The sequence below is a fragment of the Sceloporus occidentalis genome, unplaced genomic scaffold, assembly GCF_023333645.1.
Source record: "Sceloporus occidentalis isolate IW3139 unplaced genomic scaffold, rSceOcc1.0.p SCAF_102, whole genome shotgun sequence".
In the NCBI taxonomy this organism is placed as follows: domain Eukaryota; kingdom Metazoa; phylum Chordata; class Lepidosauria; order Squamata; family Phrynosomatidae; genus Sceloporus; species Sceloporus occidentalis.
The window spans coordinates 2,694,474-2,766,562 of NW_028317082.1; the positions used below are offsets into that span (position 1 = coordinate 2,694,474).

The 72,089-nt window shown below is 42.7% G+C and overlaps 1 protein-coding gene across 1 annotated transcript; it reads left to right on the forward strand.

Moving 5' to 3' along the window:
- The first annotated feature begins 1,355 nt into the window (after positions 1-1,355).
- Positions 1,356-43,470, forward strand: LOC149283573 (late secretory pathway protein AVL9 homolog). Its single transcript, XM_089497388.1, has 16 exons — positions 1,356-1,457; positions 11,845-11,965; positions 14,983-15,068; positions 16,574-16,645; positions 16,885-16,974; positions 19,441-19,507; positions 20,326-20,366; positions 21,460-21,498; positions 21,893-21,962; positions 22,875-23,386; positions 29,309-29,443; positions 29,596-29,815; positions 31,567-31,684; positions 42,351-42,404; positions 42,790-42,878; positions 43,364-43,470. The coding sequence occupies exons 1-16, from the start codon at positions 1,356-1,358 to the stop codon at positions 43,468-43,470; spliced, it is 1,923 nt and encodes a 640-aa protein (XP_089353514.1).
- Positions 43,471-72,089: the final 28,619 nt, after the last annotated feature.

The following is a 72,089-nucleotide window of genomic DNA, read 5'->3' on the forward strand; positions in this document are numbered from 1 at the left end:
ATCAAAATGTCCACAAAATAGATGTCACATTAAACACAGATTTAATGGGAAAACAGGAGCAACCAGTCATTCAAGAAATAATTGATTACAAAGAAGTAAAAATCGGATGTAAACCATTTGCAGTCTTTACTGGACGTAGACAAGTTTTTCCTTGTGGTTGTGAAAGCACCATGAGATTTCTGAGGGAAAAACAAGCCTTCTGGCTTGTCTGGTGTCTGTAGATGAGTGCTTAATAATACTTCTACTCCCCCTCTGCAGAACACTATCTAAAACCAAGACCTAAACCACACAGCCACCCCTCTGTTTATTTTAGTTATACATCCTTTTTTGCACCCTGAAAACTATGAACTCAGAAGCCCTCCTTTTGTTTCATTTACCCATACTACTCCCTTAAATTGTAAGCTCATAAACCCACAGGGTTCTTAACTTTATATTTGTTATGTATGTTTTAATTACCCCAATTAAGTTGTACACCAGCTGAGTAATCTGTTGGCGCTTAATAAATAAACGGTCATAATTAGAAGTGGTCTATTACCAAGGGACTTGATGATACCAAAACTGGAAAAGCAAGCCATTAAATAAATCAAGAAAAACAGAGCTACTTTAATTTTCTGGCGAGAATACGCTGGCCACATTATAGTATTATTAGCCTAGTTCATACATTTTCCAAAACATGTGAATCAGTCACTCGTGAGTCATGACCTAAAAGAGGGAATAAAACAAAAATGTAAATATATTTGTTACGTATAATAATAGTACGCCAGAACTACAAATGCCCAAAGCACTTTCGGTCGCATAAATCTAAAACAAACGTCACCATAGAACTTCCTCGTTGTCTCCAATGCATGGGGTCATTTTATTGAAGACCGACGCGTAAGATTCGTTTATTCCTAGACTTCGAGAAGATGGCAGCTCCGACAGCTGCTCGACAGTACTCAGAAATTGACACCAAGGACTCGTTCAAAACTATCACCTAGCAATTAGTTGTAAACCGGGAACGGAGCTGCGTTTTAGCCAATCGGGTGTGAGATAATGAGACGCGTTTGTGTTGGTATGGGGAGAGGAAGCTCAAGTGTTTAGCGCTCTGTGTACTGAGTGGCTTGCGAGGTGATGTCACGCGGAGGCTGTCAGTGAAATCTGACTGCAGGAGGACCGTACGGAGGAATAAGAATCACTGGTGTGGCTTATGTGGAAAGAGAGGCATAAGAAAGGGAACAAATTAAAACAGCAGGATAGAAGCATAGTTTGTTGGAGATATAGGTTGCTTGCATTGCATTTAATCATACATCGCAACCCCAAGGTTATAGGGGAAGGAATCTGCCTGTATTGTAGCCCCTCCATTGTTGACGCCACGAATGGATGCCCAGGCTGTAGACGAGAACTCAGGGGACAGTGGCAGAGGAGGACCTGTACTGCATATTGTGGTGGTGGGCTTTCACCACAAAAAGGGATGCCAGGTGAGCCAACAAAAAAAACAACTTTATTTATCTGTGCTTGCTTGACACGCATATGTTTACATGCACCTGCTCTCCATGTAGGTGCCCACCAACAACCAGGTGAACGTGGCTTGGCTTAGAGGGGTCACAAGTGTAGTGGTTGCCATTTGTGCCCATGCTTCTTCATTAGGTATATTTTTCATTCAGTATCTCCAACAGCAGCTGGTTAGTTAATGTTCTTGTGAGCCAGTTACCATTTGCCAAATTCAAATTTTGCTAACTTTTTTAAGTGGTGATGATTTTCAGATTTTTTTTAATCTTCTTGCCATGGATCATTGTGATAAAAGGATAGCATAAGTACCTATCGTTCTGCGCTATATTGTTTAGTCATATAACTTAGAGAATCATCATTTCCTGTATAACTCATATTTTGTATTTCTTTTTCCCCAATGGCCCCAGTTTTGCCCATTCTCAAGAATGTATCCATGTGAACTCCCCACCCTGTACCAACATTACATCACTATTTAAAAAAATTGTAATACATGATGTTTCAGTATTTCCCAATTTTCCCTCTCTTGTGTGAAATATACACACATTTCTTCTTGCATTTAATGTTGTAGATGAATATACAGTTTCCAGCTCTCTATTTGTGCCATAGCAGAAAATATAATATAGCACTGACGTTTTCTAAAAAATACAATTTATGAACGCTATACATTTCCATGCAATTATCACAAAATATTTTTTTCTCCTATATAGTGTTTTAAAATCTTTTTCTAGTCTGGAGATAATTAGGGCCAAACGCTATTTACTACATTACTAATGAGACATATTTTGAGTAAATATGTGTTTATTAACTTTGTGCTGTTCACAATGTGTTTATATGTGTCTTGGAGCAGGTTCATGGAAAAATCTATTATTTATGCTCACAGGCACTTGTAAATATTCGTAATATTTCACATTGCGGATTATAGACTCTAACAACTAATAACATTTTTTGTTGTTGCAGAAAATAACTGTGGGTTTTCTGCTAAAACTTTAACTGAACACCAGTGTGTGTGTGTATATATATCCCTACTATGTAATTGTGTTTTTTGCAGAAATTGGTTTTTCGTGTCCCAAAAACAACATTAAAATATATAATGCCGACTTTTTTTGAGGATGTAACCAAGAAAAATACACACTGACTCTTCCAGAGTTTTTTTGTTTTTAAAAACATTTTCCCTAAGGCTAAATTGGGAAATGTTTAAAGTTTTATGTGGGGTTGTGATGATAAAGTTACACAATTAATATTAAAGGGACAGTTCAATGCCCCATTCAGTACCGCCAGTGAAGAATGCATATGAAATTAATTTGTAAGGACTTTTAACTTAAAGAAAAAAAAATACTTGTATGCAGGCAATGCAGCTGGGAATGGGAAACTCATAAAATGTATAGAGTGGATTTTGTTAAATTCTCCTGTGCATTTGGATAGAACCCCCCTCATTTTCTAATTTATTTCAGGTTTAAAAACATTTTTTTTCTTTTTTTTTGTGATGGAAAACCTATATATATATATATATAGCTTCCTAGGCAACATAAATGAAATTTAGCATAGGCACAAGGCCCAAGGTCCTGTCCAAGGTACTTCAGAGACTGGCAAATAGAATTAAACTGCAAGTTAAAGACCTGATAAGAGTGCATTAAATCTCACTTTAATTCCTTGATAAAAATATTATAAATTCACAAAAGGTAACTCAACCAAAATTTGGTATTAATTAAAGGGACATTCCATTGTCCCACAGAGCCTTCTGAACAATTAATGCATATCAAATTACTAGTAATATATACAGTATCTCACAAAAGTGAGTACACCCCTCACATTTTTGTAAATATTTTATGTGACAACACTGAAGAAATGACACTCTTCTACAATGTAAAGTAGTGAGTATACAGCCTGTATAACAGTGTATATTTGCTGTCCCCTCAAAATAACTCCACACAGACATTAATGTCTAAACCTTGGCAACAAAAGTGAGTACGAGGAAGTAATTAACGCGTTTCGCACAAGGAAGTGCTTAAGCGTCTAGCCTGTGTTTCCATTCTGTGCCTTTCTATGTACCCCTTGTTTTGATTTTATGGTCTATGGACTTGATTACATTTTGAAACATTTTACAATGGATGCTTCCTCTCTATTCCTTGGTGTCAGCTGGCAACCTGTGATCCTTTGTGCTTAGTGGATTTCTGCACCGGATCCCATACGCTTCAGCACCCATTGGGAGAGAGATTACTACACTTCAGGTCTGGAGCTACTCCCAAGTTTGTGTTTTTGCTACTAGTTTGTCGTTTCAAGTATTTTATGGGAAAATGTTGCTAGCACATAAGTCTAGTATCTTTTACCATATAGCAGCTCTGAAGTTGGTGGCTGCATTTGGTAGAGATATTCTTTCATACAATAATGGGTTTGTACTGGTGTAGAGATATCAGGGGAAATTCCAAAACCCAGGAAGAAAAGCCTCCCTCAAGCACAGAATCGGTATAAAATATGGTTAAAAGGCACATGTGTAATCTGGCAGTCTTTCCAGGTCCTCCTCTCTGTGTAATTATTTTTACATATAAAGATTTTTTTTTAACCTCTGCAAGTTGATATCTAACTTGTGAGTAATTTAATTAACATTGCTCATCACTGAGCAGTGGGTTGGGTAGCATGCTTGTTTCCAGCACTGTAAGACAGCCTTATGTACATAACGTGCTTTTGTGAAGGATTATTGAGACCGGGTTGATTTTACATCCAGAAACCATGTTGTGTGGTTTACCTAGGTGGAAGCTGTCTACTTGTATACTCATGTTGCAGTAAAATCGCTGCATTAGAGGCATGCAGATCATTTCTGGAATGTGCATTTTTTGTTAATCTACTCATTAACTTGAAAAACAGGTCTAAGAGTATTCCTAACTGATACCTATCAATAAGCCACTATGTAACATGTTTTGGAAGTAGTCATACATGTTGAGATTGGCCAGTACCTCTTGGCAATATATTTTACTATATACTTAGTAGAGAGAAAAGTTGATCTGCGCCTGTTTGTAATCTGTATCTACTCTGTCCTACATAAAGGCTGACCGATAGTGTTTAGAATTAATAAAATAGGCATACACTTAATAAAAATCAAGAAAAAATGCATGGCGTAAAGGATTTAATCTGGTCAGGGTTGTCCTTTGTATAGTGATAAACGGGGGAAACGCTCTCGCCTTTTCTACTTCCAGGCAGCGTGACGTGTACCACACTTTACTTTTAGTTTAGCGCTTGATTATGATACAGCATCAGATGCCAAGTGTCGTGTCCGTTTACACTGATGCCCATAAATTGGGCCTTATGGAACCTGAGTATCTGGCTGATGATTATTGGGTACCTCTGAATACAGTGGTTCCAAAAATACCCTCAAAGGGTTTACAGATGTCAAACGGGGCACCTCACTGACCGGTGTGGAATTAAAAAAGGTTGGGCCTTAATGATGGTTATTGTTAAATAAAACAAACAAATGTACACTCCTATTGGCACATAGACCCTATATTGTCAACCCCCTTTTTCCCTTGTATTCAGATATTTAAAACCTGCTCTTATTTCTTCATTTTAATGGTAATGCACCCGTAGGGGTGACCCAGAATTCAACACACAATTTTTTTTCTTTTCAGAATTATAAAAAGTTACACCCCAGAGCAGAATGTCAACATTGAGGAGTCCCTTGTACATAAGCTATGGGCTATGGAGTGTCCTTTAGGATATATAAGTAAAAAGGCAATTACTTTTTAAGTAAGGTTGAAATATATTTGTCCCAACCTGTATCTAGTCATAGACAATTGTATGTCAGTCTTTCTGGAGCTACAGCTGAGAAGGCCGTCAAGGAGCAAATTCTTCATACTCTCACTCAGTGTTGTTTGCTACCATCAAGTAAAACGGTTTACACACCAAATGTATACAACAAGATTTTTGATATTTAACAACTGTCATCCTGTCCACTGTGTCCGCGGTACTGGTGGCGCTGGCAAGCAGTTGATAAGTGGACAGGTAAAAATGGACCAAGTATTTATCTAATTGCAATAATGGAGAGCCTACTGCCTGATATGCAGGTTCACTGACCCTTCCCCGTTCACTGTGCTGCTCACGGATGTGTTCCGCCCCAATACATCCTCTTACTGTATTTGTACAGGCTTCCATTTGCCTTTATACAAAAGCTAGTATTTGTGTTTTCATTGATTTGTGTAAGCACATAAGAACATTAGAACAGAGGGAAATATGTATAGGAAGCTATTTAAGGCAAAGATCAGCCTCATATTGTTGTACCATGGTCAGCTATGATTTTAGAAAAAGCAGAACCATCTTAATCCAGATTTGAACGTGCCTTGTCGGCCTCCAGAATTAAATGCAAGACGACTGCTCTCGATTCTGATGTATCCATCTCTTTCCATTCCTAGGTTCATGATGGATATTTTCAGGAAGAGTTCATCACAAGCATTCGTAATTAAAGCAATTTGTTTAATGTTTGTTTTGTAATCTCCTATCATTAAACTGTGCACGCCAGTATGTGTAATGGCATTGTAAAAAAAAATTCTGTGTTTTTGGTGGATGATAAGGAAGACTCATCAAGAATCCTCTACATCCTGTCATTATGGTCTACATAACAAGTGTCATTCCAATCACTGATGTTTAAGATTACTTTGTTAAAACGTGACTTGGTGTAGCCCCACCCTATCATCATCAAGTGAGCTGAGACAGCAAACCTTACAAACATGTTGTCTAATTCCAGTGATGTTATTCGTGCACGGTTGTTGGTGTGTGTGTGTGTAGTGTATTGGTTCATTAACCCCTTAATGACAAAGCCCGTACATGTATGGGCTCAAAATGCATTGTTTTCAATGGGTTTTGGGACCGCCCATTGTCCTTAAGGGGTTAACCTTTAGTGAAAGCATCACCTTGTTATTGAGCTCCTTTGAATTTTATAAAACATCAATCTATTGCATATCATTTTTTTCTTATTCATAGAGCTGGACCATAGTATGACTTAATGTATAAAATTATGATATCAAAAATATTACTGTAGCGCAAGAACACAGAAATAGCCTTATTTTTTTGAAAAAAACGATTAGTTTAGGTTAAATATACAGTAAACATACTAAGAAAAAGATGAGCAAATTCTTAACCAGTTCTCAGCAGGAGATAAATGCACGACATTAAAGTCCTGGTGTGGTAGAACAGAGAATAGAATTTGAGAATTGTTTTGGGAAGTGACTTTTACAGGCGTCTCTTTACTGACATAATTGCTGATTTAATACTGGAATAATAATTGGGGGTACTAAGTGGGTATACAGTAACATGGTTCAATGCTGTTTTATTCAAATGGTTTTATTAAAGTTTCCGTACCTAGAGCAGCACTACGCTCATGTGAGTTTGGTGGTTTTGATGCAAATCATGGTTGTCACGGAGCTGGCTAGTCCGACCGACTATCTCCGCTGTCTTGTGCTCCCTTAGTCTGGGACAACACTTTCCCCGGTTCCCCAGTCACTAGCCGAGACTCAGTGTAGGGTAAAACCAAACGAAGACTAATTTATTTTAGACACACAGAGCTGGATATATCCAGCAAAACATACATTAACATAAAACAAGATATTGGGACACAAACCACCCCCTTAATCTGCCTCTCAGAGACAACAGGGGCAGTAACGGGATTAACAATACAATAGGGGGGAGACTGATTTATACAACATTAAACATCAAAGAATGGTGGTCACTCCCTGGTGGCAGATCCTGGCTGTCTGCCGGAGATAATCCCCTCAGCCAGTGATGAGATGATACTGCTGGGGGTATCCACAGAAGTCTTTACAAACCCAGGGCCCATAGTCAATAGGGAGGAGGCTGGCAGTCAGGCTTCTCCAGTGGCCCCAGTGATGGAGGCTTCCGTCACAATTCTCCCCCCTTCGAATTGGACTGACATAGGATGAGACCCCAAACGGGTTGACTCCGTAGTCAGTCAGTTTATTTGGCCCATTAATTCCCTCCCAAAATTGGTGCTCCTGCTGCTGCTGGGGAGATGGGCCGGCTGTGCCATCTCCCGGGTACCGCTGGGGAGTGATGGCGCCTGCATCCCCTCCCTGGTGCTCCTGTTGCCGTTGAGGAGAGAGTTCCGGTTGATCCGGTCCTGGAATTAGGTTCTGCTGCTGGGGGGGCGGGTCGGCCGCTGTATCTCCCTGAACTCCTGCAGCTTTGGTAGGTGCTGGGCAGAGGCCAGCGATGCTCTGCCTGGTTGCCAGCACTTCAGCTGGGGTTAGGGAATCTTGTGGGTCGGCCTGCCGCTGGGGAGGGAGGGCCGGTTCCTCTGCTCCCGGACATGTGAGCTGCCGCTGGGAAGATGGACCGGCTGTCACATCTCTCGGTTCCTCCCACTGCCGCTGGGGAGGAAAAACAAGTTCCTCCGCTCCCGGACATGTGAGCTGCCGCTGGGGAGAAGGGCCGTCTGCCACATCTCCCTGGATCCCTGTAGTCATTGCAGATGTGGGGCAGAAGCCAGCAGCGCTCTGCCCTGTTGCCAGCTCTTCAGCTGGGACTAAGAGATCTGGGCAGACTGCCCAGCATTCTGAGGCCCCCGGTGTGGAGGCCGCAGTGTTATCCACCCCTCTTGGGTTAACATCCTCAGATGTAAAATCAGTTAGATCCACAATCTCTGGATCTGGTTGTGGAGCACAGTCGCACAGCTCCAGTATCGGATCTGGATTAGCTGCCCAGTATCCCTCTGACTCAGGGGTGGAGACCGCAGTCCCATCCACCCCGCTTGAGTCAACATCCTCAGGTGACCACTCAATAACATCCACAAAATCCACACAATCCCTGGACACCGGGGCATTCTGTTGAACTCGGTCAAACAGTTTTTTATACGCCTTTTCCAGTTCCCACTCCTGCGTAATTAAAAAGTCTAAATCACCTTTAAGTCCTAGCGCATCTGGGAGGTCCCACTCCCTGAAATCCTGGATGTCCTCAATCCGCCACTCCGCTGTACTGCCGAAGTCCGGATCCTCCTGAAGACTATCCCATAATAATCCCGGGCCACCAAAGTCATAGCCCTCTGGAGAACATTCTTTCGCAGTTCCCCAATATGCTTGCTCTGTATACCACTGCAGAGCCCTATAGTGATCTTCCAGCTCCACCTCCTGTTGGACCAGCTTGTCCAATTCGGATACCCATTGCTCCTGGGGTTGCTGTCCCAGGAATGACATCCGTAGTTCCCGCTGGTCTCTAATCTTTTGTTCAGAGCTTGGAAGATACTGACCGTCGAACCACTTGCCTCAGGTTCTGGTATTGTTCTGTAGGCAAAGCAGTGGTGTAGCAGGAGAGGATGACCCGCAGCAGCCCCTGGAATTCTGATACCACATCCATGTCCTTGTCAAGGCGACCGAAGTCTGCCGTCCTGTCGGTCAATCCCGGTAGAAAGTAAGTGTCCCTCAGACTAAGAAGAAATCCCACCGCTACCACCAATGTCACGGAGCTGGCTAGTCCGACCGACTACCTCCGCTGTCTTGTGCTCCCTTAGCCTGGGACAACACACTTTCCCCGGTTCCCCAGTCACTAGCCGAGACTCAGTGTAGAGTAAAACCAAACGAAGACTAATTTATTTTAGACACACAGCTGGATATATCCAGCAAAACATACATTAACATAAAACAAGATATTGGGACACAAACCGCCCCCTTAATCTGCCTCTCAGAGACAACAGGGGCAGTAACGGGATTAACAATACAATAGGGGGGAGACTGATTTATACAACATTAAACATCAAAGAATGGTGGTCACTCCCTGGTGGCGGATCCTGGCTGTCTGCCGGAGATAATCCCCTCAGCCAGTGATGAGATGATACTGCTGGGGGTATCCACAGAAGTCTTTACAAACCCAGGGCCCATAGTCAATAGGGAGGAGGCTGGCAGTCAGGCTTCTCCAGTGGCCCCAGTGATGGAGGCTTCCGTCACAATGGTGAAAGGATTAAGCAGAACATCAAAACTATTCAAATAACAATGATCAAGATAACTGTATAGTTTTATTTATTACAATAAATGTTTTGAAATTCCAAGATGCCCAGAACCACAAAATTACTTGAAAATTAGAATACACCATGTATTATTGGCAGGTCCAATTCATAACTGCATTTGCTGCTTGCCTCCGTCAGCTTTCAGGTTTAATTGGAAAATGACGTTTTAAAGAAAAGCTTCTGAAAATATAGTGCATCTTACATTTTGATTTTAAATAACGTTAATGAGTTTAGATGTGAAAGATCTGCCGTGTATGTGAGCCTTTCTCTGAGAGAAGTGATTGATATATTCTATAGACCTTGTAGTTTGTAAGCTTATTGCTTGCTTGTGTAGAGCAAAGCAGGTTCTTGTGTTAGAGGTGTAGGTTTTCATTATAAGCATAGCTTGAGGCTATATTTACTAAGATTTAACTTTTCCACTTGGGGTTTTGGTTACCTGAGCAACAGGTGGAAAGGCCATGAAGGCTGCATTTCCTGACATTTTCCACCTGCCAGGACACTCGACTCCTTGTCTTGGCTGCATTGTTCTCGTTCTTCGCTGTTCGTCTCCTCACAGCCAGCTGTTCTGCACATAATCATAGGGTTATATTGTATATCCGGTTTCAGTGGGCTTGAAACATGTGTGAACAGTATGACATAGTCATTATTTCTCTAATAATTACCAGGGCAATTTATCCTACATTAAAATTAAAGTATTTTGTAATGCCTATATGTTCTAGAAATGGGGAAACTTTAATCTAGCATTAATTCTTTTAAAAATTACAAATGCTTGAAAAGGAGACTTTTATGGATATATCTGACCTATTTAAAATAGCTTGAAGCTAGAAGAGTATCTATTTGTATCCTAAAATTTTAGATTTTTTTTCTGCCAGGATATTTTAGTCTGACAAATTTTCTATTCTATTCGATAATTTATTCTTTATCTGATTGTCCTGTACATAATCTTTGGCTATCCACTCCACTGTTGGTACTTTTTATACAACCGCTGTCTTATTTATGCCTGCCGTCTTTTATAATTTGATATCCAAGTACACAGTAGAAGTTCTAGGCGCAGGATTGTTGCGTTCAAGAATTTTTTTTCCAGCTCAGGTCAGAGTTCTTTAGGTGTAGTTTTAACTTTGTTTGTTTTGGTGTGCGGGGCTGTTCGACATTCTAATGTGTAATGATCTGTTCTAAACGAACCTCTGCTGGAATACAGATTATGCAGCGTTTTCAATAGTACTCATTGTTTACACATTTGCACGTATTCTGTTTCTGTGGCGTTTTTTTTTTTTTGTTCTTGTAAACTTTTTTTTTTGCGACATTTTTATGTATCTCTGCAAGATATGTCTCCCAAGTATTAGAAACATATTCCATATGAAGACTTCTATTTTAACTATGATTTTCAATCATGTTTAAGGGCATGGGCATTAACGGAGTATCAACAAATAAACATCAAGGCCATATTGCCTTGTTATCTGTGTGTTGATGAAATTTTAAAAATAAACTTTTGGATAGTGTGTGATGTTAAGAAATACGTTACAGGAAACGTGCAGATTTTTTTCCCCATTGTAGGCGATGTGTGGTGTTTTTTTTTTCCTTCTCCCTAATATGTTCCAGGACTGCTACAATAAAGAGTTAAGCAATCTCCACCTACTATCTGCACAAAAGGGAAGTGGCAATCTGTGTTTATGAATGATTAATAAAAAAAATTACAAGAATAGACTGCAACAGACAGAAGATGTGCTTTTGGATTTTAGTTTTAAAAATAATTTGATTACAGCTAGAATGATTCGGCTAGTCTTTACTAAAAGTACCGGGTACTTTCTTTTCATTCAGTTGTCTTAAATGTTTACTTTGACGTATTGTTTTGTCTCAATTAAAATTAAGTGTTTCGTGGTTAGGCATAACGGTTGGGGGTGCTTGAAACAAGACCTAAAAGACTGACTACAGTGAAAAGCGAAATAATTGTTGGAGAACATTCAAGTTTACCATTTTAGCCATAGCGTGTTGAATAACCCATTTCACTAACTAACACTTATGTATACTTTTTCTGAGAGAATTCTTAGAGAGAATTAGAAAGAAAAAAGAAGATTACGTTTAAAGAGAGGAGATGGTGGTGATGGTTTCCATGGGGTCATTTGTGATGTAGCCTCAGATTCAACATATGTCTTACCTAGGGTTTGTTGATTTGAAGTAAACGGGTAGGCCAAAAAAAAAAGTTACCGCTTCTATTTCAGCATAAATTCTCCCATTTCTGGTTAGACAGTAGGAAGACTGATAAAAATAAAATCCTCTGCGTACCAATAACCAAATAGCAGCCAGTTACGCTTTTCCGGATTACTCTTACCCATGTTTTTATATTTTTGTTTTAACAGGTTGAGTTCTCTTACCCCCCACTGATCCCAGGACAGAGTCATGACAGCCACCTTTTACCAGAAGAGTGGAAATACTTGCCTTTTCTTGCTCTCCCAGATGGCGCTCATAACTTCCAAGAAGGTATGGGGGGGCTAAATTCACATGAATTAAGGAGGCCTCCCTTACTGGTGTGATTATCAATATTCCATGATACTATGTATGAGTTTGTGTACGTGTAGCCTGTTGAAAAGAGTGGTCCCCTTTGGCTTTGTCTGTTATAGGGGCAGCTTCACCCAAAAAGAATGGGTTGTAATGTACTTTGTAAATACTTTATTAAGCACTGAAAAAATAAAATAAATAAGAATTACAAAGATAATGTAGCTGCAGAGCACTGCCACCGTTGTCTTCTATTGCCCTGGTCACACTAGTCTGAAACTGAAACTGTAGCTCCCACATACTTCTGGGCATGCAGGCAGCACTTCCTCAGTCCCAGCATGGGGATAGGGCATCATAAGGTTCTTTCTGTATATATGATTGCTGAAATGTCTTAAAAAAAAAAAAAAAGTGATTATCTGTGTTTATGAATGATTAATAAATAGAAAAATAATAATTCAAGGATAGACTGCAACAGCCCGAAGATGTGCACGCTTATTATACTTTTTTGTTTTTGTTTTTAGGTCTCAAAATAATTTTAGTTTTAGTTTTCAACACACTGTGTGTGTAGGCATGTTACTGTATGTGTCCTTAAGTATGTTATTGTGTTTGTGTGTGTGAACATGTATCTGTAAGTATATTACTGTGTGTGTAAGCATGTAACTGTGTGTATGTGTAAGTATGCTACTGAACTGCCCACTTCTCAGCCAACAATGGTAGATGTGTGTGTGGTGTTAGAATGTTAGTGTGTGTGTTTATGCAAGAGCATATGTGTGTAAGTATGTTAGCATGTTAATATAGATGTGTGTGTGTGTGTAGCTTGAGAGCCTCACCATGCATTTGAAAATAAAACATGAATTTATAGATGTCATTTTTTTGTTCTTGTTCCTGAAGTTTCCTTTTCTGAAATATTTATCTTAAAATAGTACCATTTTTATACACTAAGAAAAAGAATTAAGCTGCCATTGTGTATTTGTTCATGACCACTCATCTTTGAGCTGTGAGCCATATGTAACATGGATTGTGAAGTTTTGTGAGCGTTCTTGATGCATCCAAGAGTTTATCTGTTGTTCCACTGACTTAAGGCAGTCAAGGCAAGACTTTTTTCACTACAGGAGAAGTTAGTGCCTTTTGGCAACCAGATAACTGTCTACAAATAACGAGCTGCAATATTGCCCATTTTTAATGTTGCCGATGATGCCTATGAAGTGCTGCCCTCAATTATGTATAAACTGCAAGTGGTAGTTTATACATGGCCTGATATGGCAACCCTAACAAGTAGGCAGTGGAAGTCACAGAGCGAAGGCAGCATGTATAAACCAAAGACGTAAAGATACATTATATATACAGTACCATGCAAACATTTGAGACAAATGGGAAATATCCTGTAAAGTAAGAATGCTTTGAAAATAGCCATGGTAAGAGTTTGTTTTTATGATTTGACACAATGCATAGTGAGTGCACAAAAGAAATATCAAAATTTTTATATATATATATATATATATATATATATATATATATATATATATATATATACCGTATTGGCTCGAATATAGGCCGCACTTTTCCCCCCCACTTTAAGTCTTTAAAGTGGGGGTGCGGCCTATATTCGGGGTCTAGCAGTGGGGTTAGGATACAGATCCCCCGCAGCGGTGCAGGTGACCCGTATCCTACTCTCTGATACGCTCAGACAGCCTCCCCTGCCAGCACTTTCCACGGGGGGAGTCCCGGCACGGGAGGTTGTCTAAGCGCATCGTGCGGACGGTCACCGGCTGCGGAGGTTGTTTACCCACATCGCCGCAGCCGGTGACCGTCCGCACGATGCGTTTTACCTCTGCCCCCAAGACTTACCAGAGCAGACTCCCGGGTGTCTTGCGGGGCCGGCGGGGGACATCTACACAATACGCGTATACAACTTCTGGTGCCGGCACATCCGCTGAGTGCCGGCACTGGAAGTTGTATACGCGTAATGCGTAGATGTCCCCCGCCGGCCCCGCAAGACACCCAGGAGTCTGCTCTGGTAAGTCGGGGGGGGCAGAGTGGCAGCATATCTCGGGGGGGGGGGAGTGGCAGCATATCTCGGGGGGGGGGGCGGACAGTGGCAGCATATCTCGGGGGGGGAGGAGGAGGAGGAGGAGGAAAGTGGCAGCATATCTCGGTGGGGGAGGAGGAGGACAGTGGCAGCATATCTCGGTGGGGGAGGAGGAGGACAGTGGCAGCATGTCTCGGGGGGGGGGGGGGACAGTGGCAGCATATCTCGGTGGGGGAGGAGGAGGACAGTGGCAGCATATCTCGGTGGGGGAGGAGGAGGACAGTGGCAGCATGTCTCGGGGGAGGGGGAGGACAGTGGCAGCATATCTCAGGGGGGGAGGAGGAGGACAGTGGCAGCATATCTCGGGGGAGGGGGAGGACAGTGGCAGCATATCTCAGGGGGGGAGGAGGAGGACAGTGGCAGCATGTCTCGGGGGGGGGAGGAGAGTGGCAGCATATCTCGCGGGGGGGGGAGGACAGTTGCAGCATATCTCGAGGGGGGGGACAGTGGCAGCATATCGCGGGGGGGAGGAGGACAGTGGCAGCATATCTCGCGGGGGGGAGGACAGTGGCAGCATATCTCGGGGGGGAGTGGCAGCATATCTCGGGGGGGGGGGGAGACAGAGTGGCAGCATGTTTTTTGGTGCTTTTTTAAAGAAAAAAACTTTTTCTTTAAAAAAGCACCAAACTTTTAGGGTGCGGCCTATATACGGGGGCGGCCTATATCCGAGCCAATAGGGTGTATATATATACACCAGGGAGCTTTTCAGGGCTGGCTTCCCTGAGCTCCTCATCGCCTTGTGATGTGGCTGCAAGCAGGTACTTGAAACACCCAATGATTGAAGGTTCTGACCCAGAGGCCTGTGGAGGCAACAGTGAAACCCATTCGCAGCAGTGTGTGTGTACAAGCAGATTAACTAAATAAGTGTGTCTTTTTAATGTCCAACATCTTATTCTGCTCCATTTTTTTCTAGATACAGTGTTTTTTCATCTTCCACCAAGATCAGGAGATCAGAAGATGGTTTACGGCGTTTCTTGCTACAGACAGATTGACGCAAAGGTATGGTTTTAGATGACAACATACAGGTACTGCGTTCGACCTTGCAAGCCAGTGGAGCCCTACTTGCGATTATTAATGTGATTAGTAAAATATATAGAAAATAAACTAATAAGGAAAAAATAAAAATAGTTGAAAAAATAAATACAAATGTGTTAACATGTACAAATAATTCTCCAGTGATGTCGCCATCAGTGGAACCATCCAGTTCCAACATAATGTTAAAAAAAAAAAAAAAAAAGTCTGAAAACATATACCGTATGGGCCCGATTATAGGCCACGTATTTTTGGGCCTATAATCGGGGTCTAGCGCAGGGATACGCAGTTCGTATTGCCCGACGCATTACATAAACTTCCAGTGCTCCACCATAGAAGCCCCAGCGGAAGTACCGGCCAGCAGCAGTGGAGGTTGTCTGTGCCAGTCAACTTCCACTGCTGCCGTCATAAAACCCCCTGCAGAAATGGCGAGCAGCAGCAGAGGTTGTCTACGCGCATTGCGCAGACGTCCACCGGCTGCCCCCGCTAGACACTAGGGAGTCTGGGGATAAGTTGGTAAGTCTGCTAATATGCTAATTTACTGTATAATAGATACCAAAAATTTTTTAAATACATGTGTTCCTGTTCATTAGGTAAAATATTGTTTTACTATTCCACTCGTGTATTTTTTCTTTAAAAACTATTTTTTCTTTAAAATAGCACCAAACTTTAAGGGTGCGGCCTATAATTGAGCCGATACAGTATTATATAAGAAAAAGTAAAAGTTTATTTTTATGAGCAAGTCTTAAATTAGAGCAGTATCTTCCCAAAAATCCTGGCATGGAAAGCGTTAAAATACTAGCATTTGAAATAACCTGGGGTGTCCAGTTTTCAAGCATATATGGTTTGATGGGGCAAATTGAACTGACCGGCTTTAAATATGTCCATAATAGGACATGGGCTCTAGTAGATTTAAAAAAAAAAATGGTTTTGAAATACCAATATGCTACTTGCCCCATGACTCACAAAAAAACAGCAAGAAAGAAACATAAAAACATTGTGTATTTCTAAACTCAGGACAAATATTAGACTCTATTTAGTATTTTTTTAGATGATTAAAAGATTTTTCCAATTAACAGTTTTTCATCTAAAGTAAATTAGATGATATGAACATAATAATGGTATCTGGGAAGAAAAAAAAAAAAAAAAAAAAGCCCTTCTTGTCCTGGAGAAAAACAATATATAATGTATGTGGGTGCACTAAATGAGAGAGAGAAGAAAATTACAGCTAAACATCAGCACAGCAAAAATGATAAAACAGCCACTGACACGCAGGGTACAAAAAATAAACAGTTGTGTCCTTAAGAGGTTAAAGTACAATTGAATTGTTATTTATTGATTTATGTCATCAGATTCCAGAGTGCTGTACAAATAAATATCTGTTTACAATGTCGAATTACACTAGGTGCTTTGTTAATATGTGTAATTTCATTGCCTAAAACAAAAAATCTGTTTATTTTAATCTGTTTCAGTCCTTGAAAGTGCGTCAAGCCGATGTTACCCGCGAAACTGTACAGAAGAGTGTTTGTGTATTGAGTCAGTTGGTAAGACACTCGGTTTGTATGTCACAAATATCACAGTAAATTAGTGCGTCTGCCCTTTGTGCAAACCTGTTTTTGTTATTTTTTCTGTACGCAATTTGTAGTTTTAGGATTTGGGAACTCAATGTAAATGTAATTTGTGTTTACAATAAACATTGTGTGTGTAATTGCATTTGGACTAGTGTAACTAGATCCATTATTGACTTATAATATTTAGCTTTATGCTTTCATTTTGTATGTAGCCACTCTATGGATTGCTTCAAGCAAAACTTCAGCTCATTACTCATGCCTACTTTGAAGAAAAGGATTTTTCTCAAATATCAATACTCAAGGTATATAAATGCAGCAGCATTTAGACCTTTTTTGTCTGTTTAGTTTTTTAAGAGCATGTTGTAGATAACAAAAAAATGACAATGTTTAACAATATATAGAAAAAAAATGTATTAGCCTTGTGGTTTATCCTTGTATCTCTTGCCAGCTCATAAATAAATGAAAATGGGTGTTGGGTTAGAGTTGTCAAGTTTTAACCCCTCAATGTCCATTGACGGGTCATGCAAAAACGGTAAGGTGATGACCTATGACGTGCCATGGCCGAAATAGCACATGGGGCAGAATGACCAACTTCGGGGGAAAAAATGGTTTTGAAATAGCAAAAGGCTACTTGTACTTATTGCCCAATAACTTGCAGAAAAAAGCAAAAAAAAACCATAAAAACATTGGGTATTTCTAAACTCAGGACAAATAGTAGAATCTATTCAGCAGGTTTTTTATTAGGTTGTTTGGATGAGTAAAAGATTTTTCAGGTAAAAGTCAGAAAATGTGGGGGGGGGGTCATTTTTTATTTTTTTTTAAAGGAAATTAGATAATATGATCATGGTATCTAAAGAAAGCCCTTCTTGTCCTGAAAAAAAACAACATATAACTTGTGTGGGTACACTAAATGAGTGAGGAGAAAATTACATCTAAACACGAGCACCGCAAAGGTGTTAAAACAGCCTCGGTCCCAAAGGGTACAAAAAGTAAAAAACCAGCCTGGTCTTTAAGGGGTTAATGATGCAGGACTTACAGCATTTCAGGGTTTCCTCATTTCATGAGGAAACAACATGGTTAAAAAAAACAAAACTGGGGCACCTCATGAAGTAACAGTATACATATCAGGCCAAGGTACAAGAAGGCCATATCAGAAAATTAAGGAAATCTCTGAGATCCTTTTAGGGTTCAGGAACTTTGAAAAATAGCAATGAGTGCCGTTAATTAAAATATGTTTGCTTTACAAAGATCCAACACAGTGAGCAATTCTGGAGCAACATTGGAAATGCGGGGGAGTCATAAATGAAATATTCCTGTTGCTCATTTAAAAGTTTTCCCTAGAGTAAGTGTGTACTCCGTGTGTACGTGTATAAACAAATGTCTTGTTTAACACTGATCTGAAAACATGTCTATTCAGGTATAAAGTATTTTCCTTTGACATAAACATGTAACGTCTCCTTAACCCCTTCAATCCCAGGGGTTTTTGGTACCTCAAAGCCCAGAGCAATTTTGCCATTTTTGGGGTATGTCAGTTTAGCGATGATTCTCTCTTCCTGTGAATAGTGTACCCATGTAAACTATATATTGTTTTTTCAAGGAGAGATAGAGCTTTCGTTTGATACCATAGTTGGATGATTAGCTGAAAATTTAGAATGAGAAATTTAGTAAAAACTAGCGAAGATTAGAAAAATAAACTATTTTTTTTTTACATTTTCCCTCTGAATCCTCACAAAATTAGGTAAAGTGATGGAAAATCCCCTCCAAGTTTATCAATTCAGGTGTCCTGATTTCAGAAATACCTAATTTATATAGATTTTCCAGACTTTCCCAGCACCAGGGAGCATACTATTAGGTGTACAATTTTGTATAATTTTTATGCCTATGGCTTAACGGGTTTGGGGGTTGTGAACGGGGGAAGGAGGGTTATACTGGCTAGATGTTATGCTAGGGCAATGGGATGTAAGGTTTTTTGAAGAATTTTTTTTATTATCTTTTTTTATATATTTTTTTTAAATTATTTTTTATTTTAATTGTTTTTACATTTTTTGTATTTTTTTAATTTTTTTTTTTTACACAGTAATGGTTAGAGGTCCTCCTAGGGACCTCCTGAACATACCAGTGATGTCACAGTGACATCACAGCTCATATTATAATTTTTTTTAGTATTATTTATATTATTATTTTAATGATTTATTTATTATTATTTTTAAATGACTAACCATTTTTTTTTTTTCAGTTTTCCTGTTACAGGCCGGGAGGGGAAGTGAGAGAGATGGTTTCTCACTCCCCTCCCCGCGATCCCCCTGCACCGATCACACTGTGATCTCTATGCAGGTCCTCACAGACCTGCATAGAGATCGCAGCGTCTCTGTGCCTCATCGGAGGGCAGGATATCCCCGCAGCAGTGACGTAGCCCGGAAGGGAATGCCCGATCGCGCGATCGGGCAGTTTACCGGTAACAGCTTACCGGCTTTCATGCCGGAAGCTGTTACAGCCGATCTGACAGCAGAAAGCCGGCAAAGCCGGCTTCTGCTGTCAGTGGGGAGTCCAGGCTGTCAAACGATGTGTCCCTGACGCTGCACGAAGGGCTGGACGTACCGGGACGTCCATAGGGGTTTCTTTGTGGGCGTTTTTTGGACGTCCCGGTACGTCTATAGGGGATTGAAGGGGTTAAAAAATAAGAATTAAATGCATATTCATAATTTTACATCAGAATATCTATATACAGGCCCAGACTGTACCATTACATTTTTTTTGTCTTTCTAAAGGAACTTTATGAACATATGAATAGCTCATTAGGAGGAAGTGCATTAGAGGGATCACAACTATATCTTGGTAAATATTTACACTTTTTTGTTTTTGAACTTGTTTTGGCTTGTCAGTTCCTATTTAACCGCTGTAAAAAAAACATGTAATTTTTACAATAGAAATCTTGGTATCACAAATTTCTGTTCAGGAATAGCTGGCAGACATTTTATACACAATGAAAACATAGATGAACTCAGTCTGTAGAGGTCAACGGAACAATAACAAGAAATGGGAATAATTCTTGTGTAGTCAAGTTTTTCTTTATTGGCATTTATCTTGTATAATGTAAACAAAGGCCACCAGGCAATAGGCAGTAATGAAATGCAAACCACTGACACTTTACACAAACTAAGGTATAACATGTAGGATGAAAATGTATACCAAAATATGTTATTACAATGCTTAAAATATCTGATCGCTATATTGCATCCTTCTATCATCATTGTTCTGTTGGGTAGATGTTCATAGCTGTAATGAATAAAGGTTTATTCTGTTAACAGTGTGTTGTGGGCATGTTTGATTTTTTTTTTTTATTGTGGGGAACTTACTAGTCAAGAGCCATTGTCGCCCTTCTTTTCTGCCATTGGCCTATCACTCTCAAGGGCCTGTATTATTAATTATACTTGTTTGCTTTAAAATATACAATCTCCAGATTTATACATCTGTAACAGATGACCTGTCTTTATGAAGCGAAAAGCACTCTTCTCCTTAACCTTTAATGCATTGATGTCTAAAGCATCAGACTTATTACTCATTCATACAATAAGAGATGAAAGCAAAGTGGTGAACTAAAAAAAAACTTGTGGCATTTATCTAAAACATTTCTTTTATTTATGGATTTTTAGGTTTGTCTCCCCGGGACCTCGTGCTCCACTTTAGACATAAGGTACTAGTGTCTTTATCATGATAGTCTAATGTCAGTTAACCAGCGGGATTGTTCAATTTGCTTGTAGGAAGGATAATATTTTGAGCCGAATGGGAGGACAACACAACTTTCAGCTTGTACTCTGTATGCTCTATCATCATTGAACTTTAAAAAGGGTTCCTGCATACATAGAGCCTGTAATTCACATATTATCCTAGCAAGGGTGATAGCTACCAGGAAGGCTGCCTTTAGTATTAAAAATGCAGAGAGGCTTCCTACAGAGGTTCAAATAGTGTAAGCGCAAGTACAAAACTGAAATCCTAGGCCAAGTATCCTTATATCTTATATTGGATGCCTCTGATTTGTCTGATTTAAATGCTTTAAAAGCCCCTTTCTTATTTTAAATTTCTTGGTTTACTTCCCCACTAAGCTGCATTGGTTTCAATCTGTTTTAGTTTATTACCCAATCGTACATACTGAGAAGTGTACCTTTCTAATATATGTTTGAAGATATTCAATTTTTTCTCTGTGTTTTTTTCACTGAAGAGTTTATGCCAGTCAATATGTTGTAAAGCTGCCCTTATCTGATTGAAAGTGGCCTTTTTAAAATTAAATGTTTTAGTATTCCCCTATATGCAATTTCTTTTTTGAGTTTATTTCAAAAGATTGTGATCACTATTACCCAATTGCTCCCTACTATGTTTGACAGTAGATCAACATTGTTTGTTAGAACAAGATCTAGACAAGAATCCTTTCTAGTTGTTGCTTGTACCAGTTGTGACATGAAGGTGTCATTTAACAGGTTCAAAAACCTGAATCCCCTTGCAGAACTACTAGTCCCTCTGTCCTAATTTATGTCCCAGATGTGCAGCTTTCCCAATTTGCTGTTCTTCCTCATCAGTATTAACATTAGGTGTTTTATAACATATCCCAACCAGTAGTTGATTTCCTTTTTTTGCACCAAGCTGATATCTACACATAAAGCTTCCACATTTGCCTTGTCACATTCTACTTGCTTAATATTAGACTTTAGCTCATTGTTAACAGTCATGCATTTCATCCCACCATGTTTATCATAAGTTGTATTAAGTATGTGTTTTTCTTCTTTTTGCAGGTCTTAATCTTATTTAAATTGATTCTTCTTGAGAAAAAAGTAAGGTGATATAATTTTTTTTATTTGTTTGCTTTACTTTTTACACACATCCAATATTTTACCATTTAATGAGCAGTGGTACTAAGAAAAAGCAAGTAGTACTGAAGTCTGTCTTGCCCCAATATGGCTTTTGGCATCATTCTACATTAATTGAGATTACTGCTTTGGCAAATGTAAGAGGTAGATTCCTAACACATTAGCTTTGGTTATTTTAAGACTTTTTTTGTAAGAGATTCTTTCTGTGTTCCTATGAGTATTTTTTAATCAAAAACATAGTATTTTTAAACAAACATTAATCCAGCACACTGGGGGCAAAAAGTTTTACTGGTGTTTGTAATTACTAATAACTAAACTAATGGAGTTAAGTGCCATGTTATCTTTATGTTGTCTGTAGGTCCTTTTTTACGTGTCACCTGTTAACCGATTGGTGGGGGCATTGATGACTGTCTTGTCTCTTTTTCCAGGTAAGGTGTTTTTACAAAAGTAGAGAGGTCTAGCCAATTTGCAATGCAAGATCCTTTCTTATCCTTGTTGGGTTTTGCAACTTATTTTCATAATCTATTAGTTGGTATGATATGCCACTGTGTCCCCAGATATGCCTTATACCTTCAGAAATGCCACTCTGCCCCCCCCCCCCGATATGCATTTTGCCCCCCCCCCCCCCGTGCTCCAGCCTTCATGTTGTCTAGTGGGGCAGCCTGTGAACGTCTGCGCGATGCGCGTATACAACCTTCACTGCTGCCCGCCACTTTTGCTGGAGCTTCTATGATTAGCACCAGAAGGTCATTTCACGCCGGCATTGAAGCCCCGGTGGAAGTCGAGGGCAGTAGCGGAGATTGTGGCACAGACGTCCTCTGGCTGCCAGAGAGGAGGATCCAGGTCTCCCGCAGACCTGTGTGCGATCCTCCTCTCTAGCAGCCGGTGAATGTCTGCGCAGTGCGCGCAGACAACCTCCGCTGCTGCTGGCACTTCCGCTGGGGCTTCTGTGATGGGCTTCCATCATAGAAGCCCCAGTGGAAGTGGCGGGCAGTAGCGGAGGTTGTCTGTGTGCATTGCACAGATGTTCACCTGCAGCTCTGAGGGGGATCTAAATCTTAGTGTTATAGTCAGACCTTTATTTGAGGTCAGATTATAAAACGGGTATTTTTCAGAGCATTTGCTCTGAAAAAACCCTCATCTTATATTCGATAAAATCGATTCAACAAATCTCTATAATGAAAATTGTTGACAACGATTTTCAATATCGATTATTAACGATGTTATCGATTAGTTGTTGCAGCCCTAAACTAATGTATGTGATGAATACATGTTCTGCACTTAAAATCTGCAAACGGGTCTAAATGCTTAGAGAAAATATTCCTAATTGTTTTTTGCAGGCATGATTGAGCATGGTTTAATGGACAGCTCACAGTACAGACCTCGAAAGAGCACGTCGGAAGATGTCGAATTCCCTGCAGCATCAGCTTCACATGACAATATCTCTCCACTTTTTTTGGAGGTGTCAAATGCAACTGAAGAGGAACATGAACCAAATAAGAACCTGCTGTTTAAAAACATCCAGCCTGAAGTGCCTATTTTTGAATCAGATACTAATGGCAATGTTGAACATGTGCGTCCTCCTTCCCATACCTCACCAGAATCTACAGAGAGTGAGTGGGAGACTTTAGATCCCAGCATACTGGAGGAGGGCATCTCAAAGGATGAAGGGGACCTATGGAGTAATGGGACAGGACAGAATGATGGTATTAATAAGGACACTGTTTCTTCAGGTGGCATACCCATTACAGTTCAGCCTCAATCTAACACAGGACAGGCAGTATTTACCCCAGGGCTTATATCTGGGCTAGAAGAAGACCAATATGGAATGCCTTTGGCCATCTTTACAAAGGTTAGTTATGTGTGAAGTTTTGCCAAACACCACAAGTAACTCATCACGTTTGCCTTTTTATCTTACTTAATTTGTTGAATAAACTAAGTAGATATGTTTGTACACAGACATAAAAAAGTGTTTAACCTCTCATCCCCTGTACCTTCCAGAGTTTTTGTATGTGAAACCCCTTACTGGACAACTACGGCTCGTCTCTTGACTTGCCACTTTACCTTGTGTGATCAGCTGGAGGATTATTATTGCTATGATCCCCAGTGTAAGGTTCTTAAACTCAAATGAGAGAGGCAGAGATAATGAGGATTGGTTCCTACTGGTCTGCCTAGGTCTTCAGGATTAGCTAGCAATGTCTGGACAAGATTGGTGGTCTTGTTGCTCAGTGTTAAACACAGTTTTTTTGTCATGAGTATACTTTTAAATCTCAATCAAAACATTAATGTATCACAGCCTAAATGTATTTCTTTTTTAAAAATTGCAAGATTTAAGGGGAAAAATATTTCCAAAGCACTTCAAAGGCATCGGAAGTGCTTTGGAAGAATGCCTTCAAAACAAAAAAGAAAACAGTACTCTTAATAGCAGACTTTCTACAGTAGCACCTCAAAATCGTGTTTTTATGCTGTTATATTACAAGAAAATGAAAACCTATATTGTGATAGGCAACATTAAAAAGCTAATCGGGAAGCACACTTAAAATGAGATGTGCAAATCACATTTAAAGTGGGCTAGTCAACAATATGTAGCAGTTTCACTTTATGTAGACATAAAAATTGATTTGTGTAATGTAGGGCTTGACAACCCCATGTGCATTGTCAACTAGAAGTCACTTCTTGTCATCGGTGGGAACTCCCACTGCTGTCGGCGGGTAGTCCTGGCTGCGTCCCGCAAGGGAAGCCTCCGGGTAACCAGAGCCCAGAAGTTCCCAGGTATGGTAATGTAGTGTCAGAGTCATATATATGTATATGTGTAGTGCTAGAGTCAGTGTGTTTGTCAATGTCTCGTGTTGTAGTCCCAGGTTTAGTGTGTATAGTGCTAGAGTAATGCATATATTTTATTTATATATGAATATTGTGTACGTTGTTGGACAGTGTGTGCATGTGTATAAGAATGTGATGTTATTGTGTATGAGCATATGGTGTTGTGTTACCGTATGGCATTAGCTTGAGTGTGTATGTCAGCATATAGTGTTAGTGTGTGTTACCATGCGTGTACTTTACCATATCGTCTTAGAGTGTGTGTGTTACTGTAAGTATATTTTTGTGTATGGTGTTGGCATGTACAGCTAGGTCCGGAAATATTTGGACACTGACAAAAGTTTTGTTATTTCGGCTGTTTATCAAAATAAGTTCAAGTTGCAGCTAGGTCCGGAAATAATGAATATGGGCTTAAAGTGCAGCCTCTCAGCTTTAATTTGAAGGTATTCACATCCTAATGGGAGGAAGGATTTAGGAACCAAAAGTTATTGGACAATTGACTCAAATGCTGTTTCATGGACAGATGTGGGCAATTCCTTTATTTCTTTATCAGTTAAGCAGGTAAAAGGTGTGGGATTGATTTGAAGTGTGGCATTTGCATTTGGAAGCTGTTGCTTTGAAGCCACAACATACGAACAAGGATCTCTTGATGCAAGTGAAACAGGTCATCCTTAGGCTGCAAAAAAAAGAAAAAAAAACAATCAGGGAGGTAGCAGGAACATTAGGAGTGGCCAAATCAATAATGAATTCTGAGAAAAAACCGCACTGGTGAGCCCTGCAATACAAAAGGCCTGGACATTCACGGAAGAGAACAGTGGTGAATGATTGTAGGATCCTTTCCATGGTAAAGAAAAACCCCTTCACAACATCCAGCCAAGTGAAGAACACTCTCAGCAGGTAGGCATATCATTATCAAAGTCTACCATAAAACGAAGATTTAATGAGAGCAAATACAGAGGCACCACAAGGTGCAAACCATCTATAAGTCTCAAGAAAAGAAAAGTCAGATTAGACTTTGCCAAACAACTAAAAGAAAGTTTGTCCTGTTCTCGAACAGCAATCTTTGGACAGATTAAACTAAAATCAACCTGCACCAGAATGATAGGAAGAAAAAAGTTTAAAGGAGGCTTGGAACAGCTGATGGTCTGAAGCATACCGGAACAGCTGATGGTCTGAAGCATACCACATCATCTGTAAAACATGGTGGAGGCAGTGTGGTTGCATGGGCATGCGTGGTTTCCAATGGCGCTGGGTCACTAGTACACATATGATGGTGATGATGAGACAGAAGACAGAAGCAGCCTGATGAATTCAGAAGTGTCTAGGGATATATTGTCTGCTCAGATTCACCCTAATTCAGCAAAGTTGGTTGGACAGTGCTTCACTTTACAGATGGACAATGACCCAAAACATACTTGGAAAGCAACCCATGAGTTTTCTAAGGCAAAAAAAAGTAGAATATTCTACAATGGCCGAGTCAGTCACCTAATCTCAACCTGATGAAGCTCCCATTTCACTTGCTGAAGACAAATCTTAAGGCAGAAAAACCCACAAACAACTGAAGACGGCTGTATTAAAGGCCTGGAAAAGCATCACAAAGGAGGAAACCCAGTGTTTAGTGATGTCCATGCGTTCCAGACTTCCAGCAGTCATTGAAAATTATTCAAAGTATTAAACATTTTATTTAAGATTGTGTTGATTTGTCCAATTACATCTGAGCCCCAGAAATAAGGGGGCTGTGTATGAAAATTATTGCAATTCCTAAAAGTTTCATATGATATTTTTGTTCAACCCCTTGAATGAAAGTCTGCACTTCAATTGGATCTCAGTTGTTTCATTTGAAATCCGTTGTGGTGGCCTACAGAGTCAATATTATTAAAATTGTGCCAGTGTCCAAATATTTCCAGACCTAACTGTATCTGTAGCCATATGGTGATGAATGTATGCTGTTAGCTTGTGTGTTAGTATATGGCATTAACATCAGTGTGTTAATTTGATGTCAGAATGGTGTTAGTGTGAGCGTGAGTGAGGGTTGAAGTTAGCGTTAGTGACACCTAGGAGATGGAGATGAGAGGCAGGAGACTGCTTGATGGGTGTGTGCTGCACGGGGTCAAGCAGCATCTCATGACATGTGCAGGAACCAAGCATATTTCAGGTATATTCATGTTGCTCTGTTTATGTTTAATAATACATTTATCAACTTTAATTAACCCCTTAATGACAATTGCCGGTTCTGGCACGGCACGGAAAAACAAGTCGATTATGACAAATGACGTGCCAGAACCGGCACGCATTTAAACGGGTGCAGAAAGCGATCTACGTTCGCTTTCTGCAGCCAAACGGCGTTGCTGTAATGCCTCGACCTCGAGGCATTCAGCAACGCCACGATCGGCACCAGGGGCCATGTCTGGCCCCTCCCCGGGGCGTCAACAACCGTCATACATTGTATGGCGGCGGACGCCCGTTTTAAAAGCGTTTAGGAGGCGATCAACGATCACCTCCTAAACTTAAATGGTGTCGCTGGAATGCCTCGATGTGGAAGATGTCTGCAAGATGGCGGCGGCCCGGGAAAAAAAAAACAATAAAGGTGAAGAAAAAGTTCGCTAGACGGTCTCCTGACCCTCTAGAGAACTCTGGCCCCACTTGCAGGTTGAATACAGGTACTGCATATTCAACCATGCAAGTCAATGAAGCCCAGCTTTCTAATCACAGTGTGATTAGTAAAAATAAATTAAAAAATAAAATTAATAATAATTAGAAAAAAATAGTAAAAAAAAATGTAAAATGTAAAAATAATTTCCCACTGATGTCACTATCAGGGGAACCTTCAAGTTGAAAAAAAATTTTACATTTTTTTTTTAAAAAAGGCAAAAAAAATAAAATATATATATAAAAAATATATTTTTGTGAGCAAGTCCTAAAATTAGCACATTAGCTTAAAACAATTCTCGCATGGAAAGAGTTAAAATAATGGCATATTAAATGCCCATGGGGTGTCTACTTTAAAAAAATGTATGATTTGATGGGGTAAATTGAATTGGCCGGGCTCAACAATGTCCCAAATTTCCAATTAGAAAAATGCACACGTACAAAATGTGGCCTTTTAGTTCCCCCAAAAAATGACAAACCCATGCATGTGGGGTATCACTGCGCTCAGGAGATGTTGCTGAACACATATTGGGGTGTCATGTGACAGCGGCATAAACCAGGAGCTGTAAATTCATACATAAAGTAGGTGTGTGGGGGAAAAATACACACAAAAAAATACTACTGCAAACTTTGAAAAAATTCTGGTGGTAAAATGTGTGCATGCAAAGAGTTAAAATACCAGCATTTAAAATACCCTGGGGTGTCTAGTTTTCAAAAATATATGGCTTTATTGGCCACACTGAAATGGCCCGGCTCAAAGATGTACCAAATAGGGCATGGGCAGTGGATCCCCAAATGCCAAAGTTCATCATTGAAAAATGCGCATGTCCCAAATGTGGCCCTTTTGCCCCCAAACAGCCAGGCAAAATCATTCATGTGAGGTATCGCTGTACTCAGGAGATGTTGCTGAACACATATTGGGGTGTTTTATGATAGTGACATATACCAGAACCTGTTTATTCATACCTAAAGTAAAATGTGTGTGAAAAAACAAATGCAAAAAAAATTACTACCATAAAGTTTGACAAAGGCTGATGGTAGAATTAGTGCTTGAAAAGGGTTAAAATACTAGCATTTGGAATACCCTGGGCTGTCTAGTTTTCAAAAATATATGACTTGATGGGGTAAATTGCATTGGCCGGCTTCAAAGATACCCGAAATGGCACATGAGGGGAAGAATTACCAGATTTGGAAAAAATGGCTTTGAAATAGCAAAACGCTACCTGTACTTTTTGCCCCATGATGTGTAGAAAAAAGAAAAAAAACATAAAAACATTGGGTATTTCTAAACTCAGGACAAATAGTAGAATCTATTTAGCAGGTTTTTTCATTACCTTTTATAGATGAGTAAAAGATTTTTCAATTAAAAGTTAGAAACAGTCATTTTTTTTCTAAATTGTTCACCATATTTTATACTTTTTTTAATAGTAAATAATATGATACAATCAAAACAATGTCATGTAAAGAAAGCCCTTCTTGTCCTGAAAAAAACAATATTTAATGTGTGTCGGTTCAGTAAACGGGAAAGAAGAAAATTACAGCTAAACACGAGCAGCGCAGAAATGTTAAAACGGCCATTGTCACGAAGGGTACAAAAAGTAAAATCAGCCTTTGTCACGAAGGGGTTAAACATTGAATTGATTTTTCTCCAGTTATTCAATATATTAATTAATTTAGCAATATACTTATTAATTTAATATATTAGTTTGATTATTCTTTATCAATTCTTTATGAAATGGATTATCATATACATTTTCCAAATTGTATGTATTGATCCATACTTTATATAAATATATTTTGTGAGATATCTAGAATAGGACCTTTTTCTTAATTATAATATGTGTATTATATTAAGGGGACTTATGATGGTGGAGCATCACCTTAAACAGAAGCGAGAGGGGCGATATGGTAGAAACTTCTAATATATGAAAATAGTAGCATGATGGGGGGGGGACTGACTCCTACATTTTGTGGCTGGGTCCTAGATCCAAAGTAGATTTGTCAGCCCCTGGTACATTTTACTAGAGCAATTGCTTGGAACTTTATATCTGCAAATATTTTCATGTTTGTTTATATCTATTTTTCTAACCCTTCCATGTTCAATCAATTGCTTTTATTTTAGAAATGTTGTTTTCACTTCTTATGTGAAGGTCGCATAACATGATTCTGGGGGGGGGGGATCACACCTATACTTTGATGCATTTCCCTGCAATTGAGATTGTTTTGTTAAATTCCAAATCATTATATTTGTCAGTGTGTGCACGTACGGCTTGTTTTATTAAACTTTCCCTATTAACTGTTTCAGGGGTACCTCTGTTTACCGTACATGGCACTGCAGCAGCATCACCTACTCTCTGATGTCAGCGTTCGAGGTTTTTTAGCTGGCGCCACGAACATTCTTTTCCGTCAGCAAAAGCACCTTAGTGATGCTATTGTTGAGGTGGGTCAATAACATCACTGATTAAATTCTGATATGATTAAATATTCTGATTGAATACTGCAACAAAAGTCCATTAAGACACCACTGAAAAACAAGAACTGACACAAGTGTAAGTTTGGATTGCTAAATACAATTGTGTGCTGTTGATCCAGGTAGAAGAAGCTCGAATTCAGATTCATGATCCAGAACTCAGGAAGATCCTGAACCCTACAACAGCTGACCTCCGATTTACAGACCACTTAGTTAAGCATGTCACTGAAAACAGAGACGATGTCTTCTTGGATGGCACCGGCTGGGAAGGAGGAGACGAATGGATCAGGGCACAATTTGCCCTCTACCTCCATTCATTGCTTTCTGCCATCTCACAGCCAGGTAAAACTAAACAAAGCAAATTGTATTATTTCATTTGCCACACATCAATATGTTATGGGGAAAACCCCCAGTGTACTTAATGGCCAAAGTATTGGGTCTACAAAATCTAGGTAATACACTAGTATTATAGGTCCTACAATGTTCCATATTAATCATTAGATGTTTTCTTAGCAAGGAGTCTCCATTTACTTGGTAAATACTGTCATTAAGATACTATATCAGGAACTCACACTTCATTAGCCCATGATGAAGTTTGGCCTTGTTACAAATGTGTTTAGTAGATATAGCACCATTGAATTATACAGCATTGTCCAGTGGTTAAAAAAACATGTAATGCATCCCATAACAAAAAGTGAGGGGGGCACTGCTTAAACAGGGTTACAGATTTATCATGACAGCCAATGTGTTGCCTCCAATAAGTTGATTGCTAAGTTTACTGTGAATTGGGTTTCAAAAAATCCAAATTTAGGGTCCCTGTATAGGTACTTAACCCCTTGATGACACTTGACGATCCGGGCACGTCATGCACTAACATCCAGTTAGTGACAATTGACGTGCCATGACCGTGATGGCTTTAAACGGGTGCAGAAAGTGATCTACGTTCGCTTTCTGCACCCAAATGGTGTTGCTGTAATGCCTCGGTATCGGCATCAGGGGCCATGTCTCGCCCTTCCATGGGGCGTCAACTTCTCCGCCATACACTGTATGGCAATGGACACCCGTTTTAAAAGAGTGATCGCCTTCTAAACTTCAATGGTGTTGCTGAAATGCCTCAATAGCGATGCATTCAGCGTCACCGAACACCCAGCCCAGGACGCGCTGGTTTATTTGGCACATTGAATTGGCCAGGCTCAAAGATGTACCAAATTTGGCATGAGCAGTGGACCAAATGTCAAAGTTCAACATTGAAAAATGTGCATGCCTCAAATGTGGCCCTTTTGCCCCCAAACAGCCAGGCAAACTGATTCATGGGTGGTGTCGCTGTACTCAGGAGATGTTATACATGCTGAATACATATTGGGGTGTTGTGTGACAGTGACATATACCAGGACTTGTTAATTCATACCTGAAGTAAAATGCATGTGGAAAAAAATCAAGAAAAATGACTGTGGTAGAATTAGTGCATGGAAAGAGTTAAAATACTAGCATTTAAAATACCCTGATTTGGAAAAAATAGTTTTAAAATAGCAAAACGCTACTTGTACTTATTGCCCCATAAAGTGCAGAAAAATGCAAAAAAAAATAAAAATTGGGCATTTCTAAACTTAGGACAAATAGTAGAATCTACTTAGCAGGTTTTTTCATTAGCTTTTTTAGATGAGTAAAAGATTTTTGAAGTAAAAGTCAGAAAAAGTCATTTTTTTCTCAATTTTTCACCATATTTTATACTTTTTTTTATACTTTTTATATAGTAAATGATATGATACAATCAAAATAATGACATCTAAAGAAAGCCCTTCTTGTCCTGAAAAAACAATATATAACTTGTGTGGGTTCAGTAAACGGGAAATGAGAAAATTACAGCTAAACACGAGCACTGCAGAACAGCAATTGTCACGAAGGGTACAAAAAATAAAATCAGCCATTGTCACAAAGGGGTTAATTAAAAGTATTTTGATAACACAATCAGCACTCTTTGTATCGATGCCTTTAAATAGACACTTCAGTACTCGTGTAACACGCCTTCAGCAGGACATTTTAATTATTGCCTAGCATCAGTGCTGTACAATTGATTTTGATAATTTTTACAGACAATGAAAAATTGCTGTCAGACTATGGATCAGCTTTTGTAGGTACATGGAAAATTACACACAACTACAGAGTGTGGAACAGCAACAAACACCCTGCTCTTGCAGAGGTGAATCCAAGGTATGCAAACAAATTTGTTACATATGTAAATGTCAAAAAAGGCAAAAACATTAAATGAAGAAGACATATTAAAGTCGCTTGTAAGTTCTATAATGTATATTCTTCAGCTTGCAAAAAAATGAAATTACTCTCCATTATGAGAAGCTCCAACGCCCTTTTTCTTGTGCCGGGACTTCTATGATGGAGTGCCAGCGTGACATGATCTTCCAGTGGTTCACTGTAGAAGCCCCAATGGAAGTACTGGCCAGCAGTGGAGTTTGTCTGTGCTGCAGGGGACCTGGATCCTCCTCTCTTGCAGCTGGTGAGATGTGCGCAGACAACCTCCGCTGCTACCCGGCACTTCCGCTGGGGTTACTATAAGGCATATCTGGAGGGCAGATGTACATAACTGAGGGGCAGGTTGGCAAATAAAAGGAAATAAAAACAAGAACTGCATTTCAATCATAGTTTTTATTAAATATGAAAAAAAATTACATTTGAATTAATATTTACTAGTAAAACTTTTTTCCTATAGAGTAGTCTTATATTCAGGCTTTTTTTCCAAATCAATATTAAAATTTTGGGGGGTTGTCTTATAATCAGGGTCGTCTTAAATACGGTAGTTAAATAAAATGTTAACATTCAAAAACAATTATGCGGGGGGGCGGGGCGAGCCACGACCCAAGATGGACGCGTAGAGCTTTTGCTCCTCCACTCAGCCCTAACAAATGCTGTAAATTGGCGCACATCCTCACCCTACATCGCCCCTTTGCAGCTGTCTGTGACGGGAGAATGTCCGGGAGGCCCCGCAAGTCCTCCAAGCAGAAGTCAGTACAGGATTTGTTTCCCAAAAAGCCCACGACTCCTGAACCTCCCGTGTCTCCTCAAGACGACGACCCGAGGCCTCTACCCGATATGGCGACGCAGGCCTGCACTAAGCAGGACATTGCCGACATCAAAGACCTTGTGCGCTCGGTAAAGAGGGATCTGATGGACCACATTCACGCTGAACTCGGCGACCTGAAGCGCGACATCCAGGACATCGGCGCTCGCACTGACACGCTGGAGCGGTCCCACGCCACCCTACAGCGCGACAAACGCAAGATGGCTGGCGACATCGACTCCCTGCAGCAAGAGGTTCTTGCACTCCAGGACGCTCAGGAGGATCTGGAGAATAGATCACGGCGCTCCAACTTTCGGCTGCGGGGGATACCTGAGACCTACCTGGATCTGAACGAGGTGCTCCGTTTGCTGCTCCGCCAACTCCTTTCGCAGTCTGCCCAGGAGGTGTTCCTGGTGGACAGGATCCATAGGGCCTTGCGCCCTCGACCAGGCCCTGCTGAAAAACCCAGGGATGTTATCGTGAGGCTGCACGACTACAACATCAAGGAAGAAGTTATGAAGGCGGCGAGATCGACTACGCTCACGCTCGACAATTTTGAGATCCAGGTGTATGCTGACCTCTCTCCCAGGACCCTGCAGCGCCGCAAGCTTCTCAAACCCCTCACGGATCATCTTCGGGCGCATTCCGTTGCGTATCGCTGGAGGTTCCCGTTCGCCTTACAAGTCCACGCTGGGGACAGGCAAGGATCTTTGCGGTCCCTTTCGGAGGCCGAGGACTTTCTCAAGGCCCTGGCTCTACCTCGGTTATGTTTGGGCCGGAAACGCAGCAGACGGAGCCCGGATGCCCCCGACCCGGGGGATTGGCAGGAGGTTCCAGCGGGTACCCCTCCGTGAGGACTCTCTTCATTTGACGCCACCGTGAGATGTCTCGTCTCAGACTTTTTATTTCTCCTGTTCTGATTTATTTTGCCTGTTTTTACCCTGCCTGTTGCCCGTTAGGCCGTGCCTCTGGTACCCGTACTGCGAGGTTTACGGTGGATGTGGTGTGATATTATTGTTGTTTTTTTTATTTATTTATTTTTTTTTCTGCGCCTTCTGTGCCCTTCCCATGGCTCATATACGCCACATACATGGCCGTCTCACGCTGCACACGCACCCTCTTATTAGTAGGCGGCCTACTGCAAGCTGGGGGTGTCATTACTTATTTATTTTTGTTTTCTTATTTGCCCCTTTCTGTCCCGCACACACGGCTCCCCTACTATGCCCACCGCTGCACACGGCGATGCTTGCCGCCTGGGTCTATGCCCATCCCGTGGCTTTTTTCACCCAGTCCACTGGGGGGCTCCTGTACACCACACACATAGCTTTTTTCCCCTTTTTTTTTATTTATTTATTTTTTTTTATTTTTTTTTTATTTTTTTTATTTCCCCCCACTTCCGTGCCCTGCCAGCCGGGGGCCGCCGGCTCGTTCCGGGCCGTCTCACACTGCACAAGTGCCCTCTTATCCGGCAGCCCATTGCAAGCTGGGGGTGTCGTTATTTATTTATTTATTTCTTTGTTTTCTTATTTGCCCTCTCCGTCCGTTCCCGCACACTCGGCTCCCCCACTCTGCCCACCGCTGCACACGGCGAGGCTTGCTGCCTGGGCCCCGTCTGCTCTCCCAAGCCTTCTATGCCCATCCCATGGCATTTTTCACCCAGTCCACTGGGGAAGCTCCTGTACACCACACACATAGGCTTTTTATTTTTTTTTTTCTCTTTTTCTTTTCTGCGTTCCACTTGGTGCCTGGGCAGCAGGCTGTTTACACTTTATTATTGTTTTATCTGTTGATAGTTTCTGTTTTAGCATATATGGGTGAATGTCCACCGCTGGGGCGGAGTATCCACCTTGATGGTAGTGCTATCTTCTACCCCCGTGCGACCATTACTGGTCGAGTTACAGCCTGATGACTCTTCCCCCGGGAAGTTCCTGGTGGGAGGTTTAGTCAGGGTTCAGAGCTGTAGTTTCCATGGACCTTGTGTCCATAATGTGATCATCTATCTCACTCGTGCCTTATTTTGTACGTTTCTATGCCTATGCTGTTACGCGTCTGTGTATCATTACATTATTTTGGCATATTTCCTTGGTGTTTTTCCCTTTGTCCTTCCGTCCGTCCCTCCCCTTTTTTTTTTTTTTTTTTTTTTTTTTTTTTTGTGTTCCCTTGGACACTCGTCGCCTTCGCTTTCCGGTCCCGACTGCTTTTTTCTGTGAGTGCCCATGTCGCCGGATCAACTTAAGATAATTACCCACAATGTACGGGGCCTCAACTCCCCTCAGAAGCGGCGACAAGCTATGCGATACTATCAGAAGCTGCATGCCGATGTTGTCCTGCTACAGGAGACGCATCTTCGTAAGGCCTCCTTGCCCACATACTGGAACAGATCCTTTGGTGTCCACTACCATGCTACACATCCTACTAAGCGTACAAACGGCGTTAGTACATTCCTGAGAACCTCGATGGGTTTCCACTGTGAGGACGTTTTGCGTGACAAGTGGGGTCGTTACCTCCTTTTGTCGGGACTTTTACATACTACACCTGCAGTCATTCTCAATGTTTACGCCCCGTCGACTCAGTCAGCCTCCTTTTTTCATCGGCTCTCGGATCTACTCCTCCCGTTTCGTAACCACATGATTATAGTAGGGGGCGATTTTAACACTTATTGGGATGCCTTCGTTGACCGGAAAGGTCCGACTTTGCGGCAGAGCTCTTCTCCGGCCTCCAAACAACTCAGAGACTTTGCTAAAACAGCGGCGATCGTGGATATTTGGCGGATTCATCACCCCAAGGCTCTGGACTTCACCTTCTTCTCTCACCCTCACAACTCCTACTCGAGGATAGATTACATTTTCCTGGGTCAGACCCTGGCCCCAGCGGCACATGCTTCGCGGATTCACCCTATCTCCTGGTCCGATCACGGCGCGGTGGAGTGTTCCTTCTGCCCTAGGGACTGGACGCCGGGCACGCGCACCTGGCGTCCCGGGGGTGCTGGCCGAGGTTGTCTCCGACATCACTGAGTTTCATCGCTTCAATGACATTCCGGGCACCGACCCGCAGCTCCTTTGGGTTACCCATAAGGCCTTTGTTCGTGGCTCGTTCCTCCGAATTGCGGCTAGAAAGAAGAAGTTGCGACGCCAAGCCATAGACTCCCTCACCGCTAAACTCTCCTCACTAGAACAGGTCCACAAGCGGACGCTAGACCCCAGTGTTCTCCGGGAAATTGTCCAACTGCGGGGCGAGCTAAATGTCCTTTTTAGCAATGACGTTCTACACTCCTTGAACCATACCAAGCAAAAATTCTTTGAGTCCGCTAATAAGCCCAATGCCATGTTGGCGCGCCGGTTACGTGCCCAAAGGAAGTCGCAGAATATCCATAGGATCATTGACTCTAGCAACACTCCCTGGGTGTCACCTAAAGACATTGCTCAACAATTTGCTCTATTTTACGGCACTCTGTATGACGGCAACAAGGCCCCCAGAAACCGCTCCGGGAGCGCTTCCATTCGCCGATTCCTTGACTCGCTGCCCGCCACGAAACTCTCTGACCAGCAAGTTTACTTTTTGAATCAAGAGATCTCGGAGGATGAGCTGCTCGCTGCCATCTCAAGTGTCAAGCCGGCCAAGGCGCCAGGGCCGGATGGACTCCCGGGCTCCTACTATAAGAAGTTTAAAGATCAACTTCTGCCGCAGCTGCTACGACTCTTCAATTCCTTCCTGGGGGGCTCTGTTCCCAAGCCTGAACTGTTGCAAGCTAAAATTATTGTTATCCACAAAGATGGAAAAGACCCCTCTAGCTGCGGTAGTTACAGGCCCATCTCGCTCATTAACGCGGATATCAAGCTCTACGCTAAGGTTCTGGCCACTCGCCTGGGCAAGGTCATCGCCTCCATCGTCCACCCTGACCAAGTCAGCTTTATTCCACACCGGGAAGCACCTGATAATATCCGGCGCACGGTCGACCTGATTGAACTGGCAACGCTCACCCACCAACCGGCCATGCTGTTGGCCCTCGACGCCGAAAAGGCGTTCGACAGAATAGACTGGGCTTACATGTGGGAGACCCTGAGCTGGTTCGGCTTCCGCGGTAATATTTTGCAAGGTATCCGTGCTCTCTATGCTGGTCCGACGGCCTCGGTTGCGCTGATGGGCTGTGAATCTCGAACTTTCGACATACTCAATGGCACGAGACAGGGGTGCTGTCACGTTTGCTAACACCAAAAGCACTCACCGCAGGAAATCTACAGAATAAGGAATCAACAGGAACTCAGGATGATCCCAACAGTGAGGAAGCTGCAGTGATAGCTGAAAATGGTGGATACTGAGCTGAAGCAGCGAGGTGCAGAAGTAGCAGATATGGGAGCAGCCCAGGATCAGATATACGATGCCGGACGTCAGACAAGCCAGGGGTCAGAAACACGATACGGATAGTCAGCCAAGCCAGGGGTCGGATACACGATGCGGATAGTCAGCCAAGCCAGGGTCAGGTACACGATGCAGGTAGTAAGACAAGCCAGGGGTCGGTAACGATGGTCACAGGCAGAGGTACAAAATCAGCAGGCAAGAGGGTAGTCAGGAAATCCAATAGTCAACCAAATAGCAACAAAGCAAACTCAAACTCAAAACGGAGAAAAGACCACAACAGGGTGCCTGTGGACAGATCTGCAGGGTTTTTAAATCTGGCGCCACAGAAAGCCACGCCCCCAACAGAGCGTCAGGGGCGTGCCCTTAGACGTCCCTCTGACTCACGGCTCCAGCCGTGAGAATTGGCTGCGCCCCCAGTGGAGACCGGCGAACCGGTAAGTAAACCTCTCTGGGGATTCCTTAGGCAGCGAGCAGTTTTCATTCTGATCGCTGCCGAATCCCCAGATCTGCCTTCCTGCTTCCTGCACCGGCGATCGGGTTGCAAATCGCCAGTGCAGGGAGATCGGGAACTCCGGACCCCACCGCACTTACGTGCCGACGTCCGCCCGCCGGAGACGGAGCCCGAGCTCTCCAGCTCGGGTCTTCGTGACCCGCGAGCGGATCGCCGTACACAAGGACCCGGGACCGCGACCGGTCCCGGGACCGCGACCGGTCCCGGGACCGCGACAGGTGCCCACTTTCTCCCCTCTTGTTCGCCCTCTGCTTGGAGCCTTTGGCGTTGGCTATCCGCCAGCACCCCGATATCACCGGTGTTGAGGTTCATGGTCAGCAATATAAACTGGGACTCTTCGCGGATGATATACTCCTGACCCTATCTCGTCCACTTGTCTCTCTGCCAAACCTGTACTCGGTCTTGACCGAGTTCTCTCAGATTTCGGGTTACAAGATCAACGCTGCAAAATGTGAGGCCTTAAACATCAATTTAGCTGCTGAGACGCAACGGACTATTGCCGCGACCTTCCCGTTCCAGTGGCAACCGTCGTCGCTTAAATATTTGGGCATTCACCTTACCAACAGCCCCCAGACGCTATACGCTGCGAACTACCCTCCGCTCCTGTCGCTGCTACGCCAGGACCTTCGGCAGTGGTCGCAGTACCGCATTTCCTGGCTGGGCCGGATCTATGCGGTCAAAATGAATGCACTGCCACGTCTATTGTATTTATTTCGCGCCCTGCCGATTGCTGTCAACACCAGCGACATTGACTCGTTCCAATCGTGCATCTTCCAGTACATTTGGAATGGCAGGCGGGCTAGGATCAACCGGCACACGATGTACCTACCTAAGGAGCGGGGCGGTTTGGCAGTTCCATGCCTTCACCTTTATTATCTGTCCGCCAGACTCTCGCAGCTGGAATCCTGGTCTTTTCCGGCTGGCACGCTGCCCTGGATTGACATCGAACGCGCCTGCCTACCTGACCGTCAGCTCCAGTTATGCCTATGGCTTGACCATGATCGGTTGCCGGGCTCTCCGCTTCTTTCTACTATGCAGACGTCCTACTCTCTCTGGAGGAAGGCTAGATTTAAATATCAGCTGCGGGGCCGTGTATCCCAACTGACCCCTCTGTTCTTTAACCCCCTCTTCCCGGAGGGTGTGGATACACGACGATTTCGGTGGTGGATTGAGGTGGGCCTGTGTAGGTTGGGGGCCTTGGTGAGACGGGGGCGCATGCTTTCGTTTGAGGAGCTGCTCGACCACAACCGCATCCCCCAATCCGAGAGGTTTCGATACCTACAACTCAGACATTTTGTGCTCACTCTCCTGCGTGACGCCGGGGTCTCCGAGCTGACCCCCTTTGAACAAAGATTTCTCACCCGCCGCAGACTACGGGGCTCTGTCTCCTTTCATTACTCCTGCCTCCTGACCAGGACATACGCTCATCCCCCGTCGTATCAGGCACGCTGGCATGAGGCCCTGCAACAAACCTTTGAGGACGATGATTGGTGTAGAGCGGCGACTAACACACATCGCATTACTGTTAACACCGTTATCCGAGAGCGGTCATATAAGGTTATTGCTCACTGGTATCTCTCACCTGCGGCTTTCCAAGCTCTGCCCTGCATCTGACGCCAACTGTTTTCGCCACTGTGGAGAGGTGGGCACCTATCTTCACGCCTGGTGGTCCTGTCCGCTTGTCCTGTCTATCTGGTCTAGGTTTTTCCGGGATATCTCGACGGCATTGGGCACTCCGGTGACTGCTTCCCCCCAGACGGCTCTGCTGAACATGGATGTGTCGACACGGCAGCTGTCTGTACCTGGGCGTAAACTGGTTCATCGGATCTGTGCCGCTATTAAACAAGCCGTGGCCAGGAGGTGGAAGGGAGTCCCTCCAACAGATGCTGAAATTCATTCCAATATTTGGCATATCATCTCTATGGAAAGGATTACGGCTAAACTTCATGATGAGATGCAGAGCTTCTCCGATATCTGGGACCCCTGGATTGCTGCCTTCTCCCAGGGGAGCTCTGTTTTGCCGCTGGTGTCTCTTTGACTCGCCGCTGGTGTGCGGTCTGTCCTGTTAGGAACTTTTTTATTTTTTTTTTTATTTTTTTTTTTCTCTTTTCTTCTTCCCTGCTCCCTCCCGGTCTTTTGCCCTCCTTCCCCTCCCCCTCCCTGTGGCTGCTATTTGCTGATTATACAGTGCCTATGCCATCGCATTCGCTGTCTTTCGGCGCTTTCGGCGCCGCTTGACAGCTCTGACGTTCTGCACGAGCGCTCACCGGATCACCAACAACCAAAAATCCGGAAAATACTGTCGACTATTGTTTATTCCGTTTTCTTTGTGTTTTAGTGCTGTATACATGTTTGCCGTGCCAGTCGTATTTGTATGTACCATCTCTTAATGCTGTATCAGGAGGGCTTTTACCCTTTTTGCTGTCTTTTGTATTCTCGTATGGACCATGATGGCTATTTCATGACTGGCTGTTTGTTTCTCTTTTACGCCATTTGCTGTATTGCTGTCGACTTCAATAAACATGTTTAAAAAAAAAAAAAAAAAAACAATTATGCAGTGTTCTCAACATCAGGGGAACCATCCAGTTCCAACAAGGTAATAAAATAAAATGTAAAAAAAAAGTTTATTTTATGAGCAAGTGCTAAAATTAGCTTGTTATCTTCCCAAAAATCCTGCCATGGAAACATTTAAAATACATGTTGTCACGAACGCACTCTACTCCAAGCGTGTGCGTGACTTGGTTCTGGTGGTAAAAGGGTTAAAATTCACTATCTGTCTGCCCTAGATACAAATAAAAATATCCACCCTTAATACCACCCGCAATTAACTATAATGAAATAACACTGCCAACACCAAGACAATTTAAAAATGGGGTGCCTTGGTCCCCCAAGCGAATTAGACTAAAAACCCACATATTATATTTTAACACAATAATTACGTGATTTCAAATTATTGATAAAATGGTCTAATCAGGTAACGTGAGTCTTTACCAGACAAAGGCAGAACTTAATAAAGGAATATTTATTATGAACAAAAAATCACAGTGCATACAAAACAGATGATAAACAGATTATTTATACCAACAGATAAAATAAAAAGGAGAAAATTACTCACTTGAGTGGTCAAGTAACAGTTTTTCTGTCTGTAGGGCTCCGGCAAGGAAAGATGGCAACTTACTCAAAATTAGATCTTGGCCCCTAGTAAGCACAATGACCAATTTTCTCTTATTAACTTTATACTCTTTCCCAGTTCCAAGCCGGCCCAGAGGTGGTATAAGCGGAGGGAAGGTGTACCGTAAGTGACCTCCCCCTTCTGTGGTGGAAACAAATGAGCCATTTCATTTTATCGTCCCTCCTGTGCTCGCCACAGCAATAATTCATGTATTTATGAATTTCTTGTAAATTGTGAAGTCCATAGATATGTCACACTTGCTACTTATGACTGAACATCATAGACTTCACAATTCCTTCCAAACCGTTTAAGTTGCGCCGCCATGTTTGTACTCTTTTTGTAGGGTGTGCTTTCCCCGTTCTAGGTATGCACACAAGGAGGTATGATAATGAATCTATGAGTTATTATTGATATGTGTTGGATATGACCTGGATATGAAATGGTTTTCCTGACTGCTAGTGGTCACTTAGCATATCAAATAATCCAGTATCTATGAGGGGATACAGGCATATGGTGAATGGCTCAGCTAGTAGACTTAAAGGCACCGCCTCCCTGTGACATTTCACACCTTGCAGAGGGCCTTGGTTGGAGTCCCAGCTTCAAAAGACCAATTTATCCTAAAAGACCTTTTGGCACCACATGCCTATACAGTCGAATTAACCCCTCACATACTGAAATTGGCCATACCATCTCTAGTCCATGTACGTACTACACCAGTTGGTGTGACACATGACATTACAAAAAGCATTTCAGATATCTTGTGGGGGCCTAATTTAAAGAAAATTATGGTTGATGGGGAAAATGGAATTGGTTCGGTTCAAAGATTTACCAAAAAGGGCATTGGCACACCTCCCAAATATAGCCTTTTAGGCCCCAAGCAATTTAAAGATGTCCAAAAAAGGACATGGGGGGGGCAGGATGATCAGATGGTAAATGTGGCCTTTTAGCCATCAAACAACCCGACAAACCTATGCATGGGTGTTATCGCTGTTTTCAGCGTATGTTGTTTGACAGTGACGTTTAACATCATACCTAAAGTACAATTTGTGTGAAAAATGACCACATACTTTGACAAAGGCTGCATGGAAAGGGTTAAAATACCAGCTTTTGAAATACCTTGGAATGTGTAGGTTTCAAAAATATATGGTTTGAGGGGTAAATTGAATTGGCCGGCTTAAAAGATGTCCCAGATAGGACGTGGGGGCATAATGACCAGATTTGGCAAAAAATGGTTTTGAAATATAAAACACTAAATGTACTTATTGTCCTATAGGTTATAGGTTGCACAAAAAGATGGGTATTTCTAAACCGAGGACAAATAGTAGAATCTATTTAGAAAGTATTTTCATTAGCTTTTTAAATGAGTAAAATATATTTGAAATAAAAGTGAGAAAACATGCTTTTTTCCATTTAAAACCATTTTATTATTTTTTTATAGTAAATTAGATGATATGAGCAAAAATGGTATCTGAAGAAAGCCCAACATATAACTTGTGTCTGTACACTAAATGAGAGGGAAGAAACCGCAAAAGTGTTAAAACAGCCTTGGTCATGAAGGGTACAAAAGAAAAAACAGGTCTTTACGTAGTAAATGATGAGCACTCTTTTCTATTAAATAGTTGTCAGGTGGGGGCATCCTAGAATGGATGATCGGTTCGTGCCCTCTTACACAGTCGACCACAGTTTTGTGCCACGTAATTCTTTACTATTCATTTGCAAATTTACACTTCCAAGTTTGGTAATTTAGTAATTTATTTTGCAGCCATCCATTCCAAGGTCATTACAGTGTATCAGATGTAAAGTTAAGACTTTCACAGTAAGTAAATTTCAGTTGTGCACAAGGAAAAATACTCGCCAGCTTCTCTCTAGAAAGATGTATGTATATTTAGAAATTAAAAGCTTTCATTTTGTACAATCACAGAACTCAAACAGGAAGTTTTATTAAATATAACTATTTTGCTACATTTTAGGCTCTTTACATTGCAGTTTCTGTTGTGTAGTTCTCTTGTTCAGAAGCGATGATCCTTAGAAGTAGTGTATTGTACTTATTGTGGGATATTTTTCTATGTAATTAAAATGTGCCTTGTTCTGAAGACCGCAGGAAAAGGGGAAAATTGAATCTACTGAATAAAATGTTGACTTGTATATTTCCCAGAGCACAAGCTATTAGATCTCATTGACCAATTCTTATCTATGTGCAGCTCTGTGCAGAACAGTGAACGTGGCAAAAAACTAGGCAACGCTGTAGCCACCACAAGCAGGAACATGGTTCAGACTGGAAAAGCTGTAGGTAAGAGAAACATCCCCACGTTAACACCATTTTATAACCAAGGCATAGTTCTAATTATCTAGGTCTTTTGTCATTCATTTTCTGAACAAAGCTAATGGAAAAATAAAAAAAAATAAGATACTTAAATGGGGACACATCCAACTATTAAACATAATGGTCTAATCAGATAAGACAGTTTCTCAACTTTGCAGGATGGGGTCTATTTGTAAGTTGACGTTTTATTAGTTTACTTACCAAGTATTTTCTACAAGAAGCACCAAGCTGTTTTTGGTCACGTATTCGGTTTTGGCCTTAATCCAGACAGTATGGTTGTTAAACTGTGAGTGTTCTTGTATGCAGTCTAATTTAACTCACTGTGGTTGGTGCATCATAAACCAAAGTGAAGTCAGTGAGCTGAAATTATTCAGTTAACCTTGGTTCATCTACAAATAACAATTTTGGTGAATAACCAGTGTGTTAACAAAATATTCTCACTGCTTATGTAGGTCAGTCTGTAGGAGGAGTTCTCATCAGTGCAAAATCAGCCATGTCTTCATGGCTTTCTACATTCTCCCAACCATCAACACAGGAGCCCGAACAAGATAAGCACTGAATGAAGGAATTGCCGCATGTGATCTTTGTCTTTCTTGATGTGACTAAATAGCTGTCCTGTTTGACCCTGCACTACCCTTTGTGGCTGAAGCACAAATTCTGTCAATGACGCCTCCAACAACCTGCTTTTTGTTAAGGGGCATATACACTATACAGGTTACTTAGACAGGCACATTTTTAATATTAAGACCACATGTAGTGTAGTTAAGTTATATGTGTACAGTTTACATTCTATGTTGTCTACTATTTGGATCCATTCAAACAGCTCAACAGGTGACCTGCTTTATCTTGCATTTTGTTTACTGCTGTAGGGATGAGAGATTTTATAAAGGAAATCCTTTATTAATTATTCAGCACTAACATTCCAGCCATCTAAACTAGAAAATTGATTTACAAAAACTAGAAGAACAGCAATGCTACTTTAAACTTGTTTTTACAACTCATGATCTGCACCGCAGAAAAAATTCTGTAAAGGATTAAAATGATCCATGATCATTATTCTAGCCTAACTATATGTATTTTCAACGCGAGGTCAACTCTACATGTGGTTAGCGTACCACAAAATACTTTAAAATGATAACTTAGTCATTGAAAACAAAAGATCATCTCAACCCCTAGCTCCAACTGCTATGGCCACCAGGTTCAGTGGTTAATTACTAATATATGAATTTTTTTTTGCGGTACATATAAAGATACACATGTATTACTGGCCTCTATAAATACACTGGATTTATATTTTTTCTACCCAGTTAAAAGTATAAATTATATATTTATAAATACTGAAAGTTACCCTGATTTGCTATAGAAATGGTAAGTATTTAACAAGTTTTTTCCTAGGAAATATTATTTGAAAGCTCCCCAGTTGTATGGACTTTGATGCTGAAGGGATATATACACACATATATATCTATATAGATATCCATATAGATATAGATATATATATAGATATCTATATAGATATATATTGTATTTTTTTCCCAGTCAGTGGGCTACCTGACTGATATTATTCATGCCCTTCAGGGCATTTTAGGAAACAGGATTGCATGTTTCCACCTGTCGTTACAGAGTAAATGCTGTGTAAATTATATATTTCAATCTGAAACAAATTTGAAACTAATACATGCATTTTCTGTTTGTAAAGCACCAAAGCAGCATTATTTTCGTTAGTAAAAAAAACAAAAAAAACATTTGTAGTGTTGTCTGCCTACATTGAAGGTACTTATAATCTTTATAAGAGATCTGAGGTGGAATTTGTCATTGCTAAATATATATGATAATTTTGTTCGCACCAGACAGTATAATCTTGATTGAGTTGTACAAATTGTTTTTAAATACTATATTTATATGTATGTATGAGTGTATGATTTGAACTATCTATACAATAATGCAAGTATTCTAGCCTGTTGGGAACAGTAATTTAAATGTTACCTGCATGTGATGGGGTTAAAGAACGGCTATTTGCTTTATGAATGTAATGGACCAAAGTGTGCCAATGAGGAATATTTGAAAGTACTTCAATGGGAACTGTTGCAATCACAGCTCTTTACCATAAGCCAATTAATTACAATGACCCAGAGCTTGTGCTTTTTGTTTGTAAGTGTAATTGTTTTCAACGTTAACCTCATAGAAGCTAAGATCAATGGCAGCCTGTATCTGTCCTAATATGCAGATTCTGAGAACAGTGAGTTTATGACTGTTTCCATATATACATATAAACTGGGTTTCTAATATGCATTGTTTATTTTAATCTGTAAGCATGATTGCATATTACATTCTGTATAGAAGTGTAAAATGAAGTCTTTCTGGGGGAAAAAGACAAATCCATTTTGGCCTTTGGGCAAACCAAATTCAAGATAGGTTATTGAAAATCTGCCAGTCTAAGTTAGTTTTTAGAAATGCTTTAAGACAGATTACCGTATTTGCTCGATTATAAGACGACCCCCCAAATCTGAATATTAATTTAGGAAAAAAAGAAAAAGCCTGAATATAAGACGACCCTATAGGAAATTTTTTTTACCAGTAAATGTTAATTCATCTAAACTATTTTTTTTTAAACAAAAGCTATGATTGAGAAAAATATTTTGGTTTTATTTCCTTCTGTTTTCCAACCTGCCCCCCAGTTATGCACATCTGCCCCAGAAATGCCTTATACCCCCTATATGCCACTGTGCCCCATGATATGCTTTTTAACCCTATATGCCACTGTGCCCCATGATATGCCTTTTGACCCCCTATGTGCCACTCTGCCTCCAGAAATGCCTTATACCCCTATATGCCACTCTGGCATTTAGAGGGTTAAAAGGCATATTATGGGGAAGAGTGGCATATAGGGAGGTTTAAGGCATTCAGGAGGCAGAGTGGCGTATAGAGGGTTAAAAGGGAATTTCTGGAGGCAGAGTGGCATTAAGGGGGTTAAAAGGCATTTCACAGAGCACTCTGCCTCCAGAAATGCCTTATGCCCCTCATTTAACCTTCCCCCGCCCCCCCAAACTTACCGGTGTTTCTGACTTCCCTGTCATGTAGCCAGGGCAGCGTGTAGATCCCACGCACTTACGCTGCAGCCGGAAGGAGGCGTGGCTAGCAGCGGGGGTTGTCTGGGTCCATCGCGCAGACCTTCCCCGACTGTCAGAGATCAGAGGCACCGGCACCGGTGCGGGGAACGCTGATCTCTGACAGCCGGGGAACCTCGTCTTATAATCAAGCAAATACGGTATTTGCTAAAATCTTGGGTAAGCAAAAGGTAGAGCTTGAGCTGATAATCACAGTAGGTGCAGATCAGTAATGGCTTCCTGCTACTTGTAAATTATTTTTCCAAATTACTGTTCCACATTCAACATAGCTGATTTGTTTTTAATGATTATCATGCATATAAAATCATAGGGGTATAAGAGCTTAAAAACCACACAATAAAGCTACTTTACACGTTACACACAATAGAAGACATTACAAGTATAAAGCAATGCATTCTATACGTGATCCATACTGCGCATATGCAAGTTTGCTTTAAATGATATTTGCTGAAAATTCGGAAGTGTATGTACAGAATTGAACATTTATAGATTTAAATGTTTTAAACCTTTTTTTAGCATGCAATAGCATTGTTTGGCTTTTGGTTTTTTTCTAGTGCAATATTTTTTTTAAAGGAATAGTCTAAACAAACTTGAAGTGAAAGAATCTAAACATTCTGTCTGGAACCCTAAATTGACACTCCAGCTGTCATATAAACCTTACAAAATACATATAGATGCATTTACCACCCATCCCTACCTCCCTGGCTTGCAGTAATTGGTCAGCTGAGCACATAGCCTACTTACTAAAACCCTTGAAACCGTTCAAATGTGTAGTATGGAATGTATCTTCTTTTGCAAAGCAAAGTACAGTTTTAGATGTAATATATTTTTATGGATTCCAACCCATTTCCATCACCTTGTAATATTACTGCATCTACATGATTTAATTTATTAATAAATATTCCCCTCTGCTATGTGTAACAGCTATGTGTAACTGAAGTATAACTTTTCCCATATAAAATGAAAGAAATTTGAACAATTTAGAGTCAACAAATTTAGTATTTGGTTCAGTATATATATTTGACAACATTCCTGAAAGTTTGCAGGACTATACTCAAATACAATATGCCTGAGCCAGGGAAGTCATCCGAGGGATCTTACTAGCTGACCTCTCCAAGGGTCCATCACGACCATAGACTTTGGCATATCTAATAGAAAGCCAATTTAGAGGTGAACTAAAAATAATTGTTAAACCAAAGGCTTTGTGATTTAGTCTCATAATAAATATTAGTCCAGGGGTGGCCTAGATTGGTATCTTTGCTACCTCTGCTTCAGTACAAGCAATTAAATGAAAATTGTCAATTTATTGAATCACTTCTATTATACAAGTCCTATTTGTACTCCGTTGTGCTTCTTTCTCTGGGTCTATAGCCTTTGTATAGTATTTTTCATAATCGTTGGATTTTTTTATGATCCAGTCCATTTATAGTATTTAATATGTGGTGATTCTGTGATCAAAATGCATTTCATGAACTCAGTGCTATTTCAGAGTTGCTGTTAACGTAACAGAACATTCAGAAATGTTTTAGAACTGCATCAGGAATTCTTTGTGCCTAGAACAGTTTACTGTACTAAATGTTCTTTGAATTGTATAATATTTGAGTCATGTTTTCCTAAGCATATAATGTGGTAATGTGTATTTGGCTTTTATCACGACACTTTCTATGGAAAATGGTTAGTTTAAACCCCCTAATTTTTGTCTTGCAGGAAGTTTCTTTTGTAATACACATACAATAGTGTCTGTAATATAAATTAAAAAGGAAATACCATTTCAGATTGTGTATAATTGATGAATAAAATATGATTTGCTTGATTTGATTTCTTGGTAATGGCTCATCTATTAGTAAATGTACTTTATGCTTTTACATTGTTTAAGTGCTGATCAAGGTCCATGTCATACTGATAGATTGCATACTTGGCTTTTTCATGCATGTGACTTTCTCGGATAAATACACGCAAGGAATTGGATACAACAACTGCTTGAACACAGGGATCAGAGTAACGATTGGCGGGAATGTTAGCCGCTGTGTACCATTCATTTTTATTCACATCATATACTTCAACAGTTATGGAAGAGCCATCCACAGTGTTAGGGTGGTGCCTTATTCCAGAACTGCCACCAGTATGCAGACCTCGGAGGTAGAAGATTTTGTCTTCAAAGGCAGCGGCTGATGCAAAGCATCTACTGGTTTGCCTCATGGCCATTTCCACCTAGATGCCAGACCTTGGAATGTAACAGTATGTCAAATTGTGCGCCATTACATAACGGCAGCATTCCACTGCCATGCGCATGGGAGAGGGCTCACCATCGTCCACTCACCTCTCTCTCAATCATATCTTTCCACAGTTCTTCGATTTGGCTCTCCTCCAACACTATCTCCTCCTATTGCATAGATGTATCAATCACACCACACTAATGAAGGTTTTGTACGGACAGACAACATAGGGGTCTTTGGAATCCAGGTATTTTGCTGGGCATCAAACCAGAAAAAAAAATCACAGTCCTGAAAGCAGCCTGAAGTTTATTTGGCTTGCTGTGATTGGTTTTAGGAGTTTTTAGAGGGACTTGTCCACCAGCTATAAAAATATCATTGTCAGGAGTCACTACGGCCCCAACTTTGTGTAGCTCAGAAGGAGGATTACTAAGCTTGTAAACTTTCTCTGCTTGGGGACTGTAACAAATTGAGGAGAAATAATTAGGATTTTCTGAAGAAGCTTCTATTATAATGATCATCTCCTCTTTAGTCATGCCAAGTCTTGGCTTAAAAAATCTTGGCATAGATTTGTAGAGTCCCTGCACCACCACAGATTTATCATTTGGTGGCAGACCTTGAAACCATTCCCATTGTATCACCTCAGACAAAGCATCAATACGAAGGTGGCTGAGAACAGTGGACAAATACTGCGAGCGTGACACCGTGTTATAGTCTAGCCAGGACATTGCGGCTTCTCTTACGGTCTCCAAAATCCAGTGCCAGTTTTCGCAGAGATGTTGGAGAGAGGTGACTCCCGCAAACAGACTTGATGGAATCATAACAGCAGTTTGAATTGCCTAAAAAAGAGGAAATACAGGTAGAAAGTTAGTAAAATAACATAGCATCTAGTGAACTGCATGTCATTCTGTGCATAAACCAGTGAACTTGGATATATTCATCAGACCTTGGTTGGTTTAATTTCAAGTCTGCAACAAGTAGGATTAAAATATCGATTTGTTTGTTTTGACTTGCTAGCTATCGCTGAAAGTTATTCGTAGTAAATCTGGAAGATAAGTAACAACATGGTTTTAGATTTTCCACACAAAACAAAAAACAAACAAAACAAAAACATGCAAACAATTAAAGGACGACATACACCAACAAAAATATGTTCCCTGAATGCATACTGACATATAATTCTCTTTTTGAGTGCTGTGAAAACGGTCAGTTATATTTAGTGATAACCTTTATTGATCATAAGAAGACCTTGTTACCAGATGTTTGAGAGAAAAAAAAGGCATTTAACCTTATAACCAACATTTTTACGTAACCCACAGGATTGTTTGCTGCATTACGTTGGAGCACAACAGAAATACTACTACAGGCTGACACAGCCTTGTGCTCTCAGTCTCTAGTACAAACCTACTACAAATAACACGTTATGAAAACTGGAACATGTACAAAAAAAGCAATATATTACAAAATTATCTTTGAAACCATATAATAATAAAATGGCCAGGTGCAGGCATATGTTAAATTAACGGCTCACACTGCTGAAAATTTTGCCAGGAAGAAATGTTGAACTGGTTCTTCAAAATGCAATTGAAATATTCCCCTCTGCCTGCCTTAATGATTATACCACTGTGAGATAAAGATTGCATGTGGACCTGCGTGCCTAGGAGCTTCCCAGGGTAGGTGGCCCAGAACTTTCCCTCTTCTAGGAGTGTGGCTGAGTGGGGGGCTACCCCCAAAGGGCCTTTATTGGGAGAGGACTGGGCAGGTAGTAGGGGAGGGATGTGGGTGGGGAATAGAGGTGGCCACAAACTGTTCCCGTGCCCAAGGAAAGAAGAAACTGGCCCAGGTAAGCAAGTCCTGTGGGTCATACTCAAAGAGCAAAGGTCATTGGACATTAAGCCAACCTTATGAATGTCTTGTATGTGTGTTACGTTTGCACAGGTGTGGAAACCAGGATGCAGGAAACAAACGGACCTGTCTCTTCTTAGTCAGAGAGTCCAGGTTTAGGAGCAGAGAAGTAAACAAGGTCAGGAATCAAGCCGAGGTCGGTACCAGGTATCAGGCAGAAAATGGTCAAAACAAGCCGGGTCAGGAGCTGAGAGGTTAACGTGGTCAGGAATCAAGCCGAGGTCGGTACCAGGTATCAGGCAGAGAATGGTCAAAACAAGCCGGGTCAGGAGCTGAGAGGTTAACGTGGTCAGGAATCAAGCCGAGGTCGGTACCAGGTATCAGGCAGAGAATGGACAAAACAAGCCGGGTCAGGAGCTGAGAGGTTAACGTGGTCAGAATTCAAGCCAAGGTCGGTAACAGGAATCAACATAGACAGGTAAACACCAGGTAGATACAGCAGCTAGTTGTAAAAACAACTGAGCACTGAACTGGTGTCAGTGCTCTGCTTTTAAACCTGCCGCCCTTCCAGATCCCGCCCCCAACTATGATGACGTCCAATGGACGTGTTTCTCCTCCATAGGGGTAGAGGATTGACAGGGGGGCGTGTCCTGTGACACCGTGGGTGTCCATCACTGTGCGGCGGTTCATTCTTGTGAACCGCCGCGGAAGAGGACCCTGTGCCGCTGGATCGTCCCGGGAGGGGTAAGTACCGAGTACCCGCCACTCGGGGGTACTCGGGAGATGTACTCCTCACCGGAGCGCGACGCCACGAGCACCCGGGCGACGCGTCCCGGACGGGGCTGTGACGCCGCGGGTACTCGGGCGACGCACTCCGCACGGGAGCGCGACGCGGTGAGTCCCCCCGGACCGTACTCCGGCCGGGATCGTGACAGGCTCCCCTCCTGAGGAGGGGCCTCCGGCCCCTCAAGGGTCCAGGGCGACTGGGATGACCAGAGTGAAATGCCTTTATCAGGTCTTCCGCGTGTAGTCCACGGGCGTCTTCCCATGAATTGTGACTGACATCATATCCCTTCCACTGGATGAGGTATTGAAGGCGTCCTCGATGTCGCCTGGAATCCAAGATGCTGGCTATCTCATATTCTTCCGTATCGTCTATGGTAACCGGAGCTGGAGGATCGGGACTGCGTCCCGGGAAAGGATTAGCGTGGTAAGGCTTCAGCAAAGATACGTGAAAGACAGGATGGATCCTCATCGTCGGGGGTAATTGTAGTTCGACAGTCACTGATGAGGGTGTGTTTACCACGACATACGGTCCTACGTATCTAGGTCCTAATTTTTTAGTGGGACAGCACAGTTTGAGATGGACGGTTGATAACCATACTTTGTCTCCTGGTTTGTAAACTGGGGCAGCGGAACGCCGTCTGTCTGCTTGTGCCTTATATCGCTCTTGTGCTCTATGGAGGGTGTTGCGTAACATCTTGTGTGTCTCGAGTATGTTCTTTATACGTTCCGTCACAGAAGGGACCGCACTGCGGATCGGAGAACCAGGAAGCATGGACGGATGTAGTCCGTACATCGAAAAGAAAGGAGACAACCGCGTGGAGGAGTGGATATGATTGTTGTACGCAAATTCGGCGATGGGGAGCATCTCATACCAGTCATCTTGGAGATGGGTGGAAAAGCAGCGGAGGTACTGCTCTAGCGTTTGATTAGTCCGCTCCGTTTGGCCGTTGCTTTGTGGATGGAATGATGTAGACAGGGAGCGGTGGATGTGGAGTGTGTCACAGAAGGCCTTCCACACTTTTGACGTAAATTGAGTTCCCCTATCTGACACGATAGTCACTGGTAATCCATGTAAACGAAATATGTTGCGTATAAAAAGAGAGGCTGTTTCAGTAGCTGAGGGTAAGCGTTTGGCTGGTATGAAGTGGCCCATTTTCGTGAACCTGTCAACTACCACCATGAGGGTGGTGTGATGATGCGACACGGGTAGGTCTGTGATGAAGTCAATTGACAGGTCTGTCCAGGGTGTCGCGGGAACCGGGAGTGGGCACAGAAGACCAGCCGGCTTGTTCCGAGTGCCTTTGGCCCTGGCGCAAACAGTACAGGATCGAACGAATCGAAGGACGTCGTTGCGTAGTGTGGGCCACCAAAACGATCTGTTGATCAGGTCCATGGTCTGGGTCATACCACCATGTCCTGCTGCTGGTGTGTCATGGCAGTGTTGTAGCACCTGGAGACGTGCGGCAGGAGGTACATAAAGCAAGTCTCCACGGTAGTAGTACCCGTTCTTCTTGCTTAATAGGAGGTGCTCTGGAGGGACGGTGTCTGATGCTTGGAAGTGGAACAAGTCCCAGAAAGAGGGGGTAACAGCCAAAAAATGCCCGGGCCTTAACACGGTCTCTTCGTCTTGTTGATGAGACGAGGATACGTCACACATGCGGGACAGTGAGTCCGCCTTGGTGTTCTTTGAGCCAGGTCTATAGGTTATGTGAAGTTGGAATCTGGTGAAGAACAAGGACCATCTTGCGAGTCTAGGTTTCAGCCGTTTAGCGGTCCTGTAATACTCCATATTTTTATGGTCGGTGAAAACGGTAATGGGGTGTTGCGTCCCCTCCAACAGATGTCTCCACTCTTCCAGTGCTAGTTTCATGGCTAACATCTCCTTTTCTCCGACCCCGTAATTCCGTTCTGCAGGGGTCATAGTACGCGAGAAGAAGGCTACCGGGTGGAGTTGATTGTCGCCATCGGCCCTTTGTGAGAGAACAGCACCAACCGCGGTGTCAGAGGCATCAACCTCCAACGTATATGGCTTTTGGTGTATCGGATGGATCAATATGGGGGCTGACGTGAATCGTTCCTTCAGAAACAGAAAGGCTCTCTGTGCGTCTTCAGACCAGTGGAATTTTCGTTTGACGGATGTGAGAGCGGTGATGGGCTGTATGACTTTAGAGAAGTTGCGGATAAACTTCCGATAAAAGTTCGCAAAGCCGACAAACCTTTGGACACTCTTTCGGTCCGTCGGGGCGGGCCACTGTAGGATGGCCTGTACCTTCTTTGGGTCCATCTCCACTCGTGTAGGTGTCAATATGAAACCCAAGAATTCCACGGTCTGTGTTTCAAACACGCACTTCTCGGGTTTTGCGTATAGTTCATTTTCTCGGAGACGTTCCAACACCCTGGAAACATGTTCTCTGTGTTCAACCAGCGATGGTGAGTAGATCAGTATATCATCGAGATAGACTACAACAAAACGATCTAACATGTCTCTGAACACGTCGTTCATGAAATGCTGGAACGTGGCTGGGGCGTTGCATAGCCCGTATGGCATTACTAGGTACTCGTAATGTCCATACCGGGATCTGAATGCTGTCTTCCACTCATGCTCCTCTTTTATCCTCACCAGATTGTATGCGCCTCTCAGGTCAATCTTGGTGAAGTAGGAGGCAGTGCCAACTCGTTCCATAAGTTCTGGGATCAACGGCAGAGGATATCGGTTCTTTACTGTCACTTTGTTCAGTTCCCGGTAGTCAACACAAGGACGTAATCCCCCGTCCTTCTTGGGAATGAAGAAAATCCCTGCTCCAGCAGGGGAAGTGGATGGTCGGATAAAGCCTTTGGCTAGATTCTCGTCAATGTAGGCCTTGAGGGTGACGAGTTCAGGTTCGGACATAGGATACAAACGACCGAACGGAATAGGGGCTCCTGGGAACAAGTCAATCGGACAATCGTACTCCCTGTGGGGTGGCAACCTGTTGGCTGCTTTTTTCTCGAACACATCGGCAAACCGGCTGTAATGACTCGGAATCGTGGGTATCGGAAGGGAGCTGTAGTCGTGTGCTACATTGATGGACGGAGGCGGTTTGTGTGAAGAAGAGTCTTTATTGATACGAAATGACACGGAGTTGAATGTCCAGTCAATGTGAGGGTTTTGAGTCCGTAACCAGGGGAGTCCCAGGATGACCGGAAACACAGGAGAGGGTATAACATCGAACGATATGTGCTCCGTGTGATCAGGATCGACGTGCATGAGCAAGGGTGATGTCTCTGTGGTGATGGGACCGGACTGTAGAGGTCGTCGGTCCACTAACTGGAGCAGTAGAGGTGTTGTCTTCTTCTGGACAGGTATGCCGTGTTGACGGATCACGTCGGTGTCGAGTATGTTACTGCTGGCACCCGAGTCAATCATAGCTGCGAGAGCGACGGTATTCCCCTTCCACTGTAATGTAATGGAGAGGGACAATTGATGTGGTAAATGTGGAGAAACACCATGGGTGGCCGGAATAGATAATGAGGGTAGCTTACCCCGGGATGGTCGTCTCTTATTTCGGCACTCATTGGCGTAGTGGCCTTGGGTACCACAATATAGGCAGAGATCAAGAGACCGACGTCGGTCCTTCTCGGCACCCGACAAAGGACCTCGGATGAGTCCCAACTGCATAGGTTCCTCTTGGGTTTCTTTGGGTGTGGTTTTCGGTGGTGGTCTGGCGGTGGACCAGGTGTGAGAAGGAGAGGCTAAGCGTTCGGCCTTTCTTTCCCTTAACCTCCGGTCGATTTGTATACACAAAGTGGCAAAGTCTTCCAATGAGGACGGGATAGCGGAACGAGCAAGTTCATCTCGTATCGGATCCGACAGGCCCAGCCGGAACTGGTCATGCAAAGCCGACTCATTCCATGTTGTCTCGAGGGAGACTCGTCGGAATTCAGCTATGTAGTTCTCTACTGGACGTTTCCCTTGACGAAGAGCTCTTAAGGCGCTGGTGGCGGACGTGGTCTGGAACGGATCGGCGTATAGTGCATCCATGGCCTGCCGGAAGGTGTTCCATGTGCCAAGTACCGGACTATTGGTACGGATCAGATGATGGGCCCAGAGTTGGGGTTCTTCGGACAGGAGGGCTATGACCGTGTGAATCTTGATGTAGTCATTGGCATAAGTTCTAGGTTTGAGACCAAACAATATTTGGCATGAGGTTATAAAGGTCTGGTATTTTGTACGGTCTCCGGTGTACTTGTCTGGCAGGGGCACTTGTGGTTCCAGCGCTGCTGCTCCTTGCAGTACTGGGGGTTCAGGCACCTCGACTGGTACTGGAGGCGGGTTGCCGGGTACCTGGAGAGCACCTTGAATTTGTACTATCTGTTGCTGCTGTTGATTTTGTCCAGTTTGGATCTCATGAAGGGACTGTGTAATAGCCGCCATCTGTTGGGCGAGAGCAGCAACAGCTTCGGCTAATCCTGCGGTTTCCATGTGGGCTCAGTTGTTATGTTACGTTTGCACAGGTGTGGAAACCAGGATGCAGGAAACAAACGGACCTGTCTCTTCTTAGTCAGAGAGTCCAGGTTTAGGAGCAGAGAAGTAAACAAGGTCAGGAATCAAGCCGAGGTCGGTACCAGGTATCAGGCAGAAAATGGTCAAAACAAGCCGGGTCAGGAGCTGAGAGGTTAACGTGGTCAGGAATCAAGCCGAGGTCGGTACCAGGTATCAGGCAGAGAATGGTCAAAACAAGCCGGGTCAGGAGCTGAGAGGTTAACGTGGTCAGGAATCAAGCCGAGGTCGGTACCAGGTATCAGGCAGAGAATGGACAAAACAAGCCGGGTCAGGAGCTGAGAGGTTAACGTGGTCAGAATTCAAGCCAAGGTCGGTAACAGGAATCAACATAGACAGGTAAACACCAGGTAGATACAGCAGCTAGTTGTAAAAACAACTGAGCACTGAACTGGTGTCAGTGCTCTGCTTTTAAACCTGCCGCCCTTCCAGATCCCGCCCCCAACTATGATGACGTCCAATGGACGTGTTTCTCCTCCATAGGGGTAGAGGATTGACAGGGGGGCGTGTCCTGTGACACCGTGGGTGTCCATCACTGTGCGGCGGTTCATTCTTGTGAACCGCCGCGGAAGAGGACCCTGTGCCGCTGGATCGTCCCGGGAGGGGTAAGTACCGAGTACCCGCCACTCGGGGGTACTCAGGAGATGTACTCCTCACCGGAGCGCGACGCCACGAGCACCCGGGCGACGCGTCCCGGACGGGGCTGTGACGCCGCGGGTACTCGGGCGACGCACTCCGCACGGGAGCGCGACGCGGTGAGTCCCCCCGGACCGTACTCCGGCCGGGATCGTGACAATGTGTTGTGACGGACACGCAGCACCCTGACTGGGTACACCCTCCAAATTGCGCTTCCTTCTGCCGAGACACCAGTGGTTAACCTTTCAGCGCGGGATGAAATTAGTGTTGGCGGGACAAAACAGGGCCACAATCTAATGGAGCCATGCTGGCACTGTGGCTAGCTGGAGCTGTCATAGCAGTTGTCATAGCAGCTCATCCCAATCATCAGACAGAACTAAGGTTGAGGTGAAAATGTGTATAAAATCCTTACATAAATCCTTTAGAGAAAGCCAGAACACCAGCCTTCACTAACATTACAAAACTTCCCCAAGTAAATGTTTTTGGTAAAGTGCAAGATCTACTTTAAAGCTGTAAGTTAAAGTCCTTACGGAAGCGTTTAGTATAACGCCATTTATACATCACTTCCCTAAAAAAAATATAAAAAAATATATATATATATATATGAAATGCACAGGAAAATTTGGCTCCCCAGGAATCCATCAGTGTCTCTTTCTTAACGCAAATCTACCCCGATATGTCCTCAGCCTCAGGGGGTTACCGTGACATGCGTTATCACTATACACGCAAGCTAAGACCAGCTACAATGCTTGCAAGCACCTGATTGAGGCTGTCTTGGGCAATGCAAATTACAGTGGAGGAAAATTATCCTTTGAAATGTTTGAGTACGCAAAACGTATGTCAACAACCATGTAGTTACTATTTTTTTTTTTATCTCAACCTGATATTTAGCTGTAGGGAGCGACTCCTGTGATGCACTTCTGGTGCGAAGGCAGGCTTCTGGAAGAGGGTGTCTGAGGTCAGCGGCCTCAGGCAGCAAGGGCAGTCATGGATTCTGGCAGGGTCGTTTCCCATGTTTCAGGTATTACCTTTCTATTTATATTGTGCTGCCATTGTTCATTTTCCTTCCTGCCTGCTGAAGCCCTGGTGTATGCTTGGGACCTTAGCCTAAGATGTCCTCAGATAAAGCTGAATTACCTGAGGAGACCCCAGTCGCCAGGAAATCTACTGCTAAGGCTAAACATCTTGCATGCAGGAGCTGTAAGGGAACCGCTCTGAGAAGTTATGCCCGGGCCTGTCTTAAGGCTAAGGAGGATTCTATCTCCGAATTTAAGGAATGGATGAAGATGGAGCTTCAAACCACCTTTAAACAGATGCGTGCCTTTGTTATAGGTTCTTTGCCTCAGACTAAAGCATCCTTTAATTATGCTTTGAAACACCATCTGTACGGTATTCCCTTTCCGGCCAAAGACTTATTTGGGAAAGAACTGGAGACTCTTCTAGAGAAGGAAGCATTTTTTAACAAAGAGGAAACCAGGTCTCGGGACATGAGAACCTCATCCCAATTTCGTGAGAGATCATGTATCTCCAGATTTCACTCATTCAGAGGAAGAGTGAAGGCTGTGCTGACCAAGCAGAAGATTCATCTTCAAGAAAAGCATGACATCAGAAGCAGACTAGTGGGGGGGGGCTAAAGGATCTTTTTCATCAGTCGCTTCGGACGGTTGAACTCCGGGTATCATTTTCAGAGAATACAGTCTGAAGCTTATCAGTGTTCCCCCAGAACTTTTTCCTGGTGTCAAGTGTCCCTTCAGATCCTTATGGACGACAGGCTCTTCAAGATTTAGTTTAGACTTTTGTATTGAAGACGTTCCTAATTCCAGTAGACCCAGACCAAAGAGGAAGAGGCATTTACTCCCAGGTGTTGCGGTTCCAAAAGCTTCGGGGCAGATTCAGATTGATTTTAGACCTCAGGTTCCTGAACCTTAAAGATGGAATAAGTCAAATCCAGCATAGAGCTTCTCTCCCAGGGGGATTTTTTTAGCAACTCTCAACCTTCAGGACACTTACCTGCATGTTCCTATAAAGAAGGACTCCCAAAGGTTCCTGCGCATAGCCATTCCTTCCTCAGAGGGCATTCTTCACATGCAGTTCCAGGCCCTTCCGTTTGGTCTCACTCCCACTCCAAGGATCTTTACCAAGCTCACAGCTTTCTTAAGAAAGGAAGAGATAAAGGTGGTCCCCTATCTGGACGATTGGCTACGGGCAGAAAGCTCTCCAGATCTCATATTGCTTGCATTCATTTTACGCTCCTATTGTCCAGTGATGCATTCTTTTGTTTTTTATTCAGACGAATGGACGAAACGATAACATTCAGCACGAAAATGTGCTCTCACAAAAACTAATGCGCAAGTCTACTAATTTGCATTAATCTAAGGGTATCTCATTGTATAAACTAGACTTGGGCACCAGGGGGCTCTTCGTGTTCGTCTTCGTGCTCGTCTTTGTGGAAAAAAAAATCTTCGTATTCCGCGAATATTCGACTGTTCCTGTCTTCTCTTCGGGCGAATATTCGTGGACATTCTTCGTGTTCGTTTTTTCTACGTTTTTTCCAGTTAAGGGGTTAATACGCAGCAGCTCTGGCGCCAGGAGTTTAAATGTCCGTATGAGCAACTCTATTGGTCGTCAGCAAGGGGCTCGTCTGCCAATGGTAGTACAAAAGGTTGCATATAATTGAAGTATGTTAATATGCAAAGGTAGACTTCAACAATGTGGTTTATTCATTGAAGTGAAGTTTGCAGATTACATGCAATTTCAACTGTGCCAAATGCAATGGAGTGTCTTCGACAAGAAGAACGTGATTAACACCGTAAGGTGCATAGTTATATATATAACATTGATTTAACTATGCATTATACAGGCCTGGCTAAGCCCTCATTGCAAGAGAAACTTGGGTTGGCCCGTCTTAATACATAGTGAAGTCCTCCTTTAGGGAATAAATTATTTTATACATTGTTTAATTAAATTAACTGATTGTTACCTTAAATTTAGCATTTTTTTTTAACAAGGCTACATCTTAAAACACACCAGAAACTGCCAGCCCTACTCTGTCTCATTCTCTTCTCTTGTGGTACCACCAACGATGTCGACTTACCAGCCAAGGCTCCCGGCTGACGCCGCTCTTCCAGAATCGGGACTTCCCCGCTGAGTGTCAAGTCCGCCCATTCCAGTGGTGGATTTCGAAAGGCATTGTCACGATAGGAGACCTGCTCCTGAATGATAAACCCTGCTCTTCTCAACAGCTGGTATTTCGCTATGAGCTTCCAGAGGCCGAAACTTTCCGGTTTCATCAGCTTTCCCATTTCGTCCGCCTCTTTTTGATACGCCACCCAGAACATGTACCAACTTTTTATGAACAAGCCAGCGAGGTGCAATTTCTCAACTGTACAATCACATGCTGGGGATCAAGTTTCCGTCTTCGCCTCTGTTTGAACAGCGTTGGGAGACAGACCTAGGACAGTCTCTAGAGCCGTCTGAATGGGGAGAGATATACGAAAACGTCTGGAAGGTCACCGCATGCACTCTGGTTTAGGAGAACTGCTTTAAAGTACTTTCTTGTTGGCACCTTACGCCTTCCAAACTCCACCGCATGTTTCCGACACACTCACCTCTCTGCTTCAGAGGTTGCGCTGAGGAGGGGACAGCGTTACATACGTGGTGGTCATGCCCTCAGGTCGCATCTCTTTGGTCTTACTTTTTTGACAGATTGAGTGAAGACCTTGGTGTACACCTGCAACCCGACCCATGGACTGCCCTCCTCTGCAGAAACTACCCATTGGATACTTTGACCAAACCGGCTCACCGTTTGATTTTTTGTATTTGTACGGCTGTCCGTCTAGCTGTTGCCAAGATTTGGAAGTCGGGCGCCCCTGCCATCCCTTTTATTGACGCTAAAATTTGGGACATGCTTAAGTTAGAAAAAATCACGGCATATTTACATAACACATCACACCTCTTCTACCTCACATGGGATCTGTCATGATTCCACCCTGCTTACCTGGACCATGCATAATCAGTTCGCGGTCATGTCGGTTTTCAACCACTAGTGGCCGCCCTTGCCACTCAGAACCACTCTGGCTGATTATCAGGTCCAGCTGCAGTTGATTACATGATCAAGACAACCTTTATAAACCTGCCCAGCCCTGCAGTCTGGGCCTTGACATTGACGTTTTAGGACTACCTGTTTGGTTCCTGCTTTGTTCCTGATTTGTTCCTGCTTTGGTTCCTGATTTGTTCCTGATCTGTTCCTGATTTTGTTCCTGAGTTGCGGCCAGCGCCCCACTAAGTGGACTCCCAAGTCGAGTGCCCTGCAAGTGGGCTTCCTGCCGTGTGCCCCACTAAGTGGACTCCCAAGTCGAGTGCCCTGCAAGTGGGCTTCCTGCCGTGTGCCCTGCAAGTGGGCTTCCTGCCGTGTGTGCCCTGCAAGTGGGCTTCCTGCCGTGTGTGCCCCAACGAGAGGGCTTCCTGCCGTGTGTGCCCCAACGAGAGGGCTCCCTGCCGTGTGTGCCGCAACGAGAGGGCTTCCTGCCGTGTGTGCCCCAACGAGAGGGCTTCCTGCCAAGTGACTTTCTTTGTATATATATATCGTACCATCATATGCAATACAACTCTTAATCCGCATCTTCTGTCTTTGAGTTATTTCCTGCGCCTGTCTGTACCAACCCCAAGCCATCATGCATCGTGGGGTACAGACAGAGCCCCTTGTATCCCCTGCACCTGGGCTCCTATCAGACCTGCTCCCCCAGTTCGTGACAGGATCCTTGGCTAGACAAATTCGCACAGCCTCACGCCGCTGTCTCCTGGATATGCGGTCGTCACTCCATTTATTTATTTTTTCTTCCTCCCCCCTTTCCCTCTCTACCTCTCTCTCCCTCTTTCTCTCTGTGCCTCTTTGGCCCTTCTCTACCTGCGGATTTCCATTGCTCGTGTTGAGCGCTGTGGCAGTATTAGATGCAAACTGCATTGTATTGGCTCCCTCATTCCTATTTTGTATTTTACGATCGCTGTTTATGTCTCTCATATCTCTCCGCTCCACGATTGTCCTGGTGCGAGCTGTGTATCTTTTCAATACTTGTCATGCAATTGTTTACTTTCCTTGTCATTCAACTTAATGTATCTACGCCTTACCGGCCATGTTATGTCGCTGGTCACTGCTGCTCTGGAAATCCTGTTTTGTCTTCCTGATATAAAATAAAAATACTTCTCAAAAAAAAACACACCAGAAAAATTGTCTTAATTGCAGCACAAAAAAACATTAAGGTATGGCAGTTGGTGACTTGAAATGGTACAATTTACAGCATGTTTATTTTGAGTGGGTTTGTAGAACAACTCTTTAACTGGGTTGTATATTTTGAGTGCTTCTAGAATGCAGTTGCATTTTCTGTGTTTTTGCTTTCTGATACATAACCCTTGCTTTGGTAAACTGGTGATTATCCATTTGCTTGTTAAAAATGTAAAACAATCTCAATGATTATTTATATATTGCACAGCGCTTCTTTTTACATAGTGTTGCCAAGGAGAGGAAATGTTCAACTCGCCTTCAAACTCCTACACTTGTTAATACAGCCAGCAGAGGTCTCCCTTTCATCAACAACCGCAACAATTTATTTCAGATAGACATTTCAAAAGTGGCCACCAATGCTAATCTAATGATTGGACCATTTAATTAATTGTTATGATAAGACCACTTTTCAAGTTGTGCTAAAATACTTTCCAACACATAAGCTTACAATATACATATCTATCTATCTATCTATCTGTCTATCTATCTATCTATCCATATGTAATGAATTTTATCAAATTAAACACAGATTGTAACCATAGGCCATGTAGTAAAAGTTGTGTGCAGCTGTGCCTTGGAAGGGGACATGGTAGTGAGCAGGACCACCAACCCACCTGGCAACACTAGCTTCCGATCAGAGGATCTCCTCAACTAGCTCATCGTCACAACTGCTTGCAAAAGAAAAATGGAGTGCTCCTAATCTCAGTTTGTTTCCTGTACCACAGAAGCAATCAATCAATCAATCAGATTCCAAACTCTCCACCATGGCCAAGACCAAAGAGCTGTCCAAGGATGTCAGTGACAATATTGTAGACCTACACAAGACTGGAATGGGCTACAAGACCATCACCAAGCAGCTTTGTGAGAAGGTGACAACAGTTGGTGCGATTATTCGCAAATGGAAGAAACACCAAATAACTGTCAATCTCCCTCAGTCTGGGGGTGCATGCAAGATCTCACCTCATGGAGTTTCAATGATCATGAGAACAGTGAGGGATCAGCCCAGAACTACAAGGAAGGATCTTGTCAATGATCTCAAGGCAGCTGTGACCATAGTCATCAAGAAAACAATTGGTAACATACTACACCGTGAAGGACTGAAATCCTGCAGTGCCCGCGAGGTCGCACTGCTCAAGAAAGCACATGTACAGGCCCGTCTGAATGTTGCCAATGAACATCTGAATGATTCAGAGGAGAACTGGGTGAAAGTGTTTTGGTCAGATGAGACCAAAATCGAGCTATTTGGCATCAACTCAACTTGGCGTGTTTGGAGGAGGAGGAATGCTACCTATGACCCTAAGAACACCATCCCCACCGTTAAACATGGAGGTGGAAACATTATGCTTTGGGGGTGTTTTTTTGCTAAGGGGACAGGACAACTTCACTGCATCAAAGGGATGATGGATGAGGCCGTGTACCATCAAATCTTGGGTGAGAACCTCCTTACCTCAGCAAGGGCATTGAAAATGGGACATGACAATGACCCAAAAACACACGGCCAAGACAACAAAGGAGTGGCTCAAGAAGAGCACGAGAAAATCTGTGGAGGGAGCTGAAGGTTCGAGTTGCCCTCCTGAGATGTGTGCAAACCTGGTGGCCAACTACAAGAAACATCTGACTTCTGTGATTGCCAACAAGAGTTTTGCCACCAAGTACTAAGTTTTGCAAAGGGGTCAAATACGTACTTCACCAAGTAAAATGCAAATCAATTTACTGTAATTTTCTGAAATATAAGATGAACCTGATTATAAGACAAAAATCCAAATCCAAAATTTGAATATTAATATAGAAAAAAAGAAAAAGCCTGAATATGATTACTCTATAGGAAAAAACTCTTTAATATGCATTTTGCATTGGTAGGCTATATAAAAAATATATAAAATATATAAAACTATATGTGTAAAACAAGATAGATTAGGGCTGCAACTAACGATTATTTTCATAAGTGATTAGTTGGCCGATTAATTTTTTTTACCTTCCTATTTTACTATGACATAATAATAAAAGCTATATTTGAAAGGTACAAGAACCCAAACATAATATTTCTCAAACTAGAAACTGAGAAAAATGCATTTCTTGTTTTTATTTTATCTTATTTTCCAACCTGCCCATCAGTTATGCACATCTGACCCCAGGCTTGCCACTCTGCCCCCCCAGATATGCCTTATAACTGCCAGATTTGCCTTATACCCTCCAGCTATGCCTTATGACAGCTATATGCCACTCTTCCCCCCGATATACCTTATATCCCCCTATGTGCCACTGTGCCCCCTGATATGACACTCCGCCCCCCCAGATATGCCTTATACCCCCTATATGCCAATGTGCCCTCTGATATGCCTTATACCCCCTTATATGCCATATATCCCCTATATGCCAATGTGCCCTTTGACATGCCTTATACCTCCCTATATGCCACTGTGCCCCTGTTATGCGTTTAAATTATAATGCCCTATATGCCACCGTGCCACTTGATATGCCTTATATCCCCCTATATATATATATATATATATATATATATATATATATATATATATATATATAAGATTCTTTGTGTTGTGTTTCTTCGTATACATTTTGCCGCAGCCATGTTTGCATGTTCGGTATTCGGGCTGAACAACAAAAAAGCATCCTTCGTGTTCATTTTCATGTTCGCCCGAATACGAATGCACAAGTCTAATGCTATTGGATCCTAGGCAACCCAATTAAATGCATAGAAGATATACATAGATCTCCTTCAAGTGGTTGTCAGACACGCAGCATAGAGCCTAGAATAATCTGAAAGTTCAAACAAATTATGTGCAAATAAATACCTTATGACCCAACGTAAATTAATTCCGTAGAACTTTTAGCACAGATACTGCCATGTTTTGCCATGTGTTTTTTAAAAAATGACTTTTTTTAACCCATTAAGCACAATAATCCAATAGGCTGATATATAGAACTTTCCATTGACCTATTCACTAACAGAAATGTACAAAGAACCAGAGATCATCCTCTGAGATTGGAAGAGGGAAGATTTGATATACAATAAAGGAAGAGATTGTTTACAGCAATAACGGTATGGAATATACTGCCATTTTATGGTGCTATGAAATACAATGGACTCCTTCAAAAAGGGTCTTTTATTTTTGAAAAGCAGAACATACAGGACTATAAATGACAGAATATAACATTAATATTTTAGAGCTTCTTGATCCACCTTTCATGGGTGTAGGAACAAGGGGGGACAGATCATCCCCAGGAAATCATGAGGGGGGACCGATAATTAAGAAACCCCCCAGGGGATCAGCTGCTGCAGTCTGCTCCCCCCAATCTAAATGCTGTACGGCACCCAGGCGGAGGAGAGAGAGAGGGGCACCAGACAGTCGCTCATGAATGAGTTTTCAGCAAATGCTCGCCGCCCCTCTGTCTCCTCCACTCCAGCCGCCACCCACCTCAGCGCTGCCCTGCCACTGCAATGGTGGGAGCGCTTGAAGCCTGTCTCTGTGCCAACGCTTCACGCTGAGCGCAGAATGGGAGCAGCGAGATGGAGGCCTCACGCTCCCACCACAGGACTTCAGCAAGGTAAGTGAACTACAAAGGGGGGGAAGGGAGTAGATAGTGAGATGGGGTAGATAGTGAGAAGGGAGAGAGAGGGGCAAATAGTAAGAAGGGAGGGAGAGGGGGTAGATAGTAAGAAAGGGGGGGTAGTAAGAATATTGAAATAAAGAGTGAGAATGTGAGAGAATTAATGAATTAATATGTGGGTTGAATTGTGTGAATGAGTAAGAATGAATAAATTCATGTGTGGATGCATTGTGTGAATGAGTGAGAGAATTAATGAATGAATTAATATGTGCATGAATTGCTTGAATTATTTGTGAGAATGCATCAATGGTAATGTGTATCATGGATGTGATTTAAGCAAAAGCAAAGATGGCGCATGAAGTGTTTTTAAGCCTTGGGGACCAAGATGGCACACACAGGGTGTTTATGGGATAAGGATGGCACAGAGTGGGCTGTTTGGGGACAAAGATGGCTCACGCTGGGCTGTAATTTGTGTAATCTGGGTGCTGGTTAGGTTTTATGTGGGGAATGTGGATGCTGGAGCTGGCCTGTGATCTATGCCTGTTATGTAGGGGGTTTTATCTATACTTTTTTTTTTTTTTTTTTTTTTTATTATCACAGAAATAAATGACAGTACTCCAGTTTCACATTACAATACAAACATTACAAAACATACAAAAAAGGATTCCATTAGCCTTAATCTTACAATACAGTCTAAGTCAGTTGTCTGAGTATCTCTGGACGGGATTCCACTCAAAAAATAAGTTTGCTCTATTCATCCAATTCTCCATCTGAGAGAAATTTTAACCACTTTTCCCAGGTTACGTTCTTTATCGTACTCCAGATTGTTTGGGACAAGATCCCCTTTTCCATTTGACATTGATATATCAATTGGGCTTTTATCTTTGCCCATAAGATTAAATCAGGTGATCTCCAGTTCCTGGCTATTTCTATTTTTATTGCAGTCAATAAATGTAGTAAGAATTGCATATCTTTAGTAGGAAGATTAGGTAGATTTAAATGAAGTAGTGCTCTTTCTGGTGTTAATTTCCAAAGAGGGCCCAACTTATTTACCAATCTGTTAGAGACCTTTAGCCATAATCTTTTTATTGGCAAGCAGTACCACCATATATGTAACACCTTTTCTCGCTCCACACCTCCAACAGTTTGGCAAATTGTTAGTTTGGCAAAAATTTATCTATACTTTTAATGCTTGTGATTTCCAGTTGATTTATACCCGCAAAGCTGGGTTTGTGTGTTATTCTGTTGATCTGTATGTGCTGTGCTATTTTTCCATACATTATGTATACCTGCAAATACAGTGTTTGTATTTTTTATTCAGTTGATTTATACTTGCAGTGTGGTTTCCATGTGTTGTTTATTTGATCCATGCCCTTAGTGCTGAGATTACATGAGACTTCCAGTTGATTTATACCTGCAAACTTTGGTTTGTGTGTTATTCTGTTGAGCTATACCTGCTATGCTATGTTTCCATACATTATGTATACATTATGTATACTTGCAAATATAGGGTTTGTATGTCTTATACATGATATTGATCATATTGATCTATACAGTATCTCACAAAAGTGAGTACACTCCTTTTTATGTGACAACACTGAAGAAATGACATTCTGGTACAATGTAAAGTAGTGAGTGTACAGCCTGTATGACAGTGTAAATTTGCTGCCCCCTCAAAATAACTCAATACACAGCCATTAATATCAAAACCTTGGCAACAAACGTGAGTACACCCCTAAGTGTAAATGTCCAAATTGGGCCCAAAGTGTCAATATTTTGTGTGGCCACCATTATTTTCCAGCACTGCCTTAACCCTCTTGGGCATGAAGTTCACAAGAGCATCACAGATTGCTACTGGAGTCTTCTTCTACTCCTCCATGATGACATCACGGAGCTAGTGAATGTTAGAGACCTTGCGCCCCCTCACCTTCTGTTTGAGGATGCCCCACATATGCTCAGTAGGGTTTAGGTCTGGAGACATGCTTGGCCAGTCCATCACCTTCACCCTCTGCTTCTTTAACAAGGCAGTGGTCGTCTTGGAAGTGTGTTTGGGGTCGTTAACATGTTGGAATACTGCCCTGAGGCCCAGTCTCCAAAGGGAGGGGATCATGCTCTGCTTCAGTATGTCACAGTACATGTTGGCATTCATGGTTCCCTCAATGAACTGTAGCATCCCAGGGCCGGCAGCACTCATGCAGGCCCAGACCATGACACTCCCACACCATGCTTGACTGTAGGCAAGACACACTTGTCTTTGTACTCCTCACCTGGTTGCCGCTACACACGCTTGACACCATCTGAACCAAATAAGTTTATCTCATCGGACCACAGGCAATGGTTCCAGTAATCCATGTCCTTAGTCTGCTTGTCTTCAGCAAACTGTTTGCAGGCTTTCTTGTGCATTATCTTTAGAAGAGGCTTCCTTCTGGGAGGACAGCCATGCAGATCAATTTGATGCCATGTGTGACTTATGGCCTGAGCACTGACAGGCTGACCCCCCCCACCCCTTCAACCTCTGCAGCAATGCTGGCAGCACTTATACATCTATTTCCCAAAGAGAACCTCTGCATATGACGCTGAGCACGTGCACTCAACTTCTTTGGTTGACCATGGCAAGACCTGTTCTGAGTGGAACCTGTCCTGCGAAACCGCTGTATGGTCTTGACCACTGTGCTACAGCTCAGTTTCAGGGTCTTGGCAATCTTCTTATCGCTTAGGCCATCTTTATGTAGAGCAACAATTCTTTTTTTCCGATCCTCAGAGAGTTCTGTGTCATGAGGTGCCATGTTGAACTTCCAGTGACCAGTATGAGAGAGTGTGAAAGTGATAGCACCAAATTTAACACACCTGAGACCTTGTAACACTAACGAGTCACATGACAAATTTGGACATTTCTACTTAGGGGTGTACGAACTTTTGTTGCCAAGGTTTAGACATTACTGGCTCTGTGTTGAGTTATTTTGAGGGGACAGCAAATTTACATTGTCATGAAGGCTGTATACTCACTGGTTTACATTGTAGCCAGTGGCGGAACTACCGGGGTCGCAGGGGTCGCGGCTGCGACCGGACCCCGGCGGCAGGGGGGCCCAAGCCAAGGGGCCGCCCGAAGTCTTTTTTCCGTTTTTTGTTTTTTTAAATAAGGCAGGGGCGTCCAACATGCGGCCCGCGAGACCTCGAGGTGCGGCCCGCGTAAGATCGGCAGCCAGGGCAACCGATCTTACGCGAGCCGCACCTCAAGCCCTGCTACTTACTTGTGGGAGGGTCTTCTGGACTGCACAGAGGAAGCGGAGTTCACGTGACATCCTACTTCCTCTGTGCTTTAGCAGAGAAGGCAGAGGGAGGCCGCGCCCCCTGCTGAAGTCTGTGAGGGGCATCGAGGAGCTGCAGTGCAGGTAAGAGGGTGGGGAGGGTGTTTGAATGAGTGTGTGTGATTGAGGGAATGAATCTGTGAATGAATGATTATATGAATAAATGAGTGTGTGTGTGTGTGATAGCATGGATGTGTAAGTGCTGGAACCTAGGCATGATGGGACTGTGATTGCTGTTTTATTTTTTAAGTATGTGCAAGGGCAGTGTATATTTATGGGGAGGCATGTGTGTGTGAGCAGTTTATGTATGTTTGGGCAGGCGTGTATAAGGGTAGTGCATATGTGTGAGTACTGGCAAGTGTGTATGTGCAGGCAATTGCAGCGTATATATGTGTTTTTGCGTAAGAGCAGTGTATATGTGTGTGTATGAGCAGGCATGTCGTACTTAAAGGAAAGAGAATGATTCCCTGTAACACATGTTTAACTCAGGGGCACCTAGGGTTAAATCCAGGCCTATTTCTGGTTAAAATGAGTGTGTGTCACTGTATGTAGCATTTGGACACAAGAGAATATTGCGGGGTGCTACTTGGTCTAGGGCATCACTAATACAAAGCGTCACGTGTTAAATCTAGGGGTAGGCAGAGTAAGTGAAGGATGTGTTTGAATGTGTGTCTGGGTGTGATAACGTATGTTTGTGGGTATGTTATTGTGCACATCTGTTTTTATGGGTATGTTAGTATGTTTCCAGGTGTGTTATAGTGGGCATGTGTCTAGGTATATTAGGGTGGGATTGTTTTGGGGTGTATTATTGTGTGTGTGTGTGTGTTTGTTAGTGTGTGCATGTGTATGTATGTTATTCAAGTGTTTAAGTGTGTGGATATGTTCCTATGTACATGACGTGTTAGGAGTCTTAGATGGTTCCTTCAATACATCATAGTAGTCTCTGTGGCCGTGTCTAGTGGGGTCCAACTGTGGTTGTAAGATTTTTCTGTTTCTGTGGGAATTTTCTCCCATTCATCTAGTAGAACGTTTTATGAGCTGAAGGTGATATACCAAGACATTTTGGACAACACTATGCTTCTAACTTTGTGGGAACAGTTTTGGGAACGGTCCTTTTCTAGTCCATCATGACTGTGCCCCAGTGTACAAAACAAGGTCCATAAAGACATGGTTGCAAAAATTCCCCTCAGAAACTCTCCAAAATCTTGTGGAAATCGTTCCCAGAAGAGTGGAAGCTGTTATAGCTGCAAAGGGGGACCAACTACATATTAATGTCTATGTATTTATAATGCAATGTCATAAAAGTCCCTGTTGGTGAAATGGTCAGGTATACCCTACCAGTAAAAATGCTATCCCCCCCAGATTCTACGCCCATGATTTGATCTATACCTGAACTAGAGAGAGGAAGGAAAAGAGAGGTGTGGCTTAGTGAATGAGGGAACAAAGGGACTCTGGGGATGATTATGGGGAGAGGATCTCTCAAAGTCACGGTAGGGTCAGAAGGAGGGAAGACTGCACTGACACTCACAGTCAACCCCTAATCTGCAGTCAGTGTGGCAAATATATTTTTTTGGTGTGGGAGCGGAGGGAGTGATTGCATGCTAGGGGGTGCACAGGAAATGCTTTCCTGTGGTCCAATTTTTCAATATTTAAAAAATGTTTTTGTTACAAAAATTAGCTGGTTTTTTCCCTATATGTAATGCATTAATTAAAAGTACATTATTTTTCCCAGTGTTTCAAGTTATATATTATTTTACTTGTTGGCATTTATTATGCAGTTAGCATAGGTTATATACAAACAGAAAACCAATAGCCATTTTAAGGTCCCTCCCTTTCATAATTCATAATGCACCTTACTTATAGATATGCCACTCTGACCCAAGATATGCCACTCTGCTCCGCAGATATGCTTTATGCCCCCCCAGATATGGCACTCTTCCTCCACAGATATGCTTTACGCCCCCCAGATATGCCACTCTGCCTCCACAGATATGCTTTATGCCCCCCCTGATATGCCACTTTGCCCCACCCCCTCGACTTACCAATCCTTCCCTGGACTCCCTGGTGTCTTGCAGGGCCGTGGGTGGACGTCTTTGCGATGCGCTCAGACAACCTCCGCTGCTGCTGGCCGGTACTTCCGATGGGGCTTCTATGGTGGAGCACCGGAAGGTCAGGTAATGACGGTGCTCCGTCATAGAAGCCCCGGGGGAAGTGCCGGCCAGCAGCAGCGGAGGTTGTCTGAGCGCAGCGCTGCGGGGACATGGATATAAACCCTGCTGTTTACTAGCAGCAGGGCTAAATGAAAAAGAAAAAAAAATGATATGAATGATATGAATTGCGCACCCCTGTGCTAAACCCCGATTATAGACGGCACCCCCACTTTAAAGACTTAAAGTGGGGGGGAGTGCAGCCTATAATCATACAAACATATACACGGTCCTTACACATGCTGGCCCCTACAGTTGTGCGGTTGTGCTCAAACGTTTGCATACCCTGGCAGAAATTGTGAAATGTTGGCATTGATTTTGAAAATATGACTGATAATGCCTTTATTTAAGGCTAGTGATCATATGAAGCCATCTATTATTACGTAATAATTTGGCTCCTTTTTAAATCATCATGATAACAGGTATCGCCCAAATGGCCATGATCAAAAGTTGGCATACCCTTTGAATGTTTGGCCATGTTACAGACACACAAGATGAGGTCCCACACTTGTGGCTTTTTTACTTGCAATAAGTGTATGTGTATAAGTAGTTAATGAGTTTGTTAGCTCTCACGAGGATGCACTGAGCAGGTTAGATACTGAGCCATGGGGAGCAAAAAAGAACTGTCAAAAGACCTGCGTAACGGGTAATGGGACTTTCTAAAATGGAAAAGGATATAAAAAGATATCCAAAGTCTTGAAAATGCCAGTCAGAACTGTTCAATCACTTATTAAGAAGTGGAAAATTTTGGGATCTCTTGATGCCAAGCCAAGGTCAGGTAGACCAAGAAAGGTTTCAGCCACAACTGCCAGAAGAATTGTTCAGGATACAAAGAGAAACCCACAGGTAACCTCAGGAGAAATACAGCCTGCTCTGGAAAAAGATGGTGTAGTTGTTTCAGCATGGTCGAGTTGCCAAATAGAAGCCTTTACTGCACCACTGCCACAAAAAAAATGTGAAGCATGGTGGTGGCTCACAGATGTTTTGTGTGAGCTCTAATGGCACAGGGAATCTTGTGAAAATTAATGGCAAGATAAATGCAGCATGTTATCTGAAAATACTGGCAGACAATTTGCATTACTCTGCACGAAAGCTGCACATGGGACTGACCCTAAGCACAAGGCCACGTTGACCCTCTAGTGGTTACAGCAGAAAAAGGTGAAGGTTCTAGAGTGACTATCACAGTCTCCTGGCCTTAATATTATCGAGCCACTCTGGGGACTCTCAAATGTGTGGTTCATGCAAGATGACCAAAGACTTTGCATGACATGGAGGCATTTTGCCATGATGAATGGGCAGCTATACCACCTGCAAGCAGGGCCGGCCTTAGGTGTTCAGGCGCCCGGTGCGGACTACTTCTCTGGCACCCCTATGACAAAAAAGAAAGGGAAAAAATCTTGTAACAAACAACTAGTTTAGATTATAGTTAGAGATTATTTATGTGCAAGTACAAACAAGTACAATACAATATAACTGGAAACACTGGTAAGAATAATGTACCTTAAATATAATAAATATAGGAAAAAACAGCTAATTGTGCAATCTTTGTAACAATTTTTTTTTCCTTTAAATATTGAAAAAATTGGACCCTAGGCAATTATTTCCTTTGCACCCCATCCACGCACCCTAGCATGCAATCACTCCCTCCGCTCCCGCACTAAAAA

Coding starts and splice junctions, on each gene's coding strand:
- LOC149283573 (XM_089497388.1), top strand. CDS start 1,356: ATGGATGCCCAGGCTGTAGACGAGAACTCAGGGGACAGTGGCAGAGGA. Junction 31,685..42,350: donor CTTGCAGAGGTGAATCCAAG/GTATGCAAACAA, acceptor TTTATTTTGCAG/CCATCCATTCCAAGGTCATT. Junction 42,879..43,363: donor TCAGACTGGAAAAGCTGTAG/GTAAGAGAAACA, acceptor CTGCTTATGTAG/GTCAGTCTGTAGGAGGAGTT.